The sequence below is a fragment of the Stegostoma tigrinum genome, unplaced genomic scaffold (assembly GCF_030684315.1).
Source record: "Stegostoma tigrinum isolate sSteTig4 unplaced genomic scaffold, sSteTig4.hap1 scaffold_222, whole genome shotgun sequence".
NCBI lineage: Eukaryota > Metazoa > Chordata > Chondrichthyes > Orectolobiformes > Stegostomatidae > Stegostoma > Stegostoma tigrinum.
Window position 1 is genome coordinate 230,455 of NW_026728159.1, and position 72,089 is coordinate 302,543.

The following is a 72,089-nucleotide window of genomic DNA, read 5'->3' on the forward strand; positions in this document are numbered from 1 at the left end:
TCTGATTTCACTCAGTCACTGCATCTCATTTCGCTCAGTCACTGCATCTCATTTCGTTAAGTCACTGCATCCCATTTCAGTCAGTCACTCCCTCCCTTTTCAGTCAGTCACTGCATCTCCTTTCCCTCAGTCACTACATCTCCTTTCCCTCAGTCACTGCATCTCCTTTCCCTCAGTCACTGCACCTCCTTTCCATCAGTCACGGCACCTCCTGTCCCTCAGTCACTGCATCCCATTTAACGGAGACAGTGAATCCTATTCAAGTGAGACGTGAATCAATTTCCATCAGTCACCACACCCTATTCCCCACAGTCACAGCATCACATTTCACTCAGGCACTGCATCCCATTTCACTCAGTCACTACATCCCATTTCACTCAGTCACTGCAACCCATTACCCTCAGTCACTGCATCCCATTGCCCTCAGGCATGGCATCCCATTTCACTCAGTCACAGCTTCCCATTTCACTCAGTCACAGCATCCCAATTCCCACAGTCACAGCATCCCATTTCCCACAGTCACAGCATCCCATTTCCCCACAGTCACAGCATCCCATTTCCCCACAGTCACTGCATCTCATTTCCCTCAGTCACTGCACCTCATTTCCCTCAGTCACTGCATCCCATTTAACGGAGACAGTGATTCCTATTCAATTGAGACGGTGAATCAATTTCCATCAGTCACCACACCCTATTCCCCATAGTCACGGCATCACATTTCACTCAGGTACTGCATCCCATTACCCTCAGGCACGGCATCCCATTTCACTCGGGCACTGTGGCCCATTTTACTCGGGCACTGCGGCCCAATTCACTCCGGCACTGCGGCCCATTTCACTCGGGCACTGCGGCCCATTTCACTCAGTCACTGCATCCCATGTCCCTCAGTCACTGCATCCCATGTCCCTCAGTCACTGCTTCCCATGTCAATCAGTCACTGCATCCCATTTCATTCGGTCAGTGCATCCCATTTCCCTCAGTCACTGCATCCCATTTCACTCAGCGACTGCATTCCATTTCACTCAGTGACTGAATCACATTTCACTCAGTCACTGCGACCCAGTTCACACAGTCGCTGCATCCCATTTCACACAGTCGCTGCATCCCATTTCACGCAGTCACTGCATCCCATTTCACTCAGCCACTGCATCTCATTTCCGTCAGTTACTGCATCATATTTCCATCAAACAAGGCATCTCATTTCACTCAGTCACTGCATCGCATTTCACTCGATCAGTGCTTCCCATTTCACTTAGTCACTGCATCTCATTTCACTCAGTCACTGCATCCCATTTCCCTCAATCACTGCATCCCATTTCACTCAGTGATGCATCCCATTTCACTCAGAGACTGCATCCCATTTCACTCAGTCACTGCATCCCATTTCTCTCAGTCACAGCATCCCATTTCACTCAGTCACTGCATCCCATTTCCATTAGTCACTGTTTCCCCTATCTCACAGGCACTGCATTCAATTTCCCACACTCACTGCTTCCCATTTCCCATAGTCACAGCATCTCCTTTCCCTCAGTCTCTGCAGCGCATTTCACTCACTCAATGCTTCCCATGTCCCTCAGTCACTGCATCCCATGTCCCTCACTCACTGCATCCCATTTCCCTCATTCACTGCATCTCATTTCACTCAATCACTGCATCCCATTTCCCTCAGTCACTGCATCTCATTTCACTCAGGCACTGTATCCCATTTCCCTCACTCACTGCACCCCAAGTCCGCTCGGGCACTGCATCCCCATGAACTCAGTCACTCCTTCCCAGTACCTCAGTCACTGCGTCCCATTTCCAACAGGTACTGCATCACATTTCCATCAGACACTGCAGCACATGTCACTCTGTCACTGCATCCCATTTCCCTCAGTCAGTGCATCCCATTTCACTCAGTCACTGCATCCCATTTCACTCAGTCACTGCATCCCATTTCACTCAATCACTGCATCTCCTTCAACACAGTCAGTGCATCCCATTTCCATCACTCACTGTTTCCCTTATCTCACAGACGCTGCAGTCAATTTCCCACACTCACTGCATCCCATTTCCCATCGTCACAGCATCTCCTTTCCCTCAGTCACTGCATCCCATTTCACTCAGTCACTGCATCCCATTTCACTCAGTCACTGCATCCCATTTCCCTCAGTCACTGCATCTCATTACCCTCAGTCACTGCATCCCATTTCCCTCAGTCACTGCATCTCATTACCCTCAGTCACTGCATCTCATTACCCTCATTCACTGCATCCCATTTCCCTCAGTCACTGCAACCCATTTCCCTCAGTCAATGTATCCCATTTGCATCAGTCACTGCATCCCATTTGCATCAGTCACTGCATCCCATTTCACTCAATCACAGCATCCCATTTCCCTGAGACTCTGCTTCCCATTTCCCTGAGACTCTGCTTCCCATTTCCATCAGTCACTGCATCCCATTTCCCTCAGTCACTGCATCCCATGTCACGCAGTCACTGCATCCCATTTCACGCAGTCAAAGCATCACATTTCACACAGTCACTGCATCACATTTCACACAGTCATGGCATCACATTTCACTCAGTCAATGCATCTCCTTTCCATCAGTCACTGCATCTCACTTCACTCATTCACTGCATCCCATTTCACGCAGTCACTGCATCCCATTTCACGCAGTCACTGCATCCCGTTTCTCAACTGACGCTGCAATCAAGTTCCGTCAGGAACTGCATCTCCTTTCCATCAGTCACTGCATCCCATTTCACTCAGTCACAGTATCCCATTTCACTCAGACACTGCATCCCATTTCACTCAGACACTGCATCCCATTTCCCACGGTCACTGCACCCCATTTCACTCAGTCACAGCATCCCATTTCTCTCAGTCACTACATCCCATTTCCCACAGTCATTGCATCCAATTTCACTCAGTCACCGCACCCAATTCCCCACAGTAACGGCATCACATTACAGTCAGTCACTGCATCCCATTTCACTCAGTCACTGCAGCCCATTTCAGTCAGTCACTGCACCCCATTTCCCTCAGTCACTGTATCCCATTTCACTCAGACACTGCATCCCATTTCACTCAGACACTGCATCCCATTTCCCACAGTCACTGCATCCCATTTCTCTCAGTCACTACATCCTATTTCCACACAGTCACTGCATCCCATTTCACTCAGTCACTGCATCCCATTTAATGGAGAGAGTGAATCCTATTCAACTGAGACAGGGAATCGATTTCCATCAGTCACCGCGCAATATTCCCCACAGTCACGGCATCACATTACCCTCAGTCACTGCGTCCCATGTCCCTCAGTCACTGCATCCCATGTCCCTCACTCACTGCATCCCATTTCCCTCATTCACTGCATCTCATTTCACTCAATCACTGCATCCCATTTCCCTCAGTCACTGCATCTCATTTCACTCAGGCACTGTATCCCATTTCCCTCACTCACTGCACCCCAAGTCCGCTCGGGCACTGCATCCCCATGAACTCAGTCACTCCTTCCCAGTACCTCAGTCACTGCGTCCCATTTCCATCAGGTACTGCATCACATTTCCATCAGACACTGCAGCACATGTCACTCTGTCACTGCATCCCATTTCCCTCAGTCACTGCATCCCATTTCACTCAATCACTGCATCTCCTTCAACACAGTCAGTGCATCCCATTTCCATCACTCACTGTTTCCCTTATCTCACAGACGCTGCAGTCAATTTCCCACACTCACTGCATCCTATTTCCCATCGTCACAGCATCTCCTTTCCCTCAGTCACTGCATCCCATTTCCCTCAGTCACTGCATCCCATTTCCCTCAGTCACTGCATCTCATTTCCCTCAGTCACTGCATCCCATTTCCCTCAGTCAATGTATCCCATTTGCATCAGTCATTGCATCCCATTTGCATCAGTCACTGCATCCCATTTGCATCAGTCACTGCATCCCATTTCACTCAATCACTGCATCCCATTTCCCTGAGTCACTGCATCCCATTTCCCTGAGACTCTGCTTCCCATTTCCATCAGTCACTGCATCCCATTTCCCTCAGTCACTGCATCCCATTTCACACAATCACTGCATCCCATTTCACTCAGACACAGCATCTCATTTCCCTCAGTCAAGGCATCCCATTTCCGTGTGTCACTGCATCCCAATTCACTCAGTCACTGCATCGCATTTCCCTCAGTCACTGCATCCCATTTCACTCAGTCACTGCATCCCATTTCACACAATCAGTGCATCCCATTTCATTCAGTGACTGCATCACATTTCACTCAGTCACTCCATGTCCCTTCCTCAGTCACAGCATCGCATTTCACTCAGTCACTGCATCACATTACCCTCAGTCACTGCATCCCATTTCACTCAGTCATTGCATCCCATTACGCACAGTCACTCCATCCCATTACCCTCTGTCACTGCATCCCATTACCCTCTGACACTGCATCCCATTACCCTCTGTCACTGCATCCCATTACCCTCAGTCACTGCATCCCATTTCCCTCAGTCACTGCATGCCATTTCCGTCAGTCACTGCATCCCATTTCACTCTGTCACTGCATCCCATTTCATTCTGTCACTGCATCGCCTTTCACTCTGTCACTGCATCAGAGTTCACTCTGTCACTGCATCACATTTCACGCAGTCACTGCATCACATTTCACGCAGTCACCGCATCGCATTTCACTCAGTCGCTGCATCCCATTTCACTCAGTCGCTGCATCCCCTTCACCACAGTCACTGCATCCCATTTCCATCAGTCACTGTTTCCCGTATCTCACAGACAGTGCATTCAATGCTTCTCATTTCACTCAGTCACTGCAGCTCATGTCGCTCTGTCACCGCATCCAATTTCCATCAGTCAGTGTATCTCATTTCACTCAGTCAGTGCATCGCATTTCACTCAGTCAGTGCATCGCATTTCACTCAGTCACTCCTTCCCAGTACCTCAGTCAGTGCATCCCATTTCCCTCAGTCACTGCATCCCATTTCACTCAGTGACTGCATCCCATTTCACCCAGTCACTGCATCCCATTGTACTCAGTGATGCATCCCATTTCACTCAGCGACTGCATTCCATTTCACTCAGTGACTAAATCACATTTCACTCAGTCACTGCATCCCATTTCCCTCAGTCACTGCATCCCATTTCCCTCAGTCACTGCATCCCATTTCAAGCAGTCACTGCATCACATTTCATTCAGTCACTGCATCCCATTTCACTCAATCACTGCATCACATTTCCATCAGTCACTGTTTCCCGTATCTCACAGACGATGCATTCAATTTCCCACACTCACTGCATCCCATTTCCCATGGTCACAGCATCTCCTTTCCCTCAGTCTCTGCATCTCCTTTACCTCAGTCACTGCATCGCATTTCACTCAGTCACTGCATCCCATTTCCCTCAGGCACTGCATCCCATTTCCCTCAGTCACTGCATCCCACTGCTCTCAGTCACTGCCTCCCACTTCACTCAGTCACTGCCACCCAAATTCAGTCACTCATTCCCTCCCATTTCACTCAGTCACTGCATCCCATTTCACTCAGTCACCGCATCGCATTTCACTCAGTCACCGCATCCCATTACCCTTAGGCACTGCATCCCATTTCACTCAGTCACCGCATCCCATTTCACTCAGGCACTGGGGCCCAGTTCACTCAGGCACTGCGGCCCATTTCACTCAGGCACTGCGGCCCATTTCACTCAGTCACTGCATCGCATTTCACTCAGTCACTGCATCGCATTTCACTCAGTCACTGCATCGCATTTCACTCAGTCACTGCACCACATTTCACTCAGTCACTGCACCACATGTCACTCAGTCACTGCCTCCCATTTCAGTCAGTCTCTCTCTCCCATTTCAGTCAGTCACAACTCCCACATTCAGTCAGTCACTCCCTCCCATTTCAGTCAGTCAGTGCATCTCCTTTCCTCTCAGTCACTGCATCACATTTCACTCAGTCTGAGAACCCCATCTCACTCAGTCAGTGCATCCCATTTCCCGTAGTCACTGCATGTCCTTTCCTTAGTTACTGCATCGCATTACACTCAGTCACTGCGTCCCATTTCCCTCAGTCACTGCGTCCCATTTCCCTCAGTCACTGCATTGCATTTCACTCAGTCACTGCACCACATTTCACTCAGTCACTGCACCACATTTCAGTCAGTCACTGGCTCCCACTTCACTCAGTCACTGCATCCCACTTCACTCAGTCACTGCCTCCCATTTCAGTCAGTCACTGCATTCCATTTCCCTCAGTCACTGCATTCCATTTCCCTCAGTCACTGCATCCGATTTCCCTCAGTCACTGCATCCCACTTCACTCAGTCACTGCATCCCATTTCACGCAGCCAGTGCATCCTATTTCACGCAGCCAGTGCATCCCATTTCACTCAGCCGCTGCATCACATTTCACTCAGTCAGTGCATCTCATTTCACTCAGTCACTGCATCTCATTTCGCTCAGTCACTGCATCTCATTTCGTTAAGTCACTGCATCCCATTTCAGTCAGTCACTCCCTCCCTTTTCAGTCAGTCACTGCATCTCCTTTCCCTCAGTCACTACATTTCCTTTCCCTCAGTCACTGCATCTCCTTTCCCTCAGTCACTGCACCTCCTTTCTATCAGTCACGGCACCTCCTGTCCCTCAGTCACTGCATCCCATTTAACGGAGACAGTGAATCCTATTCAAGTGAGACGTGAATCAATTTCCATCAGTCACCACACCCTATTCCCCACAGTCACAGCATCACATTTCACTCAGGCACTGCATCCCATTTCACTCAGTCACTACATCCCATTTCACTCAGTCACTGCAACCCATTACCCTCAGTCACTGCATCCCATTGCCCTCAGGCATGGCATCCCATTTCACTCAGTCACAGCTTCCCATTTCACTCAGTCACAGCATCCCATTTCACTCAGTCACAGCATCCCATTTCCCACAGTCACAGCATCCCATTTTCCCACAGTCACAGCATCTCATTTCCCTCAGTCACTGCATCTCATTTCCCTCAGTCACTGCATCTCATTTCCCTCAGTCACTGCATCCCATTTAACGGAGACAGTGATTCCTATTCAATTGAGACGGTGAATCAATTTCCATCAGTCACCACACCCTATTCCCCATAGTCACGGCATCACATTTCACTCAGGTACTGCATCCCATTACCCTCAGGCATGGCATCCCATTTCACTCGGGCACTGTGGCCCATTTCACTCGGGCACTGCGGCCCATTTCACTCGGGCACTGCGGCCCATTTCACTCGGGCACTGCAGCCCATTTCACTCAGACAGTGCATCTCATTTCACTCGGGCACTGCGGCCCATTTCACTCGGGCACTGCGGCCCATTTCACACGGGCACTGCGGCCCATTTCACTCGGGCACTGCGGCCCATTTCACTCGGGCACTGCGGCCCATTTCACTCGGGCACTGCGGCCCATGTCCCTCAGTCACTGCATCCCATGTCCCTCAGTCACTGCTTCCCATGTCAATCAGTCACTGCATCCCATTTCACTCGGTCAGTGCATCCCATTTCCCTCAGTCACTGCATCCCATTTCACTCAGCGACTGCATTCCATTTCACTCAGTGACTGAATCACATTTCACTCAGTCACTGCGACCCAGTTCACACAGTCGCTGCATCCCATTTCACGCAGTCACTGCATCCCATTTCACTCAGCCACTGCATCTCATTTCCGTCAGTTACTGCATCATATTTCCATCAAACAAGGCATCTCATTTCACTCAGTCACTGCATCGCATTTCACTCAATCAGTGCTTCCCATTTCACTTAGTCACTGCATCTCATTTCACTCAGTCACTGCATCCCATTTCCCTCAATCACTGCATCCCATTTCACTCAGTGATGCATCCCATTTCACTCAGAGACTGCATCCCATTTCACTCAGTCACTGCATCCCATTTCTCTCAGTCACTGCATCCCATTTCACTCAGTCACTGCATCCCATTTCCATTACTCACTGTTTCCCGTATCTCACAGGCACTGCATTCAATTTCCCACACTCACTGCTTCCCATTTCCCATAGTCACAGCATCTCCTTTCCCTCAGTCTCTACATCGCATTTCACTCACTCAATGCTTCCCATGTCCCTCAGTCACTGCATCCCATGTCCCTCACTCACTGCATCCCATTTCCCTCATTCACTGCATCTCATTTCACTCAATCACTGCATCCCATTTCCCTCAGTCACTGCATCTCATTTCACTCAGGCACTGTATCCCATTTCCCTCACTCACTGCACGCCAAGTCCGCTCGGGCACTGCATCCCCATGAACTCAGTCACTCCTTCCCAGTACCTCAGTCACTGCATCCCATTTCCATCAGGTACTGCATCACATTTCCATCAGACACTGCAGCACATGTCACTCTGTCACTGCATCCCATTTCACTCAGTCACTGCATCCCATTTCACTCAATCACTGCATCTCCTTCAACACAGTCAGTGCATCCCATTTCCATCACTCACTGTTTCCCTTATCTCACAGACGCTGCAGTCAATTTCCCACACTCACTGCATCCCATTTCCCATCGTCACAGCATCTCCTTTCCCTCAGTCACTGCATCCCATTTCACTCAGTCACTGCATCCCATTTCCCTCAGTCACTGCATCTCATTACCCTCAGTCACTGCATCCCATTTCCCTCAGTCACTGCATCTCATTACCCTCAGTCACTGCATCTCATTTGCCTCATTCACTGCATCCCATTTCCCTCAGTCACTGCAACCCATTTCCCTCAGTCACTGCAACCCATTTGCATCAGTCACTGCATCCCATTTGCATCAGTCACTGCATCCCATTTGCATCAGTCACTGCATCCCATTTCACTCAATCACTGCATCCCATTTCCCTGAGACTCTGCTTCCCATTTCCATCAGTCACTGCATCCCATTTCCCTCAGTCACTGCATCCCATGTCACGCAGTCACTGCATCCCATTTCACGCAGTCACTGCATCACATTTCACACAGTCACTGCATCACATTTCACACAGTCACTGCATCACATTTCACACAGTCATGGCATCACATTTCACGCAGTCACTACATCCCATTTCACGCAGTCACTGCATCCTGTTTCTCAACTGACGCTGCAATCAAGTTCCGTCAGGTACTGCATCTCCTTTCCATCAGTCACTGCATCCCATTTCACTCAGACACTGCATCCCATTTCCCACGGTCACTGCACCCCATTTCACTCAGTCACAGCATCCCATTTCTCTCAGTCACTACATCCCATTTCCCACAGTCATTGCATCCAATTTCACTCAGTCACCGCACCCAATTCCCCACAGTCACGGCATCACATTACAGTCAGTCACTGCAGCCCATTTCAGTCAGTCACTGCATCCCATTTCTCTCAGTCACTGCATCCCATTTCACTCAGTCACTGCACGCCATTTCCCTCAGTCACTGCACCCCATTTCCCTCAGTCACTGCACCCCATTTCCCTCAGTCACTGCACCCCATTTCCCTCAGTCACTGTATCCCATTTCACTCAGACACTGCATCCCATTTCACTCAGACACTGCATCCCATTTCCCACAGTCACTGCATCCCATTTCTCTCAGTCACTACATCCTGTTTCCCACAGTCACTGCATCCCATTTCACTCAGTCACTGCATCCCATTTAATGGAGAGAGTGAATCCTATTCAACTGAGACAGCGAATCGATTTCCATCAGTCACCGCGCAATATTCCCCACAGTCACGGCATCACATTACCCTCAGTCACTGCGTCCCATGTCCCTCAGTCACTGCATCCCATGTCCCTCACTCACTGCATCCCATTTCCCTCATTCACTGCATCTCATTTCACTCAATCACTGCATCCCATTTCCCTCAGTCACTGCATCTCATTTCACTCAGGCACTGTATCCCGTTTCCCTCACTCACTGCACCCCAAGTCCGCTCGGGCACTGCATCCCCATGAACTCAGTCACTCCTTCCCAGTACCTCAGTCACTGTGTCCCATTTCCATCAGGTACTGCATCACATTTCCATCAGACACTGCAGCACATGTCACTCTGTCACTGCAAACCATTTCCCTAGGTCACTGCATCCCATTTCACTCAGTCACTGCATCCCATTTCCCTCAGTCACTGCATCCCATTTCCCTCAGTCACTGCATCCCATTTCACTGAATCACTGCACCTCCTTCAACACAGTCAGTGCATCCCATTTCCATCACTCACTGTTTCCCTTATCTCACAGACGCTGCAGTCAATTTCCCACACTCACTGCATCCTATTTCCCATCGTCACAGCATCTCCTTTCCCTCAGTCACTGCATCCCATTTCACTCAGTCACTGCATCCGATTTCCCTCAGTCACTGCATCCGATTTCCCTCAGTCACTGCATCTCATTTCCCTCAGTCACTGCATCTCATTTCCCTCAGTCACTGCATCTCATTTCCCTCAGTCACTGCATCTCATTTCCCTCAGTCACTGCATCTCATTTCCCTCATTCACTGCATCCCATTTCCCTCAGTCACTGCAACCCATTTCCCTCAGTCAATGTATCCCATTTGCATCAGTCACTGCATCCCATTTGCATCAGTCACTGCATCCCATTTGCATCAGTCACTGCATCCCATTTCACTCAATCACTGCATCCCATTTCCCTGAGTCACTGCATCCCATTTCCCTGAGACTCTGCTTCCCATTTCCATCAGTCACTGCATCCCATTTCCCTCAGTCACTGCATCCCATTTCACACAATCACTGCATCCCATTTCACTCAGACACAGCATCTCATTTCCCTCAGTCAAGGCATCCCATTTCCGTGTGTCACTGCATCCCAATTCACTCAGTCACTGCATCGCATTTCCCACAGTCACTGCATCCCATTTCCATCTGTCATTGCAACCCATTTTCCCTCAGTCAATGCATCTCATTTCGCTCAGTCACTGCATCTCATTTCGTTAAGTCACTGCATCCCATTTCAGTCAGTCACTCCCTCTCCTTTCCCTCAGTCACTCCCTCTCCTTTCCCTCAGTCACTACATATCCTTTCCCTCAGTCACTGCATCTCCTTTCCCTCAGTCACTGCACCTCCTTTCCATCAGTCACGGCACCTCCTGTCCCTCAGTCACTGCATCCCATTTAACGGAGACAGTGAATCCTATTCAAGTGAGACGTGAATCAATTTCCATCAGTCACCACACCCTGTTCCCCACAGTCACAGCATCACATTTCACTCAGGCACTGCATCCCATTTCACTCAGTCACTACATCCCATTTCACTCAGTCACTGCAACCCATTACCCTCAGTCACTGCATCCCATTGCCCTCAGGCATGGCATCCCATTTCACTCAGTCACAGCTTCCCATTTCACTCAGTCACAGCATCCCATTTCACTCAGTCACAGCATCCCATTTCCCACAGTCACAGCATCCCATTTCCCCACAGTCACAGCATCTCATTTCCCTCAGTCACTGCATCTCATTTCCCTCAGTCACTGCATCCCATTTAACGGAGACAGTGATTCCTATTCAATTGAGACGGTGAATCAATTTCCATCAGTCACCACACCCTATTCCCCATAGTCACGGCATCACATTTCACTCAGGTACTGCATCCCATTACCCTCAGGCATGGCATCCCATTTCACTCGGGCACTGTGGCCCATTTTACTCGGGCACTGCGGCCCAGTTCACTCGGGCACTGCGGCCCATTTCACTCGGGCACTGCAGCCCATTTCACTCAGACAGTGCATCTCATTTCACTCAGTCACTGCATCCCATGTCCCTCAGTCACTGCATCCCATTTCACTCGGTCAGTGCATCCCATTTCCCTCAGTCACTGCATCCCATTTCACTCAGCGACTGCATTCCATTTCACTCAGTGACTGAATCACATTTCACTCAGTCACTGCGACCCAGTTCACACAGTCGCTGCATCCCATTTCACGCAGTCACTGCATCCCATTTCACTCAGCCACTGCATCTCATTTCCGTCAGTTACTGCATCATATTTCCATCAAACAAGGCATCTCATTTCACTCAGTCACTGCATCGCATTTCACTCGATCAGTGCTTCCCATTTCACTTAGTCACTGCATCTCATTTCACTCAGTCACTGCATCCCATTTCCCTCAATCACTGCATCCCATTTCACTCAGTGATGCATCCCATTTCACTCAGAGACTGCATCCCATTTCACTCAGTCACTGCATCCCATTTCTCTCAGTCACTGCATCCCATTTCACTCAGTCACTGCATCCCATTTCCATTAGTCACTGTTTCCCGTATCTCACAGGCACTGCATTCAATTTCCCACACTCACTGCTTCCCATTTCCCATAGTCACAGCATCTCCTTTCCCTCAGTCTCTACATCGCATTTCACTCACACAATGCTTCCCATGTCCCTCAGTCACTGCATCCCATGTCCCTCACTCACTGCATCCCATTTCCCTCATTCACTGCATCTCATTTCACTCAATCACTGCATCCCATTTCCCTCAGTCACTGCATCTCATTTCACTCAGGCATTGTATCCCATTTCCCTCACTCACTGCACCCCAAGTCCGCTCGGGCACTGCATCCCCATGAACTCAGTCACTCCTTCCCAGTACCTCAGTCACTGCGTCCCATTTCCATCACTCACTGTTTCCCTTATCTCACAGACGCTGCAGTCAATTTCCCACACTCACTGCATCCCATTTCCCATCGTCACAGCATCTCCTTTCCCTCAGTCACTGCATCCCATTTCACTCAGTCACTGCATCCCATTTCCCTCAGTCACTGCATCTCATTACCCTCAGTCACTGCATCTCATTACCCTCAGTCACTGCATCTCATTACCCTCAGTCACTGCATCCCATTTCCCTCAGTCACTGCATCTCATTTCCCTCATTCACTGCATTCCATTTCCCTCAGTCACTGCAACCCATTTCCCTCAGTCAATGTATCCCATTTGCATCAGTCACTGCATCCCATTTGCATCAGTCACTGCATCCCATTTGCATCAGTCACTGCATCCCATTTCACTCAATCACTGCATCCCATTTCCCTGAGACTCTGCTTCCCATTTCCATCAGTCACTGCATCCCATTTCCCTCAGTCACTGCATCCCATGTCACGCAGTCACTGCATCCCATTTCACGCAGTCAAAGCATCACATTTCACACAGTCACTGCATCACATTTCACACAGTCACTGCATCACATTTCACTCAGTCACTGCATCTCATTTCCATCAGTCACTGCATCTCACTTCACTCATTCACTGCATCCCATTTCACGCAGTCACTGCATCCCATTTCACGCAGTCACTGCATCCCGTTTCTCAACTGACGCTGCAATCAAGTTCCGTCAGGTACTGCATCTCCTTTCCATCAGTCACTGCATCCCATTTCACTCAATCACAGTATCCCATTTCACTCAGACACTGCATCCCATTTCACTCAGACACTGCATCCCATTTCCCACAGTCACTGCACCCCATTTCACTCAGTCACAGCATCCCATTTCTCTCAGTCACTACATCCCATTTCCCACAGTCATTGCATCCAATTTCACTCAGTCACCGCACCCAATTCCCCACAGTCACGGCATCACATTACAGTCAGTCACTGCATCCCATTTCACTCAGTCACTGCAGCCCATTTCAGTCAGTCACTGCATCCCATTTCTCTCAGTCACTGCATCCCATTTCACTCAGTCACTGCACCCCATTTCCCTCAGTCACTGCATCCCATTTCTCTCAGTCACTGCATCCCATTTCACTCAGTCACTGCACCCCATTTCCCTCAGTCACTGCACCCCATTTCCCTCAGACACTGCACCCCATTTCACTCAGACACTGCATCCCATTTCCCACAGTCACTGCATCCCATTTCTCTCAGTCACTACATCCTGTTTCCCACAGTCACTGCATCCCATTTCACTCAGTCACTGCATCCCATTTAATGGAGACAGTGAATCCTATTCAACTGAGACAGCGAACCGATTTCCATCAGTCACCGCGCAATATTCCCCACAGTCACGGCATCACATTACCCTCAGTCACTGCGTCCCATGTCCCTCAGTCACTGTATCCCATGTCCCTCACTCACTGCATCCCATTTCCCTCATTCACTGCATCTCATTTCACTCAATCACTGCATCCCATTTCCCTCAGTCACTGCATCTCATTTCACTCAGGCACTGTATCTCATTTCCCTCACTCACTGCACCCCAAGTCCGCTCGGGCACTGCATCCCCATGAACTCAGTCACTCCTTCCCAGTACCTCAGTCACTGCGTCCCATTTCCATCAGGTACTGCATCACATTTCCATCAGACACTGCAGCACATGTCACCCTGTCACTGCATCCCATTTCCCTCAGTCACTGCATCCCATTTAACTCGGTCAGTGCATCCCATTTCCCTCAGTCACTGCATCCGATTTCACTCAGCGACTGCATTCCATTTCACTCAGTGACGAAATCACATTTCACTCAGTCACTGCATCCGATTTCACACAGTCACTGCATCCCATTTCCCTCAGTCACTGCATCCCATTTCAAGCAGTCACTGCATCACATTTCACTCAGTCACTGCATCCCATTTCACTCAATCACTGCATCACATTTCCATCAGTCACTGTTTCCCGTATCTCACAGACGATGCATTCAATTTCCCACACTCACTGCATCCCATTTCCCATGGTCACAGCATCTCCTTTCCCTCAGTCTCTGCATCTCCTTTACCTCAGTCACTGCATCGCATTTCACTCAGTCAGTGCATCCCATTTCCCTCAGTCACTGCATCCCATTTACCTCAGGCACTGCATCCCATTTCCCTCAGTCACTGCATCCCACTGCTCTCAGTCACTGCCTCCCACTTCACTCAGTCACTGCCTCCCAAATTCAGTCACTCATTCCCTCCCATTTCACTCAGTCACTGCATCCCATTTCACTCAGTCACTGCATCGCATTTCACTCAGTCACTGCATCCCATTTCACTCAGTCACTGCATCCCATTTCACTCAGTCACTGCATCCCATTTCACTCGGTCACCGCATCGCATTTCACTCAGTCACCGCATCCCATTACCCTCAGTCACCGCATCCCATTACCCTTAGGCACTGCATCCCATTTCACTCAGGCACTGCATCCCATTTCACTCAGGCACTGGGGCCCAGTTCACTCAGGCACTGCGGCCCATTTCACTCAGGCACTGCGGCCCATTTCACTCGATCACTGCATCGCATTTCACTCAGTCACTGCCTCCCATTTCAATCACTCACTGCCTCTCATTTCACTCAGTCATTGCATCCCACATCACTCAGTCACTGCCTCCCGTTTCAGTCAGTCTCTCTCTCCCATTTCAGTCAGTCACAACTCCCACATTCAGTCAGTCACTCCCTCCCATTTCAGTCAGTCAGTGCATCTCCTTTCCTCTCAGTCACTGCATCACATTTCACTCAGTCTGAGAACCCCATCTCACTCAGTCAGTGCATCCCATTTCCCGTAGTCACTGCATGTCCTTTCCTCAGTTACTGCATCGCATTACACTCAGTCACTGCGTCCCATTTCCCTCAGTCACTGCGTCCCATTTCCCTCAGTCACTGCGTCCCATTTCCCTCAGTCACTGCATCCGATTTCCCTCAGTCACTGCATCCCACTTCACTCAGTCACTGCATCCCATTTCACGCAGCCAGTGCATCCTATTTCACGCAGCCAGTGCATCCCATTTCACTCAGCCGCTGCATCTCATTTCGCTCAGTCACTGCATCTCATTTCGTTAAGTCACTGCATCCCATTTCAGTCAGTCACTCCCTCCCTTTTCAGTCAGTCACTGCATCTCCTTTCCCTCAGTCACTACATCTCCTTTCCCTCAGTCACTGCATCTCCTTTCCCTCAGTCACGGCACCTCCTGTCCCTCAGTCACTGCATCCCATTTAACGGAGACAGTGAATCCTATTCAAGTGAGACGTGAATCAATTTCCATCAGTCACCACACCCTATTCCCCACAGTCACAGCATCACATTTCACTCAGGCACTGCATCCCATTTCACTCAGTCACTGCATCCCATTTCACTCAGTCACTGCACCCCATTTCCCTCAGTCACTGCACCCCATTTCCCTCAGTCACTGCACCCCATTTCCCTCAGACACTGCATCCCATTTCACTCAGACACTGCATCCCATTTCCCACAGTCACTGCATCCCATTTCTCTCAGTCACTACATCCTGTTTCCCACAGTCACTGCATCCCATTTCACTCAGTCACTGCATCCCATTTAATGGAGACAGTGAATCCTATTCAACTGAGACAGCGAACCGATTTCCATCAGTCACCGCGCAATATTCCCCACAGTCACGGCATCACATTACCCTCAGTCACTGCGTCCCATGTCCCTCAGTCACTGCATCCCATGTCCCTCACTCACTGCATCCCATTTCCCTCATTCACTGCATCTCATTTCACTCAATCACTGCATCCCATTTCCCTCAGTCACTGCATCTCATTTCACTCAGGCACTGTATCCCATTTCCCTCACTCACTGCACCCCAAGTCCGCTCGGGCACTGCATCCCCATGAACTCAGTCACTCCTTCCCAGTACCTCAGTCACTGCGTCCCATTTCCATCAGGTACTGCATCACATTTCCATCAGACACTGCAGCACATGTCACTCTGTCACTGCATCCCATTTCCCTCAGTCACTGCATCCCATTTCCCTCAGTCACTGCATCCCATTTCCCTCAGTCACTGCATCCCATTTCACTCAATCACTGCATCTCCTTCAACACAGTCAGTGCATCCCATTTCCATCACTCACTGTTTCCCTTATCTCACAGACGCTGCAGTCAATTTCCCACACTCACTGCATCCTATTTCCCATCGTCACAGCATCTCCTTTCCCTTAGTCACTGCATCCCATTTCACTCAGTCACTGCATCCCATTTCCCTCAGTCACTGCATCCCATTTCCCTCAGTCACTGCATCCCATTTCCCTCAGTCACTGCATCCCATTTCCCTCAGTCACTGCATCCCATTTCCCTCAGTCACTGCATCCCATTTCCCTCAGTCACTGCATCCCATTTCCCTCAGTCACTGCATCCCATTTCCCTCAGTCACTGCATCTCATTTCCCTCAGTCACTGCATCCCATTTCCCTCAGTCACTGCAACCCATTTCCCTCAGTCAATGTATCCCATTTGCATCAGTCACTGCATCCCATTTGCATCAGTCACTGCATCCCATTTCACTCAATCACTGCATCCCATTTCCCTGAGTCACTGCATCCCATTTCCCTGAGACTCTGCTTCCCATTTCCATCAGTCACTGCATCCCATTTCCCTCAGTCACTGCATCCCATTTCACACAATCACTGCATCCCATTTCACTCAGACACAGCATCTCATTTCCCTCAGTCAAGGCATCCCATTTCCGTGTGTCACTGCATCCCAATTCACTCAGTCACTGCATCGCATTTCCCACAGTCACTGCATCCCATTTCCATCTGTCATTGCAACCCATTTTCCCTCAGTCACTGCATCCCATTTCCATCTGTCATTGCAACCCATTTTCCCTCAGTCACTGCATCCCATTTCACACAATCAGTGCATCCCATTTCATTCAGTGACTGCATCACATTTCACTCAGTCACTCCATGTCCCTTCCTCAGTCACAGCATCGCATTTCACTCAGTCACTGCATCACATTACCCTCAGTCACTGCATCCCATTTCACTCAGTCATTGCATCCCATTACGCACAGTCACTCCATCCCATTACCCTCTGTCACTGCATCCCATTACCCTCTGTCACTGCATCCCATTACCCTCAGTCACTGCATCCCATTTCCGTCAGTCACTGCATCCCATTTCCGTCAGTCACTGCATCCCATTTCACTCTGTCACTGCATCCCATTTCATTCTGTCACTGCATCGCCTTTCACTCTGTCACTGCATCAGAGTTCACTCTGTCACTGCGTCACATTTCACGCAGTCACTGCATCACATTTCACGCAGTCACTGCATCGCATTTCACTCAGTCACTGCATCCCATTTCACTCAGTCGCTGCATCCCCTTCACCACAGTCACTGCATCCCATTTCCATCAGTCACTGTTTCCCGTATCTCACAGACAGTGCATTCAATGCTTCTCATTTCACTCAGTCACTGCAGCTCATGTCGCTCTGTCACCGCATCCAATTTCCATCAGTCAGTGCATCTCATTTCACTCAGTCAGTGCATCGCATTTCACTCAGTCAGTGCATCGCATTTCACTCAGTCAGTGCATCGCATTTCACTCAGTCACTCCTTCCCAGTACCTCAGTCACTGCATCCCATTTCCCTCAGTCACTGCATCCCATTTCCCATGGTCACAGCATCTCCTTTCCCTCAGTCTCTGCATCTCCTTTACCTCAGTCACTGCATCGCATTTCACTCAGTCACTGCATCCCATTTCACTCAGTCACTGCATCCCATTTCCCTCAGGCACTGCATCCCATTTCCCTCAGGCACTGCATCCCATTTCCCTCAGGCACTGCATCCCACTGCTCTCAGTCACTGCCTCCCACTTCACTCAGTCACTGCCTCCCAAATTCAGTCACTCATTCCCTCCCATTTCACTCAGTCACTGCATCCCATTTCACTCAGTCACTGCATCGCATTTCACTCAGTCACTGCATCCCATTTCACTCAGTCACTGCATCCCATTTCACTCAGTCACCGCATCGCATTTCACTCAGTCACCGCATCCCATTACCCTCAGTCACCGCATCCCATTACCCTTAGGCACTGCATCCCATTTCACTCAGGCACTGGGGCCCAGTTCACTCAGGCACAGCGGCCCATTTCACTCAGTCACTGCATCGCATTTCACTCAGTCACTGCATCGCATTTCACTCAGTCACTGCATCGCATTTCACTCAGTCACTGCACCACATTTCACTCAGTCACTGCACCACATGTCACTCAGTCACTGCCTCCCATTTCAATCACTCACTGCCCCCCATTTCACTCAGTCATTGCATCCCACTTCACTCAGTCACTGCCTCCCGTTTCAGTCAGTCTCTCTCTCCCATTTCAGTCAGTCACAACTCCCAAATTCAGTCAGTCACTCCCTCCCATTTCAGTCAGTCAGTGCATCTCCTTTCCTCTCAGTCACTGCATCACATTCCACTCAGTCTGAGAACCCCATCTCACTCAGTCAGTGCATCCCATTTCCCATAGTCACTGCATGTCCTTTCCTTAGTTACTGCATCGCATTACACTCAGTCACTGCGTCCCATTTCCCTCAGTCACTGCGTATCATTTCCCTCAGTCACTGCATTGCATTTCACTCAGTCACTGCATTGCATTTCACTCAGTCACTGCACCGCATTTCACTCAGTCACTGCATCCCATTTCACTCAGTCACTGCATCCCATTTCACTCAGTCACTGCATCCCATTTCACTCAGTCACTGCATCCCATTTCACTCAGTCACTGCAACTCCTTCAACACATTTACTGCATCCCATTTCCATCAGTCACTGTTTTCCGTATCTCCCAGACACTGCTTTCAATTTCCCACACTCAGTGCATCCCATTTCACATAGTCACAGCATCTCCTTGCCCTCAATCTCATCATCTCATTTCACTCAGTGATTGCATCCTTCTTCCCACAAATTCTGCACCCCATTTCCCTCAGTCACTGCATCCCATTTCACTCAGTCACTGCATCTCATTTCACTCGGTCAGTGCATCCCATTTCCCTCAGTCACTGCATCCGATTTCACTCAGTGACTGCATCCCATTTCACCCAGTCACTGCATCCCATTGTACTCAGTGACTGCATCCCATTTCACTCAGCGACTGCATTCCATTTCACTCAGTGACGAAATCACATTTCACTCAGTCACTGCATCCGATTTCACTCAGTCACTGCATCCCATTTCCCTCAGTCACTGCATCCCATTTCCCTCAGTCACTGCATCCCATTTCAAGCAGTCACTGCATCGCATTTCACTCAGTCACCGCATCCCATTACCCTCAGTCACCGCATCCCATTACCCTTAGGCACTGCATCCCATTTCACTCAGGCACTGGGGCCCAGTTCACTCAGGCACTGGGGCCCAGTTCACTCAGGCACAGCGGCCCATTTCACTCAGTCACTGCATCGCATTTCACTCAGTCACTGCATCGCATTTCACTCAGTCACTGCATCGCATTTCACTCAGTCACTGCACCACATTTCACTCAGTCACTGCACCACATGTCACTCAGTCACTGCCTCCCATTTCAATCACTCACTGCCCCCCATTTCACTCAGTCATTGCATCCCACTTCACTCAGTCACTGCCTCCCGTTTCAGTCAGTCTCTCTCTCCCATTTCAGTCAGTCACAACTCCCAAATTCAGTCAGTCACTCCCTCCCATTTCAGTCAGTCAGTGCATCTCCTTTCCTCTCAGTCACTGCATCACATTCCACTCAGTCTGAGAACCCCATCTCACTCAGTCAGTGCATCCCATTTCCCATAGTCACTGCATGTCCTTTCCTTAGTTACTGCATCGCATTACACTCAGTCACTGCGTCCCATTTCCCTCAGTCACTGCGTATCATTTCCCTCAGTCACTGCATTGCATTTCACTCAGTCACTGCATTGCATTTCACTCAGTCACTGCACCGCATTTCACTCAGTCACTGCATCCCATTTCACTCAGTCACTGCATCCCATTTCACTCAGTCACTGCATCCCATTTCACTCAGTCACTGCATCCCATTTCACTCAGTCACTGCATCCCATTTCACTCAGTCACTGCATCCCATTTCACTCAGTCACTGCATCCCATTTCACTCAGTCACTGCAACTCCTTCAACACATTTACTGCATCCCATTTCCATCAGTCACTGTTTTCCGTATCTCCCAGACACTGCTTTCAATTTCCCACACTCAGTGCATCCCATTTCACATAGTCACAGCATCTCCTTGCCCTCAATCTCATCATCTCATTTCACTCAGTGATTGCATCCTTCTTCCCACAAATTCTGCACCCCATTTCCCTCAGTCACTGCATCCCATTTCACTCAGTCACTGCATCTCATTTCACTCGGTCAGTGCATCCCATTTCCCTCAGTCACTGCATCCGATTTCACTCAGTGACTGCATCCCATTTCACCCAGTCACTGCATCCCATTGTACTCAGTGACTGCATCCCATTTCACTCAGCGACTGCATTCCATTTCACTCAGTGACGAAATCACATTTCACTCAGTCACTGCATCCGATTTCACTCAGTCACTGCATCCCATTTCCCTCAGTCACTGCATCCCATTTCCCTCAGTCACTGCATCCCATTTCAAGCAGTCACTGCATCGCATTTCACTCAGTCACCGCATCCCATTACCCTCAGTCACCGCATCCCATTACCCTTAGGCACTGCATCCCATTTCACTCAGGCACTGGGGCCCAGTTCACTCAGGCACAGCGGCCCATTTCACTCAGTCACTGCATCGCATTTCACTCAGTCACTGCATCGCATTTCACTCAGTCACTGCATCGCATTTCACTCAGTCACTGCACCACATTTCACTCAGTCACTGCACCACATGTCACTCAGTCACTGCCTCCCATTTCAATCACTCACTGCCCCCCATTTCACTCAGTCATTGCATCCCACTTCACTCAGTCACTGCCTCCCGTTTCAGTCAGTCTCTCTCTCCCATTTCAGTCAGTCACAACTCCCAAATTCAGTCAGTCACTCCCTCCCATTTCAGTCAGTCAGTGCATCTCCTTTCCTCTCAGTCACTGCATCACATTCCACTCAGTCTGAGAACCCCATCTCACTCAGTCAGTGCATCCCATTTCCCATAGTCACTGCATGTCCTTTCCTTAGTTACTGCATCGCATTACACTCAGTCACTGCGTCCCATTTCCCTCAGTCACTGCGTATCATTTCCCTCAGTCACTGCATTGCATTTCACTCAGTCACTGCATTGCATTTCACTCAGTCACTGCACCGCATTTCACTCAGTCACTGCATCCCATTTCACTCAGTCACTGCATCCCATTTCACTCAGTCACTGCAACTCCTTCAACACATTTACTGCATCCCATTTCCATCAGTCACTGTTTTCCGTATCTCCCAGACACTGCTTTCAATTTCCCACACTCAGTGCATCCCATTTCACATAGTCACAGCATCTCCTTGCCCTCAATCTCATCATCTCATTTCACTCAGTGATTGCATCCTTCTTCCCACAAATTCTGCACCCCATTTCCCTCAGTCACTGCATCCCATTTCACTCAGTCACTGCATCTCATTTCACTCGGTCAGTGCATCCCATTTCCCTCAGTCACTGCATCCGATTTCACTCAGTGACTGCATCCCATTTCACCCAGTCACTGCATCCCATTGTACTCAGTGACTGCATCCCATTTCACTCAGCGACTGCATTCCATTTCACTCAGTGACGAAATCACATTTCACTCAGTCACTGCATCCGATTTCACTCAGTCACTGCATCCCATTTCCCTCAGTCACTGCATCCCATTTCCCTCAGTCACTGCATCCTATTTCAAGCAGTCACTGCATCACATTTCACTCAGTCACTGCATCCCATTTCACTCAATCACTGCATCACATTTCCATCAGTCACTGTTTCCCGTATCTCACAGACGATGCATTCAATTTCCCACACTCACTGCATCCCATTTCCCATGGTCACAGCATCTCCTTTCCCTCAGTCTCTGCATCTCCTTTACCTCAGTCACTGCATCGCATTTCACTCAGTCAGTGCATCCCATTTCACTCAGTCACTGCATCCCATTTACCTCAGGCACTGCATCCCATTTCCCTCAGTCACTGCATCCCACTGCTCTCAGTCACTGCCTCCCACTTCACTCCCATTTCACTCAGTCACTGCATCCCATTTCACTCAGTCACTGCATCCCATTTCACTCAGTCACTGCATCCCATTTCACTCAGTCACCGCATCGCATTTCACTCAGTCACCGCATCGCATTACCCTCAGTCACCGCATCCCATTACCCTTAGGCACTGCATCCCATTTCACTCAGGCACTGCATCCCATTTCACTCAGGCACTGGGGCCCAGTTCACTCAGGCACTGCGGCCCATTTCAATCACTCACTGCCTCTCATTTCACTCAGTCATTGCATCCCACATCACTCAGTCACTGCCTCTCATTTCACTCAGTCATTGCATCCCACATCACTCAGTCACTGCCTCCCGTTTCAGTCAGTCTCTCTCTCCCATTTCAGTCAGTCACAACTCCCACATTCAGTCAGTCACTCCCTCCCATTTCAGTCAGTCAGTGCATCTCCTTTCCTCTCAGTCACTGCATCACATTTCACTCAGTCTGAGAACCCCATCTCACTCAGTCAGTGCATCCCATTTCCCGTAGTCACTGCATGTCCTTTCCTTAGTTACTGCATCGCATTACACTCAGTCACTGCGTCCCATTTCCCTCAGTCACTGCGTCCCATTTCCCTCAGTCACTGCGTCCCATTTCCCTCAGTCACTGCGTCCCATTTCCCTCAGTCACTGCATCCGATTTCCCTCAGTCACTGCATCCCACTTCACTCAGTCACTGCATCCCATTTCACGCAGCCAGTGCATCCTATTTCACGCAGCCAGTGCATCCCATTTCACTCAGCCGCTGCATCACATTTCACTCAGTCAGTGCATCTCATTTCACTCAGTCACTGCATCTCATTTCGCTCAGTCACTGCATCTCATTTCGTTAAGTCACTGCATCCCATTTCAGTCAGTCACTCCCTCCCTTTTCAGTCAGTCACTGCATCTCCTTTCCCTCAGTCACTGCATCTCCTTTCCCTCAGTCACAGCACCTCCTGTCCCTCAGTCACTGCATCCCATTTAACGGAGACAGTGAATCCTATTCAAGTGAGACGTGAATCAATTTCCATCAGTCACCACACCCTATTCCCCACAGTCACAGCATCACATTTCACTCAGGCACTGCATCCCATTTCACTCAGTCACTGCAACCCATTACCCTCAGTCACTGCATCCCATTGCCCTCAGGCATGGCATCCCATTTCACTCAGTCACAGCTTCCCATTTCACTCAGTCACAGCATCCCATTTCCCACAGTCACAGCATCCCATTTCCCACAGTCACAGCATCCCATTTCCCCACAGTCACTGCATCTCATTTCCCTCAGTCACTGCATCCCACTTCACTCAGTCACTGCATCCCATTTCACGCAGCCAGTGCATCCTATTTCACGCAGCCAGTGCATCCCATTTCACTCAGCCGCTGCATCACATTTCACTCAGTCAGTGCATCTCATTTCACTCAGTCACTGCATCTCATTTCGCTCAGTCACTGCATCTCATTTCGTTAAGTCACTGCATCCCATTTCAGTCAGTCACTCCCTCCCTTTTCAGTCAGTCACTGCATCTCCTTTCCCTCAGTCACTACATCTCCTTTCCCTCAGTCACTGCATCTCCTTTCCCTCAGTCACGGCACCTCCTTTCCCTCAGTCACGGCACCTCCTGTCCCTCAGTCACTGCATCCCATTTAACGGAGACAGTGAATCCTATTCAAGTGAGACGTGAATCAATTTCCATCAGTCACCACACCCTATTCCCCACAGTCACAGCATCACATTTCACTCAGTCACTGCAACCCATTACCCTCAGTCACTGCATCCCATTGCCCTCAGGCATGGCATCCCATTTCACTCAGTCACAGCTTCCCATTTCACTCAGTCACAGCATCCCATTTCCCACAGTCACAGCATCCCATTTCCCACAGTCACAGCATCCCATTTCCCCACAGTCACTGCATCTCATTTCCCTCAGTCACTGCATCTCATTTCCCTCAGTCACTGCATCCCATTTAACGGAGACAGTGATTCCTATTCAATTGAGACGGTGAATCAATTTCCATCAGTCACCACACCCTATTCCCCATAGTCACGACATCACATTTCACTCAGGTACTTCATCCCATTACCCTGAGGCATGGCATCCCATTTCACTCGGGCACTGCGGCCCATTTCACTCGGGCACTGCAGCCCATTTCACTCAGACCGTGCATCTCATTTCACTCAGTCACTACATCCCATGTCCCTCAGTCACTGCATCCCATGTCCCTCAGTCACTGCTTCCCATGTCAATCAGTCACTGCATCCCATTTCACTCGGTCAGTGCATCCCATTTCCCTCAGTCACTGCATCCCATTTCACTCAGCGACTGCATTCCATTTCACTCAGTGACTGAATCACATTTCACTCAGTCACTGCGACCCAGTTCACACAGTCGCTGCATCCCATTTCACGCAGTCACTGCATCCCATTTCACTCAGCCACTGCATCTCATTTCCGTCAGTTACTGCATCATATTTCCATCAAACAAGGCATCTCATTTCACTCAGTCACTGCATCGCATTTCACTCAATCAGTGCTTCCCATTTCACTTAGTCACTGCATCTCATTTCACTCAGTCACTGCATCCCATTTCCCTCAATCACTGCATCCCATTTCACTCAGTGATGCATCCCATTTCACTCAGAGACTGCATCCCATTTCACTCAGTCACTGCATCCCATTTCTCTCAGTCACTGCATCCCATTTCACTCAGTCACTGCATCCCATTTCCATTAGTCACAGTTTCCCCTATCTCACAGGCACTGCATTCAATTTCCCACACTCACTGCTTCCCATTTCCCATAGTCACAGCATCTCCTTTCCCTCAGTCTCTGCATCGCATTTCACTCACTCAATGCTTCCCATGTCCCTCAGTCACTGCATCCCATTTCCCTCAGTCACTGCATCTCATTTCACTCAGGCACTGTATCCCATTTCCCTCACTCACTGCACCCCAAGTCCGCTCGGGCACTGCATCCCCATGAACTCAGTCACTCCTTCCCAGTACCTCAGTCACTGCGTCCCATTTCCATCAGGTACTGCATCACATTTCCATCAGACACTGCAGCACATGTCACTCTGTCACTGCATCCCATTTCCCTCAGTCACTGCATCCCATTTCCCTCAGTCACTGCATCCCATTTCCCTCAGTCACTGCATCCCATTTCCCTCAGTCACTGCATCCCATTTCCCTCAGTCACTGGATCCCATTTCCCTCAGTCACTGCATCCCATTTCCCTCAGTCACTGCATCCCATTTCACTCAATCACTGCATCTCCTTCAACACAGTCAGTGCATCCCATTTCCATCACTCACTGTTTCCCTTATCTCACAGACGCTGCAGTCAATTTCCCACACTCACTGCATCCCATTTCCCATCGTCACAGCATCTCCTTTCCCTCAGTCACTGCATCCCATTTCACTCAGTCACTGCATCCCATTTCCCTCAGTCACTGCATCTCATTACCCTCAGTCACTGCATCTCATTTCCCTCATTCACTGCATCCCATTTCCCTCAGTCACTGCAACCCATTTCCCTCAGTCAATGTATCCCATTTGCATCAGTCACTGCATCCCATTAGCATCAGTCACTGCATCCCATTTGCATCAGTCACTGCATCCCATTTCACTCAATCACTGCATCCCATTTCCCTGAGTCACTGCATCCCATTTCCCTGAGACTCTGCATCCCATTTCCATCAGTCACTGCATCCCATTTCCCTCAGTCACTGCATCCCATTTCACACAATCACTGCATCCCATTTCACTCAGACACAGCATCTCATTTCCCTCAGTCAAGTCATCCCATTTCCGTGTGTCACTGCATCGCATTTCCCACAGTCACTGCATCCCATTTCCATCTGTCATTGCAACCAATTTTTCCTCAGTCACTGCATCCCATTTCACTCAGTGACTGCATCACATTTCACTCAGTCACTGCATCCCATTTCCCTCAGTCACTGCATCTCATTTCCCTGTCACTGCATCTCATTTCCTCAGTCACTGCATCCCATTTCCCTCAGTCACTGCATGCCATTTCCGTCAGTCACTGCATCCCATTTCACTCTGTCACTCCATCCCAATTCACTCTGTCACTGCATCACATTTCACGCAGTCACTGCATCCCTTTTCACACAGTCACTGCATCGCATTTCACTCAGTCACTGCATCCCATTTCACTCAGTCACTGCATCCCCTTCACCACAGTCACTGCATCCCATTTCCATCAGTCACTGTTTCCCGTATCTCACAGACAGTGCATTCAATGCTTCTCATTTCACTCAGTCACTGCAGCTCATGTGGCTCTGTCACCACGTCCAATTTCCATCAGTCAGTGCATCGCATTTCACTCAGTCACTGCATCGCATTTCACTCAGTCACTCCTTCCCAGTACCTCAGTCACTGCATCCCATTTCCCTCAGTCACTGCATCCAATTTCCATCAGTCACTGCATCCCATTTCACTCAGTGGCTGAATCACATTTCACTTAGTCACTGCATCCCATTTCCCTCAGTCACTGCATCCCATTTCCCTCAGTCACTGCATCCCATTTCAAGCAGTCACTGCATCACATTTCACTCAGTCACTGCATCTCATTTCACTCAATCACTGCATCACATTTCCATCAGTCACTGTTTCCCGTATCTCACAGACGATGCATTCAATTTCCCACACTCACTGCATCCCATTTCCCATGGTCACAGCATCTCCTTTCCCTCAGTCTCTGCATCTCCTTTACCTCAGTCACTGCATCGCATTTCACTCAATCACTGCATCCCATTTCCCACAGTCACAGCATCGCATTTCACTCAGTCACTCCCTCCCATTTCAGTCAGTCACTACCTCCCATTTCATTCAGTCACTGCATCTCCTTTCCCTCAGTCACTGCATCACATTTCACTCAGTCACTGCACCCCATCTCCCTCAGTCACTGCATCCCATTTCCCTCAGTCACTGCAACCTTTTCCTCTCGTCACTGCAACCCAATTCCCACAGTCACTGCATCCCATTTCCCTCCGTCACAGCATCCCATTTCAGTCAGTCACTGCACCACATTTCACTCAGTCACAGCCTCCCACTTCACTCAGTCACTGCCTCCCAATTCACTCAGTCACCGCCTCCCATTTCAGTCACTCACTACCTCCCATTTCAGTCAGTCACTGCATCCCATTTCACTCAGTCACTTCATCCGATTTCCCTCAGTCACTGCATCCCACTGCTGTCAGTCACTGCATCCCATTTCACTCAGTCACTGCATCCCATTTCACTCAGTCACTGCATCCCATTTCACTCAGTCACTGCATCACATTTCACTCAGTCACTGCATCACATTTCACTCAGTCACTGCATCACATTTCACTCAGTCACAGCGTCTCATTACCCTCAGTCACTGCATGTCATTTCCCTCAGTGACTGCATCCCATTTCACTCAGTCACTGCATCCCATTTCACTCAGTCACTGCATCCCATTTCACTCAGTCACTGCATCCCATTTCACTCAGTCACTGCATCCCATTGCACTCAGTCACTGCATCCCATTGCACTCAGTCACTGCATCCCATTGCACTCAGTCACTGCATCCCATTGCACTCAGTCACTGTCTCCCATTTCACTCAGTCACTGCACCACATTTCACTCAGTCACTGCCTCCCACTTCACTCGGTCACTGCATCACACTTCACTCAGTCACTGCCTCCCATTTCAGTCAGTCACTGCATTCCATTTCAGTCAGTCACTGCATTCCATTTCCCTCAGTCACTGCATCCGATTTCCCTCAGTCACTGCATCCCACTTCACTCAGTCACTGCATGCCATTTCACACAGCCAGTGCATCCTATTTCACTCAGCCACTGCATCACATTTCACCCAGTCACTGCATCACATTTCACCCAGTCACTGCATCACATTTCACCCAGTCACTGCATCTCATTTCGCTCAGTCACTGCATCTCATTTCGCTCAGTCACTCCCTCCCATTTCAGGCAGTCACTGCATCTCCTTTCCCTCAGTCACTGCATCTCCTTTCCCTCAGTCACTGCACCTCCTTTCCATCAGTCACTGCACCTCCTTTCCCTCAGTCACTGCACCTCCTTTCCCTCAGTCACGGCACCTCCTGTCCCTCAGTCACGGCACCTCCTGTCCCTCAGTCACTGCATCCCATTTAACGGAGACAGTGAATCCTATTCAAGTGAGACGTGAATCAATTTCCATCAGTCACCACACCCTATTCCCCACAGTCACAGCATCACATTTCACTCAGGCACTGCATCCCATTTCACTCAGTCACCACATCCCATTTAACTCAGTCACTGCTTCCCATTACCCTGTCACTGAATCCCATTGCCCACAGGCATGGCATCCCATTTCACTCAGTCACAGCTTCCCATTTCACTCAGTCACAGCATCCCATTACCCTCAGTCACAGCATCCCATTTCCCACAGTCACAGCATCCCATTTCCCACAGTCACAGCATCCCATTTCCCCACAGTCACAGCATCCCATTTCCGTCAGTCACTGCAACTCATTTCCCTCAGTCACTGCATCTCATTTCCCTCAGTCACTGCATCCCATTATCACTCAGTCACTGCATCACATTTAACGGAGACAGTGATTCCTATTCAAATGAGACGGTGAATCAATATCCATCAGTCACCACACCCTATTCCCCATAGTCACGGCATCACATTTCACTCAGGTACTGCATCCCATTCCCCTCAGGCACGGCATCCCATTTCACTCGGGCACTGTGGCCCATTTCACTCGGGCACTGCGGCCCATTTCACTCGGGCACCCCGGCCCATTTCACTCGGGCACCCCGGCCCATTTCACTCAGACAGTGCATTTCATTTCACTGAGTCACTGCATCCCATTTCCCTGAGTCACTGCATTCCATTTCCCTCAGTCACTGCATCCCATGTCCCTCAGTCACTGCATCCCATGTCCCTCAGTCACTGCATCCCATGTCCCTCAGTCACTGCTTCCCATGTCAATCAGTCACTGCTTCCCATGTCAATCAGTCACTGCTTCCCATTTCACTCAGTCACTGCGTCCCATTTCACACAGTCACTGCATCCCATTTCACGCAGTCACTGCATCCCATTTCACGCAGTCACTGCATCCCATTTCTCTCAGTCACTGCATCCCATTTCACATAGTCACTGCATCACATTTCACACAGTCACTGCATCCCATTTCACTCAGTCACTGCATCCCACATCACTCAGTCACTGCATCCCACATCACTCAGTCACTGCATCCCATTTCCATTAGTCACTGTTTCCTGTATCTCACAGGCACTGCATTCAATTTCCCACACTCACTGCTTCCCATTTCCCACAGTCACACCATCTCCTTTCCCTCAGTCTCTGCATCGCATTTCACTCACTCAATGCTTCCCATGTCCCTCAGTCACTGCATCCCATTTCCCTCAGTCACTGCATCTCATTTCACTCGGTAACTGCATCCCATTTCACTCAGTGACTGCATCCCAATTCACTCAGTCACTGCATCCCATTTCACTCAGTCACTGCATCCCATTTCACTCAGTCACTGCATCCCATGACCCTCAGTCACAGAATCACATTTCCCTCAGTCACAGCATCACATTTCCCTCAGTCACAGCATCACATTTAACGAGGACAGTGAATCCTATTCAAATGAGATGGTGAATCAATTTCCATCAGTCACCACACCCTATTCCCCACAGTCACGGCATCACATTTCACTCAGGGACTGCATCCCATTTCACTCAGGCACTGCATCCCATTTCACTCAGTCACTGCATCCCATTACCCTCAGGCACGGCATCCCATTTCACTCGGGCACTGCATCCCATTTCACTCGGGCACTGCATCCCATTTCACTCGGGCACTGCGGCCCATTTCACTCGGGCACTGAAGCCCATTTCACTCGGGCACTGAAGCCCATTTCACTCGGGCACTGAAGCCCATTTCACTCGGGCACTGCAGCCAATTTCACTTAGGCACTGCAGCCCATTTCAGTCAGGCACTGCAGCCCATTTCACTCAGGCACTGCATCCCATTACCCTCAGGCACGGCATCCCATTTCACTCGGGCACTGCATCCCATTTCACTCGGGCACTGCATCCCATTTCACTCGGGCACTGCGGCCCATTTCACTCAGGCACTGAAGCCCATTTCACTCGGGCACTGAAGCCCATTTCACTCGGGCACTGAAGCCCATTTCACTCGGGCACTGCAGCCAATTTCACTCAGGCACTGCAGCCCATTTCAGTCAGGCACTGCAGCCCATTTCACTCAGGCACTGCATCCCATTTCCCTCAATCACTGCAACCCATTTCGCACACTCACTGCAACCCATTTCGCACACTCACTGCAACCCATTTCCCACATTCACTGCAACCCATTTCCCACAATCACTGCATCTCCTTTCCCTCAGTCACTGCATCGCATTTCACTCAGGCACTGCATCCCATTTCACTCAGTCACTGCAGCACATTTCCCTCAGTCACTGCATCCGATTTCCCTCAGTCACTGCATCCGATTTCCCTCAGTCACTGCATCCCACTTCTCTCAGTCACTGCATCGCATTTCACTCAGTCACTGCGTCTCATTACCTTCAGTCACTGCATGTCATTTCCCTCAGTGACTGCATCCCATTTCACTCAGTAACTGCATCCCATTTCACTCAGTGACTGCATCCCAATTCACTCAGTCACTGCATCCCATTTCACTCAGTCACTGCATCCCATTTCACTCAGTCACTGCATCCCATTTCACTCAGTCACAGAATCACATTTCCCTCAGTCACAGAATCACATTTCCCTCAGTCACAGCATCACATTTCCCTCAGTCACAGCATCACATTTCCCTCAGTCACAGCATCACATTTAACGGGGACAGTGAATCCTATTCAAATGAGATGGTGAATCAATTTCCATCAGTCACCACACCCTATTCCCCACAGTCACGGCATCCCATTTCACTCGGGCACTGCATCCCATTTCACTTGGGCACTGCGGCCCATTTCACTCGGGCACTGCGGCCCATTTCACTCGGGCACTGAAGCCCATTTCACTCAGGCACTGCAGCCAATTTCACTCAGGCACTGCATCCCATTTCCCTCAATCACTGCAACCCATTTCGCACACTCACTGCAACCCATTTCCCACATTAACTGCAACCCATTTCCCACAATCACTGCATCTCCTTTCCCACAGTCACGGCATCGCATTTCACTCAGTCACTGCGTCTCATTACCCTCAGTCACTGCGTCTCATTACCCTCAGTCACTGCATGTCATTTCACTCAGTGACAGCACCACATTTCCCTCAGTCACTGCATCCCATTTCCGTCAGTCACTGCATCCCATTTCCTTCAGACACTGCAGCTCATGTCACTCTGTCACTGCATCCAATTTCCATCAGTCACTGCATCCCATTTCACCCAGTCACTGCATCCCATTGCACTCACTGATGCATCCCATTTCAAGCAGTCACTGCATCACATTTCCATCAGTCACTGTTTCCCGTATCTCACAGACGATGAATTCAATTTCCCACACTCACTGCATCCCATTTCCCTCAGTCACTGCATCCCATTTCCCTCAGTCACTGCATCACATTTCCTTCAGACACTGCAGCTCATGTCACTCTGTCACTGCATCCAATTTCCATCAGTCACTGCATCCCATTGCACTCACTGATGCATCCCATTTCAAGCAGTCACTGCATCACATTGCACTCAGTAACTGCATCGCATTTCACGCAGTCACTGCATCCCAATTCCCTCAGTCACTGCATCCCATGTCCATGTGTCACTGCATGCCATGTCCGTGTGTCACTGCATCCCATGTCCCTCAGTCACTGCATCCCATCTCCTTCAGTGACTGCATCACATTTCACTCAGTCACTGCATCACATTTCACTCAGTCACTGCATCCCAATTCCATCAGTCACTGCATCCCATGTCCGTGTGTCACTGCATCCCATGTCCGTGTATCACTGCATCCCATGTCCGTGTGTCACTGCATCCCATGTCCCTCAGTCACTGCATCCCATGTCCCTCAGTCACTGCATCCCATGTCCCTCAGTCACTGCTTCTCATTTCACTCAGTCACTGCATCTCATTTCACTCAGTCACTGCATCTCATTTCACTCAGTCACTGCATCCCATTTCACTCAGCCACTTCATCCTATTTCACTCAGTGAGTGCATCACATTTCACTCAGTGACGTAATCACATTTCACTCAGTGACGGAATCACATTTCACTGAGTCACTGCGTCCCATTTCACTCAGTCACTGCATCCCATTTCACTCTGTCACTGCATCCCATTTCACTCTGTCACTGCATCCCATTTCACTCTGTCACTGCATCCCATTTCACTCTGTCACTGCATCCCATTTCACTCTGTCACTGCATCCCATTTCACTCTGTCACTGCATCCCATTTCACTCTGTCACTGCATCCCATTTCACTCAGTCACTGCATCCCATTTCACTCAGCCACTTCATCCTATTTCACTCAGTGAGTGCATCACATTTCACTCAGTGACGTAATCACATTTCACTCAGTGACGGAATCACATTTCACTGAGTCACTGCGTCCCATTTCACGCAGTCACTGCATCCGTTTTCCCTCTGTCACTGCATCCCATTTCACTCTGTCACTGCATCCCATTTCACTCTGTCACTGCATCCCATTTCACTCTGTCACTGCATCCCATTTCACGCAGTCACTGCATCCCATTTCACACAGTCGCTGCATCCCCTTCACCACAGTCAGTGCATCCCATTTCCATCAGTCACTGTTTTCGTATCTCACAGACAGTGCATTCTATGCTTCTCATTTCACTCAGTCACTGCAGCTCATGTCGCTCTGTCACTGCATCCAATTTCCATCAGTCAGTGCATCTCATTTCACTCAGTCAGTGCATCGCATTACACTCAGTCAGTGCATCGCATTTCCGTCAGTTACTGCATCATATTTCCATCAAACAAGGCATCTCATTTCACTCAGTCACTGCATCTCATTTCACTCAGAGACTGCATCCCATTTCACTCAGTCACTGCATCCCATTTCACTCAGTCACTGCATCCCATTTCACTCAGTCACTGCATCCCATTTCACTCAGTCACTGCATCTCCTTCACCACAGTCACTGCATCCCATTTTCATCTCTCACTGATCCCCGTATCTCACAGACGCTGCATTCAATTTCCGACACTCACTGCATCCCATTTCCCATCGTGGCAGCATCTCCTTTCCCTCAGTCTCTGCATCGCATTTCACTCAGTGATTGCATCCCATTTCCCTCAGTCACTGCATCCCATTTCCGTCAGTCACTGCATCCCATTTCCCTCAGTCACTCCTTCCCAGTACCTCAGTCACTGCATTCTATTTCCGTCAATTACTGCATCACATTGCACTCAGGCACTGTATCCCATTTCCCTCAGTCACTGCACCCCAAGCCCGCTCGGGCACTGCATCACTATTCACTCATTCACTGCATCCCATGTCCCACAGTAACTGCAACACATTGCCATCAGTCACTACATCTCATTTCACTAATTCACTGCGTCCCATTTCACGCAGTCACTGCATCCCATTTCCCTCAGTCACAGCATCTCATTTCACTCGGTCACAGCATCTCATTTCACTCAGTCACAGCATTCCAATTTGATCAGTCACTGCATCCCATGTCCGTGTGTCAGTGCATCCCATGTCCGTGTGTCACTGCATCCCATGTCCCTCAGGAACTGCATCACATGTCCCTCAGGAACTGCATCACATGTCCCTCAGGAACTGCATCACATGTCCCTCAGGCACTGCATCCCATTTCACTCAGAGACTGCATCCCATTTCACTAAGTCACTGCATCCCATTTCTCTCAGTCACTGCATCACATTTCTCTCAGTCACTGCATCACATTTCTCTCAGACACTGCATCACATTTCACTCAGACACTGCATCACATTTCACACAGTCACTGCATCACATTTCACACAGTCACTGCATCCGTTTTCCCTCAGTCACTGCATCCCATTTCCCTCAGTCACTGCATCCCATTTCACTCTGTCACTGCATCCCATTTCCCTCAGTCACTGCATCCCATTTCCCTCAGTCACTGCATCCCATTTCCCTCAGTCACTGCATCCCATTTCACTCTGTCACTGCATCCCATTTCACTCTGTCACTGCATCCCATTTCACTCTGTCACTGCATCCCCTTTCACTCTGTCACTGCATCAGAGTTCACTCTGTCACTGCATCCCATTTCACTCAGTCACTGCCTCCCATTTCACTCAGTCACTGCACCACATTTCACTCAGTCACTGCACCACATTTCACTCAGTCACTGCACCACATTTCACTCGGTCACTGCACCACATTTCACTCGGTCACTGCCTCCCACTTCACTCGGTCACTGCCTCCCACGTCACTCGGTCACTGCCTCCCATTTGAGTCACTCACTACCTCCCATTTCAGTCAGTCACTGCTTCCCATTTCCCTCAGTCACTGCATCCGATTTCCCTCAGTCACTGCATCCCACTTCTCTCAGTCACTGCATCGCATTTCACTCAGTCACTGCGTCTCATTATCTTCAGTCACTGCAGGTCATTTCCCTCAGTGACTGCATCCCATTTCACTCAGTCACCACCTCCCATTTCTCTCAGTCACTGCATCTCCTTTCCCTCAGTCACTACATCACATTTCACTCAGTCACAGAATCACATTTCCCTCAGTCACAGCATCACATTTCCCTCAGTCACAGCATCACATTTCCCTCAGCCACAGCATCACATTTAACGGGGACAGTGAATCCTATTCAACTGAGATGGTGAATCAATTTCCATCAGTCACCACACCCTATTCCCCACAGTCACGGCATCACATTTCACTCAGTCACTGCATTCCATTACCCTCAGGCACGGCATCCCATTTCACTCGGGCACTGCATCCCATTTCACTCGGGCACTGCATCCCGTTTCACTCGGGCACTGCATCCCGTTTCACTCGGGCACTGCATCCCGTTTCACTCGGGCACTGCAGCGCATTTCACTCGGGCACTGAAGCCCATTTCACTCGGGCACTGCAGCCAATTTCACTCAGGCACTGCAGCCCATTTCACTCAGTGATGCGTCCCATTTCACTCAGTGACTGCATCCCATTTCACTCAGTCACTGCATCAGATTTCACTCAGTCACTGCATCCCATTTCGCACAATCACTGCATCTCCTTCACCATAGTCACTACATTCCATTTCCATCAGTCACTGTTTCCCGTATCTCACAGGCGCTGCATTCAATTTCCCACACTCACTGCATCCCATTTCCCAGAATCACAGAGTCTCCTTTCCCTCAGTCTCTGCATCGCATTTCACGCAGTCAATGCATCCCATTTCCCTCAGTCACTGCATCCCATTTCCCTCAGTCAATGCATCCCATGTCCCTCAGTCACTGCATCCCATTTCACTCAGTCAGTGCGTCCCATTTCGCTCAGGCACTGTATCCCATTTCCCTCACTCAGTGCACCCCAAGTCCACTCGGGCATTGCACTCCCATGAACTCAGTCACTCCTTCCCATTACCTCAGTCACTGAATCCCATTTCCCTCATGTTCTGCATCACATTTCCATCAGATACTGCAGCTCATGTCACTCTGTCACTGCATCCCATTTCCCTCAGTCACTGCATCCCAATTCCCTCAGTCACTGCATCACATGTCACTCAGTCACTGCATCGTATTTTACTCAGTCACTGCATCCCATTTCACACAATCACTGCATCTCCTTCACCACAGTCACTGCGTCCAATTTCCATCAGTCACTGTTTCCCCTATCTCACAGACGCTGCATTCAATTTCCCACACTCACTGCATCCCATTTCCCATCGTCACAGCATCTCCTTTCCCTCAGTCTCTGCATCGCATTTCACTCAGTGATTGCATCCCATTTCCCTCAGGCACTGCATCCCATTTCCCTCAGTCACTGCATCCCATTTCCGTCAGTCACTGCATCCTATTTCCCTCAATTACTGCATCACATTGCACTCAGGCACTGTATCCAATTTCCCTCAGTCACTGCTCCCCAAGCCCGCTCGGGCACTGCATCACTATTAACTCTGTCACTGCATCCCATGTCCCACAGTAACTGCATCACATTTCCATCAGTCACTACATCTCATTTCACTAATTCACTGCATCCCATTTCACGCAGTCACTGCATCCATTTCCCTCAGTCACATCATCTCATTCCACTCGGTCACTGCATCCCATTTCCCTCAGTCATTGCATCCCATGTCCCTCAGTCACTGCATCCCATGTCGCTCAGTCACTGCATCCCATGTCCCTCAGTCACTGCATCCCATGTCGCTCAGTCACTGCATCCCATTTCACTCAGTCACTGCATCTCCTTCACCATAGTCACTGCATCCAATTTCCATCAGTCACTGCATCCCATCTCACTCAGTGACTGCATCCCAATTCACTCAGTGGCTGAATCACATTTCACTCAGTCACTGCATCCCATTTCACTCATTCACTGCATCCCATTTCACTCAATCACTGCATCCCATTTCACTCAGTCACTGCAACTCCTTCAACACATTTACTGCATCCCATTTCCATCAGTCACTGTTTCCCTTATCTCCCAGACGCTGCATTCAATTTCCCACACTCACTGCATCCCATTTCCCAAAGTCAGAACATCTCCTTTCCCTCAGTCTCTGCATCGCATTTCACTCAGTCAGTGCTTCCCATGTCCCTCAGTCACTGCATCCCATGTCACTCTCACACTGCATCTCATTTCACTCAGTCACTGCATCCCATTTCCCTCAGGTACTGCATCACATTTCCATCAGACACTGCAGCTCATGTCACTCTGTCACTGCATCCCATTTCACTCTGTCACTGCATCCCATTTCACTCTGTCACTGCATCCCATTTCACTCTGTCACTGCATCCCATTTCACTCAGTCACTGCATCCCATTTCACTCAGCCACTTCATCCTATTTCACTCAGTGAGTGCATCACATTTCACTCAGTGACGTAATCACATTTCACTCAGTGACGGAATCACATTTCACTGAGTCACTGCGTCCCATTTCACGCAGTCACTGCATCCGTTTTCCCTCTGTCACTGCATCCCATTTCACTCTGTCACTGCATCCCATTTCACTCTGTCACTGCATCCCATTTCACTCTGTCACTGCATCCCATTTCCCTCAGTCACTGCATCCCATTTCCCTCAGTCACTGCATCCCATTTCACGCAGTCACTGCATCCCATTTCACACAGTCGCTGCATCCCCTTCACCACAGTCAGTGCATCCCATTTCCATCAGTCACTGTTTTCGTATCTCACAGACAGTGCATTCTATGCTTCTCATTTCACTCAGTCACTGCAGCTCATGTCGCTCTGTCACTGCATCCAATTTCCATCAGTCAGTGCATCTCATTTCACTCAGTCAGTGCATCGCATTACACTCAGTCAGTGCATCGCATTTCCGTCAGTTACTGCATCATATTTCCATCAAACAAGGCATCTCATTTCACTCAGTCACTGCATCTCATTTCACTCAGAGACTGCATCCCATTTCACTCAGTCACTGCATCCCATTTCACTCAGTCACTGCATCCCATTTCACTCAGTCACTGCATCCCATTTCACTCAGTCACTGCATCTCCTTCACCACAGTCACTGCATCCCATTTTCATCTCTCACTGATCCCCGTATCTCACAGACGCTGCATTCAATTTCCGACACTCACTGCATCCCATTTCCCATCGTGGCAGCATCTCCTTTCCCTCAGTCTCTGCATCGCATTTCACTCAGTGATTGCATCCCATTTCCCTCAGTCACTGCATCCCATTTCCGTCAGTCACTGCATCCCATTTCCCTCAGTCACTCCTTCCCAGTACCTCAGTCACTGCATTCTATTTCCGTCAATTACTGCATCACATTGCACTCAGGCACTGTATCCCATTTCCCTCAGTCACTGCACCCCAAGCCCGCTCGGGCACTGCATCACTATTCACTCATTCACTGCATCCCATGTCCCACAGTAACTGCAACACATTGCCATCAGTCACTACATCTCATTTCACTAATTCACTGCGTCCCATTTCACGCAGTCACTGCATCCCATTTCACGCAGTCACTGCATCCCATTTCCCTCAGTCACAGCATCTCATTTCACTCGGTCACAGCATCTCATTTCACTCAGTCACAGCATTCCAATTTGATCAGTCACTGCATCCCATGTCCGTGTGTCAGTGCATCCCATGTCCGTGTGTCACTGCATCCCATGTCCCTCAGGAACTGCATCACATGTCCCTCAGGCACTGCATCCCATTTCACTCAGAGACTGCATCCCATTTCACTAAGTCACTGCATCCCATTTCTCTCAGTCACTGCATCACATTTCTCTCAGTCACTGCATCACATTTCTCTCAGACACTGCATCACATTTCACTCAGACACTGCATCACATTTCACACAGTCACTGCATCCGTTTTCCCTCAGTCACTGCATCCCATTTCCCTCAGTCACTGCATCCCATTTCCCTCAGTCACTGCATCCCATTTCACTCTGTCACTGCATCCCATTTCACTCTGTCACTGCATCCCATTTCACTCTGTCACTGCATCCCATTTCCCTCAGTCACTGCATCCCATTTCCCTCAGTCACTGCATCCCATTTCACTCTGTCACTGCATCCCCTTTCACTCTGTCACTGCATCCCCTTTCACTCTGTCACTGCATCCCCTTTCACTCTGTCACTGCATCAGAGTTCACTCTGTCACTGCATCCCATTTCACGCAGTCACTGCATCCCATTACACTCAGTCACTGCCTCCCATTTCACTCAGTCACTGCACCACATTTCACTCAGTCACTGCACCACATTTCACTCAGTCACTGCACCACATTTCACTCGGTCACTGCACCACATTTCACTCGGTCACTGCCTCCCACTTCACTCGGTCACTGCCTCCCACTTCACTCGGTCACTGCCTCCCATTTGAGTCACTCACTACCTCCCATTTCAGTCAGTCACTGCTTCCCATTTCCCTCAGTCACTGCATCCGATTTCCCTCAGTCACTGCATCCCACTTCTCTCAGTCACTGCATCGCATTTCACTCAGTCACTGCGTCTCATTATCTTCAGTCACTGCAGGTCATTTCCCTCAGTGACTGCATCCCATTTCACTCAGTCACCACCTCCCATTTCTCTCAGTCACTGCATCTCCTTTCCCTCAGTCACTACATCACATTTCACTCAGTCACAGAATCACATTTCCCTCAGTCACAGCATCACATTTCCCTCAGTCACAGCATCACATTTCCCTCAGCCACAGCATCACATTTAACGGGGACAGTGAATCCTATTCAACTGAGATGGTGAATCAATTTCCATCAGTCACCACACCCTATTCCCCACAGTCACGGCATCACATTTCACTCAGTCACTGCATTCCATTACCCTCAGGCACGGCATCCCATTTCACTCGGGCACTGCATCCCATTTCACTCGGGCACTGCATCCCGTTTCACTCGGGCACTGCATCCCGTTTCACTCGGGCACTGCATCCCGTTTCACTCGGGCACTGCAGCGCATTTCACTCGGGCACTGAAGCCCATTTCACTCGGGCACTGCAGCCAATTTCACTCAGGCACTGCAGCCCATTTCACTCAGTGATGCGTCCCATTTCACTCAGTGACTGCATCCCATTTCACTCAGTCACTGCATCAGATTTCACTCAGTCACTGCATCCCATTTCGCACAATCACTGCATCTCCTTCACCATAGTCACTACATTCCATTTCCATCAGTCACTGTTTCCCGTATCTCACAGGCGCTGCATTCAATTTCCCACACTCACTGCATCCCATTTCCCAGAATCACAGAGTCTCCTTTCCCTCAGTCTCTGCATCGCATTTCACGCAGTCAATGCATCCCATTTCCCTCAGTCACTGCATCCCATTTCCCTCAGTCAATGCATCCCATGTCCCTCAGTCACTGCATCCCATTTCACTCAGTCAGTGCGTCCCATTTCGCTCAGGCACTGTATCCCATTTCCCTCACTCAGTGCACCCCAAGTCCACTCGGGCATTGCACTCCCATGAACTCAGTCACTCCTTCCCATTACCTCAGTCACTGAATCCCATTTCCCTCATGTTCTGCATCACATTTCCATCAGATACTGCAGCTCATGTCACTCTGTCACTGCATCCCATTTCCCTCAGTCACTGCATCCCAATTCCCTCAGTCACTGCATCACATGTCACTCAGTCACTGCATCGTATTTTACTCAGTCACTGCATCCCATTTCACACAATCACTGCATCTCCTTCACCACAGTCACTGCGTCCAATTTCCATCAGTCACTGTTTCCCCTATCTCACAGACGCTGCATTCAATTTCCCACACTCACTGCATCCCATTTCCCATCGTCACAGCATCTCCTTTCCCTCAGTCTCTGCATCGCATTTCACTCAGTGATTGCATCCCATTTCCCTCAGGCACTGCATCCCATTTCCCTCAGTCACTGCATCCCATTTCCGTCAGTCACTGCATCCTATTTCCCTCAATTACTGCATCACATTGCACTCAGGCACTGTATCCAATTTCCCTCAGTCACTGCTCCCCAAGCCCGCTCGGGCACTGCATCACTATTAACTCTGTCACTGCATCCCATGTCCCACAGTAACTGCATCACATTTCCATCAGTCACTACATCTCATTTCACTAATTCACTGCATCCCATTTCACGCAGTCACTGCATCCATTTCCCTCAGTCACATCATCTCATTCCACTCGGTCACTGCATCCCATTTCCCTCAGTCATTGCATCCCATGTCCCTCAGTCACTGCATCCCATGTCGCTCAGTCACTGCATCCCATGTCCCTCAGTCACTGCATCCCATGTCGCTCAGTCACTGCATCCCATTTCACTCAGTCACTGCATCTCCTTCACCATAGTCACTGCATCCAATTTCCATCAGTCACTGCATCCCATCTCACTCAGTGACTGCATCCCAATTCACTCAGTGGCTGAATCACATTTCACTCAGTCACTGCATCCCATTTCACTCATTCACTGCATCCCATTTCACTCAATCACTGCATCCCATTTCACTCAGTCACTGCAACTCCTTCAACACATTTACTGCATCCCATTTCCATCAGTCACTGTTTCCCTTATCTCCCAGACGCTGCATTCAATTTCCCACACTCACTGCATCCCATTTCCCAAAGTCAGAACATCTCCTTTCCCTCAGTCTCTGCATCGCATTTCACTCAGTCAGTGCTTCCCATGTCCCTCAGTCACTGCATCCCATGTCACTCTCACACTGCATCTCATTTCACTCAGTCACTGCATCCCATTTCCCTCAGGTACTGCATCACATTTCCATCAGACACTGCAGCTCATGTCACTCTGTCACTGCATCCCATTTCACTCTGTCACTGCATCCCCTTTCACTCAGTCACTGCATCCCATTTCACTCAGTGACTGCATCACAGTTCAGTCAGTGACTGAATCACATTTCACTGAGTCACTGCATCCCATTTCCCATCGTCACAACATCTCCTTTCCCACAGTCTCTGCATCTCATTTCAATCAGTGATTGCATCCTACTTCCCAAAAATAGTGCATCCCATTTGACTCAGTCACTGCATCTCATTTCAGTCGGTCACTGCATCCCATTTCCCTTAGTGACTGCATCCCATTTCCCTCAGTCACTGCATCTCATTTCCGTCAGTTACTGCATCATATTTCCATCAAACAATGCATCTCATTTCACTCAGTCACTGCATCCCACTTCCCTTCGGTCACTGCATCCCATGTCCGTGTGTCACTGCATCCCATGTCCCTCATTCACTGCATCCTATTTCCCTCAGTCAAGGCATCCCATGTCCCTCGGTCACGGCATCCCATGTCCCTCATTCACTGCATCCTATTTCCCTCAGTCACGGCATCCCACGTCCCTCAGTCACGGCATCCCATGTCCCTCAGTCACAGCATCCCATGTCCCTCAGTCACTGCATCCCATTTCACTCAGTCACTGCATCCCATTTCACTCAGTCACTGCATCCCATTTCACTCAGTCAGTGCATCTCATTTCACTAAGTCACTGCATCACATTTCACTCAGTCACTGCATCACATTTCACTCAGTCACTTCATCCCATGTCCCTCAGTCACGGCATCCCATGTCCCTCAGTCACTGCATCCCATGTCCCTCAGTCACGGCATCCCATGTCCCTCATTCACTGCATCCCATTTCCCTCAGTCACTGCATCCCATTTCCCACAGTCACTGCATCTCATTTCCGTCAGTTGCTGCATCCAATTTCCATCAGTCAGTGCATCTCATTTCACTCAGTCACTGCATCGCATTTCACTCAGTCACTGCATCGCATTTCACTCAGTCACTGCATCACATTTCACTCAGTCACTGCATCACATTTCACTCAGTCACTGCATCACATTTCCATCTGTCACTGCATCCCATTTCCGTCAGTCACTGCATCCCATTTCCGTCAGTCACTGCATCCCATTTCACTCAGTGATGCATCCCAATGCACTCAGTCACTGCATCCCATTTGAAGCAGTCACTGCATCCCATTTCACGCAGTCACTGCACCGCATTTCACGCAGTCACTGCACCGCATTTCACGGAGACACTGCATCCCATTTCACTCAATCACTGCATCTCCTTCACCACAGTCAATGCATCCCATTTTCATCACTCACTGTTCCCCGTATCTCTCACACGCTGCTTTCAATTTCCCACACTCACTGCATCCCATTTCCCATAGTCACAGCATCTCCTTTCCCTCAGTCTCTGTATCGCATTTCACTCAGTGATTGCATCCTACTTCCCAAAAATTCTGAATCCCTTTTCCCTCAGTCACTGCATCTCATTTCACTCAGTCCCTGCATCCCATTCAACTCAGTGATGCATCACATTTCACTCAGAGACAGCAACAGATTTCACTCAGTGACTTCAGCCCATTTCTCTCAGTCACTGCAGCCCATTTCACTCAGTCACTGCATCCCATTTCACACAGTCACTGCATCGCATTTCACACAGTCACTGCATCACATTTCACGCAGTCACTGCATCTCCTTCACCACAGTCACTGCATCCCATTTCCACCAATTACTGCATCCCATTTCACTCAGCCACTGCATCCCATTTCACTCAGCCACTGCATCCCATTTCACTCGGCCACCGCATCCTGGATCACACAGTCACTGCATTACAGTTCACACAGACACTGCAGCCCATTTCACACAGTCACTGCATCCCATTTCACCGAGTCACTGCATCCCATTTCACTCAGTCACTGCATCTCATTCCCCTCAGTCACTGCTTCCCATTACCCTGAGTCACAGTATCCCATTTCCCACAGACACTGCATCTCCTTTCCCTCAGTCACTGCATCTCCTTTCCCTCAGTCACGGCATCTCTTTTCCCTCAGTCACGGCATCCCATTTCACTCAGTCACTGCATCCCATTGTCCTCAGTCACTGCATCCCATTGTCCTCAGTCACTGCAGCCCATTGTCCTCAGTCACTGCAGCCCATTGTCCTCAGTCACTGCATCCCATTTCACTCAGTCACTGCATCCCATTTCACTCAGTCACTGCATCCCATTTCACTCAGTCACTGCATCCCATTTCAAGCAGTCACTGCATCCCATTTCATTCAGCCTCTGCATCACATTTAACTCAGTCACTGCATCCCATTTCCCTCATTCACTGCATCCCATTTCCCTCAGTCACTGCATCCCATTTCCCACAGTCACTGCATCTCATTTCCGTCAGTTGCTGCATCCAATTTCCATCAGTCAGTGCATCTCATTTCACTCAGTCACTGCATCACATTTCACTCAGTCACTGCATCACATTTCACTCAGTCACTGCATCACATTTCACTCAGTCACTGCATCACATTTCACTCAGTCACTGCATCACATTTCCATCTGTCACTGCATCCCATTTCCGTCAGTCACTGCATCCCATTTCACTCAGTGATGCATCCCAATGCACTCAGTCACTGCATCCCATTTGAAGCAGTCACTGCATCCCATTTCACGCAGTCACTGCACCGCATTTCACGCAGTCACTGCACCGCATTTCACGGAGACACTGCATCCCATTTCACTCAATCACTGCATCTCCTTCACCACAGTCACTGCATCCCATTTTCATCACTCACTGTTCCCCGTATCTCTCACACGCTGCTTTCAATTTCCCACACTCACTGCATCCCATTTCCCATAGTCACAGCATCTCCTTTCCCTCAGTCTCTGTATCGCATTTCACTCAGTGATTGCATCCTACTTCCCAAAAATTCTGAATCCCTTTTCCCTCAGTCACTGCATCTCATTTCACTCAGTCCCTGCATCCCATTCAACTCAGTGATGCATCACTTTTCACTCAGAGACAGCAACAGATTTCACTCAGTGACTTCAGCCCATTTCTCTCAGTCACTGCAGCCCATTTCACTCAGTCACTGCATCCCATTTCACACAGTCACTGCATCGCATTTCACACAGTCACTGCATCACATTTCACGCAGTCACTGCATCGCATTTCACGCAGTCACTGCATCGCATTTCACGCAGTCACTGCATCCCATTTCACGCAGTCACTGCATCCCATTTCACGCAGTCACTGCATCCCATTTCACGCAGTCACTGCATCCCATTTCACTCAGTCACTGCATCCCAATTCACTCCATCACTGCATCTCCTTCACGACAGTCACAGCATCCCATTTCCATCAGTCACTGGTTCCGGTATCTCACAGACGCTGCATTCAATTTCCGACACTCACTGTATCCAATTTCCCATAGACTCAGCATCTCCTTTCCCACAGTCTCTGCATCTCATTTCAATCAGTGATTGCATCCTACTTCCCAAAAATACTGCATCCCATTTCGCTCAGTCACTGCATCTCATTCCACTCGGTCACTGCATCCCATTTCCCTTGGTCACTGCATCCCATTTCCCTCAGCACTGCATCTCATTTCCGTCAGTTACTGCATCATATTTCCATCAAACAATGCATCTCATTTCACTCAGTCACTGCAGCTCATGTCACTCTGTCACTGCATCCAATTTCCATCAGTCAGTGCATCTCATTTCACTAATTCACTGCATCCATTTCACTCAGTCACTGCATCGCATTTGACTCAGTCACTGCATCACATTTCACTCAGTCACTGCATCCCATTTCACTCAGTCACTGCATCCCATTTCACTCAGTCACTGCATCCCATTTCACTCAGTCACTGCATCCCATTTCACTCAGTCACTGCATCCCATTTCACTCAGTCACTGCATCCCATTTCACTCAGTCACTGCATCCCATTTCACTCAATCATTGCATCTCCTTCACCACAGTCACTGCATCCCATTTCCAACAGTCACTGATTCCCGTATCTCACAGACACTGCATTCAATTTCCCACACTCACTGCATCCTATTTCCCACAGTCGGAGCATCTCCTTTCCCTCAGTCTCTGCATCGCATTTCACTCAGCCGATGCATCCCATGTCCCTCAGTCACTGCATCCCATGTCCCTCAGTCACTGCATCCCACGTCCCTCAGTCACTGCATCCAATTCCCTCAGTCACTGCATCCCACGTCCCACAGTCACTGCATTCCATTTCACTCATTCACTTCATCCCATTTCAGTCAGTCACTGCATCCCATTTCACTCAGTCACTGCGTCCCATTTCACGCAGTCACTGCATCCCATTTAAGGCGGTCACTGCACCTCATTTCACTCAGTCACTGCATCCCATTTCACTCAATCACTGCATCTCCTTCACCACAGTCACTGCATCCCATTTCCAACAGTCACTGCAGCCCATTTCACTCAGTCACTGCATCGCATTTCACTCAGTCACTGCATCCCATTTCACTCAGTCACTGCATCACATTTCACTCAGTCACTGCATCACATTTCACTCAGTCACTGCATCACATTTCACTCAATCACTGCATCCCATGTCCCACAGTCACTGCATCCCATTTCCATCAGTCACTGTTTCCCGTATCTCTCAGACGCTGTATTCAAATTCCAACTCTCTCTGCATCCCATTCCCCTCAGTCACTGCATCCCATTACCCTGAGTCACAGTATGCCATTTCCCACAGTCACTGCATCTTCTTTCCCTCAGTCACTGCATCCCATTTCCATCAGTCACTGCATCCCATCTCCCTCAGTCACTGCACCCCATGTCCCTCAGTCACTGCATCCCATCTCCCTCAGTCACTGCACCCCATGTCCCTCAGTCACTGCACCCCATGTCCCTCAGTCACTGCATCCCGTGTCCCTCAGTCACTGCATCCCATTTCCCTCAGTCAGTGCATACCATTTCCATCAGTCACTGTATCCCAGTTCACTCAGTCTTGGCATCTCATTTCCCTCAGTCTTGGCATCTCATTTCCCTCAGTCACTGCATCCCATTTCCCTCAGTCACTGCATCCCATTTCCCTCAGTCACTGCATCACATTTCACTCAATCACTGCATCTCCTTCACCACAGTCACTGCATCCCATTTCCACCAATTACTGCATCCCATTTCACTCAGCCACTGCATCCCATTTCACTCAGCCACTGCATCCCATTTCACTCGGCCACCGCATCCTGGATCACACAGTCACTGCATTACAGTTCACACAGACACTGCAGCCCATTTCACACAGTCACTGCATCCCATTTCACCGAGTCACTGCATCCCATTTCACTCAGTCACTGCATCTCATTCCCCTCAGTCACTGCTTCCCATTACCCTGAGTCACAGTATCCCATTTCCCACAGACACTGCATCTCCTTTCCCTCAGTCACTGCATCTCCTTTCCCTCAGTCACGGCATCTCTTTTCCCTCAGTCACGGCATCCCATTTCACTCAGTCACTGCATGCCATTTCACTCAGTCACTGCATCCCATTGTCCTCAGTCACTGCATCCCATTGTCCTCAGTCACTGCAGCCCATTGTCCTCAGTCACTGCATCCCATTTCACTCAGTCACTGCATCCCATTTCACTCAGTCACTGCATCCCATTTCAAGCAGTCACTGCATCCCATTTCATTCAGCCTCTGCATCACATTTAACTCAGTCACTGCATCCCATTTCCCTCATTCACTGCATCCCATTTCCCTCAGTCACTGCATCCCATTTCCCACAGTCACTGCATCTCATTTCCGTCAGTTGCTGCATCCAATTTCCATCAGTCAGTGCATCTCATTTCACTCAGTCACTGCATCACATTTCACTCAGTCACTGCATCACATTTCACTCAGTCACTGCATCACATTTCACTCAGTCACTGCATCACATTTCCATCTGTCACTGCATCCCATTTCCGTCAGTCACTGCATCCCATTTCACTCAGTGATGCATCCCAATGCACTCAGTCACTGCATCCCATTTGAAGCAGTCACTGCATCCCATTTCACGCAGTCACTGCACCGCATTTCACGCTGTCACTGCACCGCATTTCACGGAGACACTGCATCCCATTTCACTCAATCACTGCATCTCCTTCACCACAGTCACTGCATCCCATTTTCATCACTCACTGTTCCCCGTATCTCTCACACGCTGCTTTCAATTTCCCACACTCACTGCATCCCATTTCCCATAGTCACAGCATCTCCTTTCCCTCAGTCTCTGTATCGCATTTCACTCAGTGATTGCATCCTACTTCCCAAAAATTCTGAATCCCTTTTCCCTCAGTCACTGCATCTCCTTTCACTCAGTCCCTGCATCCCATTCAACTCAGTGATGCATCACATTTCACTCAGAGACAGCAACAGATTTCACTCAGTGACTTCAGCCCATTTCTCTCAGTCACTGCAGCCCATTTCACTCAGTCACTGCATCCCATTTCACACAGTCACTGCATCGTATTTCACACAGTCACTGCATCCCATTTGAAGCAGTCACTGCATCCCATTTCACGCAGTCACTGCACCGCATTTCACGCAGTCACTGCACCGCATTTCACGGAGACACTGCATCCCATTTCACTCAATCACTGCATCTCCTTCACCACAGTCAATGCATCCCATTTTCATCACTCACTGTTCCCCGTATCTCTCACACGCTGCTTTCAATTTCCCACACTCACTGCATCCCATTTCCCATAGTCACAGCATCTCCTTTCCCTCAGTCTCTGTATCGCATTTCACTCAGTGATTGCATCCTACTTCCCAAAAATTCTGAATCCCTTTTCCCTCAGTCACTGCATCTCATTTCACTCAGTCCCTGCATCCCATTCAACTCAGTGATGCATCACATTTCACTCAGAGACAGCAACAGATTTCACTCAGTGACTTCAGCCCATTTCTCTCAGTCACTGCAGCCCATTTCACTCAGTCACTGCATCCCATTTCACACAGTCACTGCATCGCATTTCACACAGTCACTGCATCGCATTTCACGCAGTCACTGCATCGCATTTCACGCAGTCACTGCATCGCATTTCACGCAGTCACTGCATCCCATTTCACGCAGTCACTGCATCCCATTTCACGCAGTCACTGCATCCCATTTCACGCAGTCACTGCATCCCATTTCACTCAGTCACTGCATCCCAATTCACTCCATCACTGCATCTCCTTCACGACAGTCACAGCATCCCATTTCCATCAGTCACTGGTTCCGGTATCTCACAGACGCTGCATTCAATTTCCGACACTCACTGTATCCAATTTCCCATAGACTCAGCATCTCCTTTCCCACAGTCTCTGCATCTCATTTCAATCAGTGATTGCATCCTACTTCCCAAAAATTCTGAATCCCTTTTCCCTCAGTCACTGCATCTCATTTCACTCAGTCCCTGCATCCCATTCAACTCAGTGATGCATCACATTTCACTCAGAGACAGCAACAGATTTCACTCAGTGACTTCAGCCCATTTCTCTCAGTCACTGCAGCCCATTTCACTCAGTCACTGCATCCCATTTCACACAGTCACTGCATCGCATTTCACACAGTCACTGCATCCCATTTGAAGCAGTCACTGCATCCCATTTCACGCAGTCACTGCACCGCATTTCACGCAGTCACTGCACCGCATTTCACGGAGACACTGCATCCCATTTCACTCAATCACTGCATCTCCTTCACCACAGTCAATGCATCCCATTTTCATCACTCACTGTTCCCCGTATCTCTCACACGCTGCTTTCAATTTCCCACACTCACTGCATCCCATTTCCCATAGTCACAGCATCTCCTTTCCCTCAGTCTCTGTATCGCATTTCACTCAGTGATTGCATCCTACTTCCCAAAAATTCTGAATCCCTTTTCCCTCAGTCACTGCATCTCATTTCACTCAGTCCCTGCATCCCATTCAACTCAGTGATGCATCACTTTTCACTCAGAGACAGCAACAGATTTCACTCAGTGACTTCAGCCCATTTCTCTCAGTCACTGCAGCCCATTTCACTCAGTCACTGCATCGCATTTCACACAGTCACTGCATCGCATTTCACACAGTCACTGCATCACATTTCACGCAGTCACTGCATCGCATTTCACGCAGTCACTGCATCGCATTTCACGCAGTCACTGCATCCCATTTCACGCAGTCACTGCATCCCATTTCACGCAGTCACTGCATCCCATTTCACGCAGTCACTGCATCCCATTTCACGCAGTCACTGCATCCCATTTCACTCAGTCACTGCATCCCAATTCACTCCATCACTGCATCTCCTTCACGACAGTCACAGCATCCCATTTCCATCAGTCACTGGTTCCGGTATCTCACAGACGCTGCATTCAATTTCCGACACTCACTGTATCCAATTTCCCATAGACTCAGCATCTCCTTTCCCACAGTCTCTGCATCTCATTTCAATCAGTGATTGCATCCTACTTCCCAAAAATACTGCATCCCATTTCGCTCAGTCACTGCATCTCATTCCACTCGGTCACTGCATCCCATTTCCCTTGGTCACTGCATCCCATTTCCCTCAGCACTGCATCTCATTTCCGTCAGTTACTGCATCATATTTCCATCAAACAATGCATCTCATTTCACTCAGTCACTGCAGCTCATGTCACTCTGTCACTGCATCCAATTTCCATCAGTCAGTGCATCTCATTTCACTCATTCACTGCATCCATTTCACTCAGTCACTGCATCGCATTTTACTCAGTCACTGCATCACATTTCACTCAGTCACTGCATCCCATTTCACTCAGTCACTGCATCCCATTTCACTCAGTCACTGCATCCCATTTCACTCAGTGATGCATCCCATTTCACTCAGTGATGCATCCCATTTCACTCAGTCACTGCAGCCCATTTCCCTCAGTCACTGCATCACATTTCCCTCAGTCACTGCATCACATTCCCCTCAGTCACTGCATCCCATTGTCCTCAGTCACTGCATCCCATTGCCCTCAGTCACTGCATCCCATTGCCCTCAGTCACTGCATCCCATTGCCCTCAGTCACTGCATCCCATTGCCCTCAGTCACTGCATCCCATTGCCCTCAGTCACTACATCCCATTGCCCTCAGTCACTGCATCCCATTGTCCTCAGTCACTGCATCCCATTGTCCTCATTCACTGCATCCGATTCCCCTCAGTCACTGAATCCCATTTCACTCAGTCACTGCATCCCATTACCCTCAGTCACTGCATCCCATTAACTTCAGTCGCAGGATCCCATTTCCAACAGACACTGCATCTAATTTCCCTCGGTCACTGCATCCCATTTCACTCAGTCACTGCATCCCATTTCACTCAGTCACTGCATCCCATTTCACTCAGTCACTGCATCCCATTTCACTCAGTCACTGCATCCCATTTCATTCAGCCTCTGCATCACATTTAACTCAGTCAGTGCATCCCATTTCACCGAGTCACTGCATCCCATTTCACTCAGTCACTGCATCTCATTCCCCTCAGTCACTGCTTCCCATTACACTGAGTCACAGTATCCCATTTCCCACAGACACTGCATCTCCTTTCCCTCAGTCACGGCATCGCTTTTCCCTCAGTCACGGCATCTCTTTTCCCTCAGTCACGGCATCCCATTTCACTCAGTCACTGCATCCCATTGTCCTCAGTCACTGCATCCCATTTCCATCAGTCACTGCATCCCATCTCCCTCAGTCACTGCACCCCATGTCCCTCAGTCACTGCATCCCATCTCCCTCAGTCACTGCACCCCATGTCCCTCAGTCACTGCATCCCGTGTCCCTCAGTCACTGCATCCCATTTCCCTCAGTCAGTGCATACCATTTCCATCAGTCACTGTATCCCAGTTCACTCAGTCTTGGCATCTCATTTCCCTCAGTCTTGGCATCTCATTTCCCTCAGTCACTGCATCCCATTTCCCTCAGTCACTGCATCCCATTTCCCTCAGTCACTGCATCGCATTTCACTCAGTGACTGCAACACATTTCACTCACTGACTGCATCCCATTTCCCTCAGTCAATGCATCTCATTTCACTCAGTCACTGCATCCCATTTCACTCAATCACTGCATCTCCTTCACCACAGTCACTGCATCCCATTTCCACCAATTACTGCATCCCATTTCACTCAGCCACTGCATCCCATTTCACTCAGCCACTGCATCCCATTTCACTCGGCCACCGCATCCTGGATCACACAGTCACTGCATTACAGTTCACACAGACACTGCAGCCCATTTCACACAGTCACTGCATCCCATTTCACCGAGTCACTGCATCCCATTTCACTCAGTCACTGCATCTCATTCCCCTCAGTCACTGCTTCCCATTACACTGAGTCACAGTATCCCATTTCCCACAGACACTGCATCTCCTTTCCCTCAGTCACGGCATCTCTTTTCCCTCAGTCACTGCATCCCATTGTCCTCAGTCACTGCATCCCATTGTCCTCAGTCACTGCATCCCATTGTCCTCAGTCACTGCATCCCATTGTCCTCAGTCACTGCAGCCCATTGTCCTCAGTCACTGCATCCCATTTCACTCAGTCACTGCATCCCATTTCACTCAGTCACTGCATCCCATTTCACTCAGTCACTGCATCCCATTTCAAGCAGTCACTGCATCCCATTTCAAGCAGTCACTGCATCCCATTTCATTCAGCCTCTGCATCACATTTAACTCAGTCACTGCATCCCACTTCCCTCAGTCACTGCATCCCACTTCCCTCAGTCACTGCATCCCACTTCCCTCAGTCACTGCATCCCATTTCATTCAGCCTCTGCATCCCATTTCCCTCAGTCACTGCATCACATTTCCCTCAGTCACTGCATCCCATTTCCCTCAGTCACTGCATCCCATTTCCCTCAGTCACTGCATCACATTTCACTCAGTCACTGCATCCCATTTCAAGCAGTCACTGCATCCCATTTCATTCAGCCTCTGCATCACATTTAAATCAGTCACTGCATCCCACTTCTCTCAATCACCGCAGGCCATTTCACTCATTGACTGCATCCTATTTCACTCTGACGCTGCGTCCCGTTTCCCTCAGTCACTGCATCCCATTACCGTCCGTCACTCCATCCAATTACTGTCAGTCACTGCATCCCATTTTGATCAGTCACTGCATCCATTTGACACAGTCACTGCATCCCATTTCCCTCAGTCACTGCATCCCATTTCCACCAATTACTGCATCCCATTTATCTCAGTCAGTGAATTCCATTTCCCTCAGACACTGCATCCCATTCCCCACAGTCACTGAATCCCATTTCCCACATTCACTGCATCCCATTTCCATCAGTCACTGCATCCCATTTATCTCAGTCACTGCATCCCATTCCCCACAGTCACTGCGTCCCATTCCCCACAGTCACTGCATCCCATTCCCCACAGTCACTGCATCCCATTCACTTGAGTCGCAGCATCCCATTTCAAACAGACACTGCATCTCCTTTCCCTCAGTCACTGCATCCCTATTCACACAGTCACTGCATCCCAGTTCACACAGCCACTGCATCCCAGTTCACACAGCCAGTGCATCCCATTTCACACAGCCACTGCATCCCATTTCACACAGCCACTGCATCCCATTTCACTGAATGCTTCACTTTACACTCAGTCAGGGCATCCCATTTCCATCCGTCACTGCGTCCCATTTCCTCAGTCACTGCATCTCCTTTCCACAGTCACGGCAATCCCATTTCACTCAGTCACTGCATCCCATTGCCCTCAGTCACTGCATCCCATTGCCCTCAGTCACTGCATCCCATTGTCCTCAGTCACTGCATCCCATTGTCCTCAGTCACTGCATCCCATTGTCCTCAGTCACTGCATCCCATTGTCCTCAGTCACTGCATCCCATTGTCCTCAGTCACTGCATCCCATTGTCCTCAGTCACTGCATCCCATTGTCCTCAGTCACTGCATCCCATTGTCCTCAGTCACTGCATCCCATTACCCTCAGTCACTGCATCCCATTTCACTCAGTCACTGCATCCCATTTCACTCAGTCACTGCATCCCATTACCCTCAGTCACTGCATCCCATTACCGTCAGTCGCAGGATCCCATTTCCAACAGACACTGCATACCATTTCCATCAGTCATTGCATCCCAGTTCACTCAGTCTCGGCATCTCATTTCCCTCAGTCACTGCATCCCATTGTCCTCAGTCACTGCATCCCATTATCCTCAGTCACTGCATCCCATTTCCATCAATCACTGCATCCCATTTCCCAGTCACTGCATCCCATTTCCCTCAGTCACTGCATCCCATTTCACTCAGTCACTGCATCACATTACCCTCAGTCACTGCATCCCATTGTCCTCAGTCACTGCATCCCATTATCCTCAGTCACTGCATCCCATTAACTTCAGTCGCAGGATCCCATTTCAAACAGACACTGCCACTCATTTCCCTCAGTCACTGCATCCCATTTCAAGCAGTCACTGCATCCCACTTCACTCAATCACTGCAGGCCATTTCACTCATTGACTGCATCCTATTTCACTCTGACGCTGCGTCCCGTTTCCCTCAGTCACTGCATCCCATTACCGTCCGTCACTCCATCCAATTACTGTCAGTCACTGCATCCCATTTTGATCAGTCACTGCATCCCATTACACTCAGTCACTGCATCCATTTGACACAGTCACTGCATCCCATTTCCCTCAGTCACTGCATCCCATTTCCACCAATTACTGCATCCCATTTCACTCAGCCACTGCATCCCATTTCACTCAGCCACTGTATCCCATTTCACTCGGCCACCGCATCCGAGATCACACAGTCACTGCATTACAGTTCACACAGACACTGCACCCATTTCACACAGTCACTGCATCTCATTCCCCTCAATCACTGCTTCCCTTTCCCCTGAGTCACAGTATCCCATTTCCCACAGACACTGCATCTCCTTTCCCTCAGTCACGGCATCTCCTTTCCCTCAGTCACGGCACCTCCTTTCCCTCAGTCACAGCATCCTGTTTCCACAGTCACGCAATCTCCTTTCCCTGAGTCAATGCATCACATTTCCATCAGTCACTGCAATCCATTTCCAACAGTCACTGCATCCCAATTCCAAGAGTCAGTGCTTCCCATTTCACTCAGCCACTGCATCCCATTTCCCTCAGTCACTGCATCCCACTTCACTCAATCACTGCAGGCCATTTCACTCATTGACTGCATCCTATTTCACTCTGACACTGCGTCCCGTTTCCCTCAGTCACTGCATCCCATTACCGTCCGTCACTCCATCCAATTACTGTCAGTCACCGCATCCCATTTCGAACAGTCACTGCATCCCATTACACTCAGTCACTGCATCCATTTGACACAGTCACTGCAACGCATTTCCCTCAGTCACTGCATCCCATTTCCACCAATTACTGCATCCCATTTCACTCAGCCACCGCATCCTAGATCACACAGTCACTGCATTACAGTTCACACAGACACTGCAGCCCATTTCACACAGTCACTGCATCCCATTTCACCGAGTCACTGCATCCCATTTCCCTCAGTCACTGCATCCCATTTCCATCAGTCACTGCATCCCATTTCCCTCAGTCACTGCATCCCATTTCCCTCAGTCACTGCATCCCATTTCCCTCAGTCACTGCATCCCATTTCCCTCAGTCACTCCTTCCCAGTACCTCAGTCACTGCATCCTATTTCCCTCAATTACTGCATCACATTGCACTCAGGCACTGTATCCCAATTCCCTCAGTCACTGCACCCCAAGCCCGCTCGGGCACTGCATCACTATTCACTCAGTCACTGCATCCCATGTCCCACAGTAACTGCATCACATTTACATCAGTCACTACATCTCATTTCACTAATTCACTGCATCCCATTTCACGCAGTCACTGCATCCATTTCCCTCAGTCACATCATCTCATTCCACTCGGTCACTGCATCCCATTTCCCTCGGTCATTGCATCCCAATTCTCTCAGTCACTGCATCCCATGTCCGTGTGTCAGTGCATCCCATTTCCCTCAGTCACTGCATCCCATGTCCCTCAGTCACTGCATCCCATGTCGCTCAATCACTGCATCCCATGTCGCTCAGTCACTGCATCCCATTGCACTCAGTCACTGCACCCCATTGCACTCAGTCACTGCATCAGATTTAAAGCAGTCACTGCATCCCATTTCACGCAGTCACTGCACCGCATTTCACGCAGTCACTGCACCGCATTTCACGCAGACACTGCATCCCATTTCAGTCAGTCACTGCATCCCATTTCACTCAATCACTGCAGCTCCTTCACCACAGTCACTGCATCCCATTTTCATCACTCACTGTTCCCCGTATCTCACAGACGCAGCTTTCAATTTCACACACTCACTGCATCCCATTTCCGAGTCACTGCTTCCCATTTCCCTCAGTCACTGCATCCCATTTCACTCAGTCACTGCATGTCATTTCACTCAGTCACTGCATCCCATTTCCCTCAGTCACTGCGTCCCATTTCACTCAGTGATGCGTCCGATTTCACTCAGTGACTGCAACACATTTCGCTCAGAGACTGCATCCCATTTCACTCAGTAACTGCATCCCATTTCACTCAGTAACTGCATCCCATTTCACTCAGTAACTGCATCCCATTGCCCTCAGTCACTGCATCACATTTCACTCAGTCACTGCATCCCATTGCCCTCAGTCACTGCATCCCATTGCCCTCAGTCACTGTTTCCCGTATCTCACAGGCCCTGCATTCAATTTCCCACACTCACTGCATCCCATTTCCCAAAGTCAGAGCATCTCCTTTCCCTCAGTCTCTGCATCGCATTTCACTCAGTCAGTGCTTCCCATGTCCCTCAGTCACTGCATCCCATGTCACTCAGTCACTGCATCCCATTTCCCTGAGTCATTGCATCTCATTTCACTCAGTCACTGCATCCCATTTCCCTCAGTCACTGCATCTCATTTCACTAAGGCACTGTATCCCATCTCCCTCACTCACTGCACCCCAAGTCCGCTCGGGCATTGCATCCCCATGAACTCAGTCACTCATTCCCACTACCTCAGTCACTGCATCCCATTTCCCTCAGGTACTGCATCCCATTTCACTCAGTCACTGCATCCCATTTCACTCAGTCACTGCATCACATGTCCCTCAGCCACTGCATCACAGTTCACTCAGTGACTGCATCACAGTTCACTCAGTGACTGCATCACAGTTCAGTCAGTGACTGAATCGCAGTACACTCAGTGAGTGCATCATATTTCACTCAGTGACGGAATCACATTTCACTGAGTCACTGCATCCCATTTCACTCAGTCACTGCATCCCATTTCCCATCGTCACAACATCTCCTTTCCCACAGTCTCTGCATCACATTTCAATCAGTGATTGCATCCTACTTCCCAAAAATAGTGCATCCCATTTCGCTCAGTCACTGCATCTCATTTCACTCGGTCACTGCATCCCATTTCCCTTAGTGACTGCATCCCATTTCCCTCAGTCACTGCATCTCATTTCCGTCAGTTACTGCATCATATTTCCATCAAACAATGCATCTCATTTCACTCAGTCACTACATCCCAATTCCCTCAGGTCACTGCATCCCATTTCCCTCAGTCACGGCATCCCATGTCCCTCAGTCACGGCATCCCATTTCACTCAGTCACTGCATCCCATTTCACTCAGTCACTGCATCCCATTTCACTCAGTCACTGCGTCCCATTTCACTCAGTCACTGCATCTCATTTCACTCAGTCACTGCATCTCATTTCACTCAGTCAGTGCATCTCATTTCACTCAGTCAGTGCATCTTATTTCACTCAGCCATTGCATCACAGTTCACTCAGTGACTGCATCACAGTTCACTCAGTGACTGAATCACAGTACACTCAGTGAGTGCATCATATTTCACTGAGTGACGGAATCACATTTCACTCAGTGACTGAATCACATTTCACTTAGTCACTGCGTCCCATTTCACGCAGTCACTGCATCGCATTTCGCGCAGTCACTGCATCACATTTCACTCAGTCACTGCATCACATTTCACTCCATCACTGCATCTCCTTCACCACAGTCACTGCATCCCATTTTCATCACTCACTGTTCCCCGTATCTCACACACGCTGCATTCAATTTCCCACACTCACTGCATCCCATTTCCCATAGTCACAGCATCTCCTTTCCCTCAGTCTCTGCATCGCATTTCACTCAGTAATTGCATCCTACTTCCCAAAAATTCTGAATCCCTTTTCCCTCAGTCACTGCATCTCATTTCACTTAGTCCCTGCATCCCATTCAACTCAGTGATGCATCACATTTCACTCAGAGACAGCAACAGATTTCACTCAGTGACTGCAGCCCATTTCTCTCAGTCACTGCAGCCTATTTCACTCAGTCACTGCACCCCGTTTCACTCAGTCACTCCATCTCATTTCACTCAGTCACTGCATCTCATTTCACTCAGTCACTGCATCTCATTTCACTCAGCCACTGAATCCCATTCCACTCAGCCACTGCATCCCATTTCACTCAGTAACTGCATCACAGTTCACTCAGTGACTGAATCACAGTACACTCAGTGAGTGCATCATATTTCACTCAGTGACGGAATCACATTTCACTCAGTGACTAAATCACATTACAGTCAGTCACTGCGTCCCATTTCACGTAGTCACTGCATCCCATTTCACGCAGTCACTGCATCGCATTTCACGCAGTCACTGCATCGCATTTCACGCAGTCACTGCATCCCATTTCACGCAGTCACTGCATCCCATTTCACGCAGTCACTGCATCCCATTTCACTCAGTCACTGAATCCCAATTCACTCAGTCACTGCATCCCAATTCATTCCATCACTGCATCTCCTTCACCACAGTCACAGCATCCCATTTCCATCAGTCCCTGGTTCCCGTATCTCACAGACGCTGCATTCAATTTCCGACACTCACTGTATCCAATTTCCCATAGACTCAACATCTCCCTTCCCACAGTCTCTGCATCTCATTTCAATCAGTGATTGCATCCTACTTCCCAAAAATACTGCATCCCATTTCGCTCAGTCACTGCATCTCATTTCACTCAGTCACTGCATCCCATTTCCCTCAGCACTGCATCTCACTTCCATCAGTTACTGCATCATATTTCCATCAAACAATGCATCTCATTTCACTCAGTCACTGCAGCTCATGTCACTCTGTCACTGCATCCAATTTCCATCAGTCACTGCATCGCATTTCACTCAGTCACTGCATCGCATTTCACTCAGTCACTTCATCCCATTTCACTCAGTCACTTCATCCCATTTCACTCAGTCACTTCATCCCATTTCACTCAGTCACTGCATCCTATTTCACTCAGTCACTGCATCCTATTTCACTCAGTCACTGCATCCCATTTCCCGCAGACACTGCATCCCATTTCACTCAGTCACTGCATCCCATTTGAAGCAGTCACTGCATCCCATTTCACGCAGTCACTGCATCCCATTTCACGCAGTCACTGCACCGCATTTCACGCAGTCACTGCACCGCATTTCACGCAGACACTGCATCCCATTTCACTCAATCACTGCATCTCCTTCACCATAGTCACTGCATCCCATTTTCATCATTCACTGTTCCCCGTATCTCACACACGCTGCATTCAATTTCCCACACTCACTGCATCCCATTTCCCATAGTCACAGCATCTCCTTTCCCACAGTCTCTGCATTGCATTTCACTCAGTGATTGCATCCTACTTCCCAAAAATACTGATTCGCTTTTCCCTCAGTCACTGCATCTCATTTCACTCAGTCCCTGCATCTCATATCCCTCAGTCACTGCATCCCATTCAACTCAGTGATGCATCACATTTCACTCAGTGACTACAACAGATTTCACTCAGTGACTGCAGCCCATTTCTCTCAGTCACGGCAGCCCATTTCACTCAGTCACGGCAGCCCATTTCTCTCAGTCACGGCAGCCCATTTCTCTCAGTCACGGCAGCCCATTTCTCTCAGTCACGGCAGCCCATTTCTCTCAGTCACTGCAGCCCATTTCTCTCAGTCACTGCAGCCCATTTCTCTCAGTCACTGCAGCCCATTTCTCTCAGTCAGTGCAGCCCATTTCAATCAGTAATGCATCCCATTTCACTCAGTGACTGCAACACATTTTTCTCACTGACTGCATCCCATTTCACTCAGTCAATGCATCCCATTTCACTCAGTCAGTGCATCCCATTTCACTCAGGCACTGCATCCCATTTCACTCAGTAACTGCATCACAGTTCACTCAGTGACTGAATCACAGTACACTCAGTGAGTGCATCATATTTCACTCAGTGACGGAATCACATTTCACTCAGTGACTAAATCACATTACAGTCAGTCACTGCGTCCCATTTCACGTAGTCACTGCATCCCATTTCACGCAGTCACTGCATCGCATTTCACGCAGTCACTGCATCGCATTTCACGCAGTCACTGCATCCCATTTCACGCAGTCACTGCATCCCATTTCACGCAGTCACTGCATCCCATTTCACTCAGTCACTGAATCCCAATTCACTCAGTCACTGCATCCCAATTCATTCCATCACTGCATCTCCTTCACCACAGTCACAGCATCCCATTTCCATCAGTCCCTGGTTCCCGTATCTCACAGACGCTGCATTCAATTTCCGACACTCACTGTATCCAATTTCCCATAGACTCAACATCTCCCTTCCCACAGTCTCTGCATCTCATTTCAATCAGTGATTGCATCCTACTTCCCAAAAATACTGCATCCCATTTCGCTCAGTCACTGCATCTCATTTCACTCAGTCACTGCATCCCATTTCCCTCAGCACTGCATCTCACTTCCATCAGTTACTGCATCATATTTCCATCAAACAATGCATCTCATTTCACTCAGTCACTGCAGCTCATGTCACTCTGTCACTGCATCCAATTTCCATCAGTCACTGCATCGCATTTCACTCAGTCACTGCATCGCATTTCACTCAGTCACTTCATCCCATTTCACTCAGTCACTTCATCCCATTTCACTCAGTCACTTCATCCCATTTCACTCAGTCACTGCATCCTATTTCACTCAGTCACTGCATCCTATTTCACTCAGTCACTGCATCCCATTTCCCGCAGACACTGCATCCCATTTCACTCAGTCACTGCATCCCATTTCACTCAGTCACTGCATCCCATTTGAAGCAGTCACTGCATCCCATTTCACGCAGTCACTGCATCCCATTTCACGCAGTCACTGCACCGCATTTCACGCAGTCACTGCACCGCATTTCACGCAGACACTGCATCCCATTTCACTCAATCACTGCATCTCCTTCACCATAGTCACTGCATCCCATTTTCATCATTCACTGTTCCCCGTATCTCACACACGCTGCATTCAATTTCCCACACTCACTGCATCCCATTTCCCATAGTCACAGCATCTCCTTTCCCACAGTCTCTGCATTGCATTTCACTCAGTGATTGCATCCTACTTCCCAAAAATACTGATTCGCTTTTCCCTCAGTCACTGCATCTCATTTCACTCAGTCCCTGCATCTCATATCCCTCAGTCACTGCATCCCATTCAACTCAGTGATGCATCACATTTCACTCAGTGACTACAACAGATTTCACTCAGTGACTGCAGCCCATTTCTCTCAGTCACGGCAGCCCATTTCACTCAGTCACGGCAGCCCATTTCTCTCAGTCACGGCAGCCCATTTCTCTCAGTCACGGCAGCCCATTTCTCTCAGTCACGGCAGCCCATTTCTCTCAGTCACTGCAGCCCATTTCTCTCAGTCACTGCAGCCCATTTCTCTCAGTCACTGCAGCCCATTTCTCTCAGTCAGTGCAGCCCATTTCAATCAGTAATGCATCCCATTTCACTCAGTGACTGCAACACATTTTTCTCACTGACTGCATCCCATTTCACTCAGTCAATGCATCCCATTTCACTCAGTCAGTGCATCCCATTTCACTCAGGCACTGCATCCCATTTCACTCAGGCACTGCATCCCATTTCACTCAGGCACTGCATCCCATTTCCATCAGTCAAAGCGTCCCATTTCCCTCAGTCAAAGCGTCCCATTTCCCTCAGTCACTGCGCCCCATTTCCCTCAGTCAAGGCATCCCATTTCCCTCAGTCAAAGCGTCCTATTTCCCTCAGTCAAAGCTTCCTATTTCCCTCAGTCAAAGCGTCCTATTTCCCTCAGTCAAAGCGTTCCATTTTCCTCAGTGAAAGCGTCCCATTTCCCTCAGTCACTGCATCCCATTTCACTAAGTCACTGCATCCCATTTCACTCAGTCACTGCATCCCATTTCACTCAGTCACTGCATCCCATTTCACTCAGTCACTGCATCCCATTTCACTCAGTCACTGCATCCCATTTCACTCAGTCACTGCATCTCATTTCACTCAGTCACTGCATCTCATTTCACTCAGTCACAGCATCCCATTTCACTCAGTCACTGCATCCCATTTCACTCAGTCACTGCATCCCATTTCACTCAGTCACTGCATCCCATTTCACTCAGTCACTGCATCCCATTTCACTCAGTCACTGCATCTCATTTCACTCAGCCATTGCATCACAGTTCACTCAGTGACTGCATCACAGTTGACTCAGTGACTGAATCACAGTACACTCAGTGAGTGCATCATATTTCACTCAGTGACGGAATCACATTTCACTCAGTGACTGAATCACATTTCACTTAGTCACTGCGTCCCATTTCACGCAGTCACTGCATCCCATTTCACTCAGTCACTGCATCCCATTTCACGCAGTCACTGCATCCCATTTCACTCAGTCACTGCATCCCATTTCACTCAGTCACTGCATCACATTTCACTCAGTCACTGCATCACATTTCACTCAGTCACTGCATCACATTTCACTCAGTCACTGCATCCCAATTCACTCCATCACTGCATCTCCTTCACCACAGTCACTGCATCCCATTTTCATCACTCACTGTTCCCCGTATCTCACACACGCTGCATTCAATTTCCCACACTCACTGCATCCCATTTCCCATAGTCACAGCATCTCCTTTCCCTCAGTCTCTGCATCGCATTTCACTCAGTGATTGCATCCTACTTCCCAAAAATTCTGAATCCCTTTTCCCTCAGTCACTGCATCTCATTTCACTTGGTCCCTGCATCCCATTCAACTCAGTGATGCATCACATTTCACTCAGAGACAGCAACAGATTTCACTCAGTGACTGCAGCCCATTTCACTCAGTCACTGCATCCTATTTCACTCAGTCACTGCATCCTATTTCACTCAGTCACTGCATCCCATTTCCCGCAGACACTGCATCCCATTTCACTCAGTCACTGCATCCCATTTCACTCAGTCACTGCATCCCATTTGAAGCAGTCACTGCATCCCATTTCACGCAGTCACTGCACCGCATTTCACGCAGACACTGCATCCCATTTCACTCTGTCACTGCATCCCATTTCACTCAATCACTGCATCTCCTTCACCATAGTCACTGCATCCCATTTTCATCACTCACTGTTCCCCGTATCTCACACACGCTGCATTCAATTTCCCACACTCACTGCATCCCATTTCCCATAGTCACAGCATCTCCTTTCCCACAGTCTCTGCATTGCATTTCACTCAGTGATTGCATCCTACTTCCCAAAAATACTGATTCGCTTTTCCCTCAGTCACTGCATCTCATTTCACTCAGTCCCTGCATCTCATATCCCTCAGTCACTGCATCCCATTCAACTCAGTGATGCATCACATTTCACTCAGTGACTACAACAGATTTCACTCAGTGACTGCAGCCCATTTCTCTCAGTCACTGCAGCCCATTTCACTCAGTCACGGCAGCCCATTTCTCTCAGTCACTGCAGCCCATTTCTCTCAGTCACTGCAGCCCATTTCTCTCAGTCAGTGCAGCCCATTTCAATCAGTAATGCATCCCATTTCACTCAGTGACTGCAACACATTTCTCTCACTGACTGCATCCCATTTCACTCATCAATGCATCCCATTTCACTCAGTCAGTGCATCCCATTTCACTCAGTCAGTGCATCCCATTTCACTCAGGCACTGCATCCCATTTCACTCAGGCACTGCATCCCATTTCCATCAGTCAAAGCGTCCCATTTCCCTCAGTCAAAGCGTCCCATTTCCCTCAGTCACTGCGCCCCATTTCCCTCAGTCAAGGCATCCCATTTCCCTCAGTCAAAGCGTCCTATTTCCCTCAGTCAAAGCGTCCTATTTCCCTCAGTCAAAGCGCCCCATTTTCCTCAGTGAAAGCGTCCCATTTCCGTCAGTCACTGCATCCCATTTCACTAAGTCACTGCATCCCATTTCACTCAGTCACTGCATCCCATTTCACTCAGTCACTGCATCCCATTTCACTCAGTCACTGCATCCCATTTCACTCAGTCACTGCATCCGATTTCACGCAGTCACTGCATCCCATTTCACGCAGTCACTGCATCACATTTCACTCAATCACTGCATCTCCTTCACCACAGTCACTGCATCCCATTTCCATCAGTCACTGGTGCCCGTATCTCACAGACGCTGCATTCAATTTCCCACACTCACTGCATCCCATTTCCCATAGACACAGCATCTCCTTTCCCTCAGTCACTGCATCCCTATTCACACAGTCACTGCATCCCAGTTCACACAGCCACTGCACCCCATTTCACACAGCCACTGCATCCCATTTCACTCAATGCTTCACTTTACACTCAGTCAGAGCATCCCATTACCAACCGTCACCGCGTCCCATTTCCTCAGACACTGCATCTCCTTTCCACAGTCACGGCAATCCCATTTCACTCAGTCACTGCATCCCATTTCACTCAGTCACTGCATCCCATTTCACAGAGTCACTGCATCTCCTTTCCATCAGTCACTGCGTCCCATTTCCCATAGTCACTGCATCCCAATTCCCAGTCACTGCAGCCAATTTCCTTCAGTCACTGCATCACATTTCCCTCAGTCACTGCATCAAATTCCCCTCAGTCACTGCATCCCATTGTCCTAAGTCAGTGCATCCCATTGCCCTCAGTCACTGCATCCCATTGTCCTAAGTCACTGCATCCCATTGTCCTCATTCACTGCATCCGATTCCCCTCAGTCACTGCATCCCATTTCACTCAGTCACTGCATCCCATTACCCTCAGTCACTGCATCCCATTTCACTCAGTCACTGCATCCCATTACCCTCAGTCTCTGTATCCCATTACCCTCAGTCACTGCATCCCATTACCTTCAGTCGCAGGATCCCATTTCCAACAGACACTGCATCCCATTTCACGCAGTCACTGCACCGCATTTCACGCAGACACTGCATCCCATTTCACTCTGTCACTGCATCCCATTTCACTCAATCACTGCATCTCCTTCACCATAGTCACTGCATCCCATTTTCATCACTCACTGTTCCCCGTATCTCACACACGCTGCATTCAATTTCCCACACTCACTGCATCCCATTTCCCATAGTCACAGCATCTCCTTTCCCACAGTCTCTGCATTGCATTTCACTCAGTGATTGCATCCTACTTCCCAAAAATACTGATTCGCTTTTCCCTCAGTCACTGCATCTCATTTCACTCAGTCCCTGCATCTCATATCCCTCAGTCACTGCATCCCATTCAACTCAGTGATGCATCACATTTCACTCAGTGACTACAACAGATTTCACTCAGTGACTGCAGCCCATTTCTCTCAGTCACTGCAGCCCATTTCACTCAGTCACGGCAGCCCATTTCTCTCAGTCACGGCAGCCCATTTCTCTCAGTCACTGCAGCCCATTTCTCTCAGTCACTGCAGCCCATTTCAATCAGTAATGCATCCCATTTCACTCAGTGACTGCAACACATTTCTCTCACTGACTGCATCCCATTTCACTCAGTCAATGCATCCCATTTCACTCAGTCAGTGCATCCCATTTCACTCAGGCACTGCATCCCATTTCCATCAGTCAAAGCGTCCCATTTCCCTCAGTCAAAGCGTCCCATTTCCCTCAGTCACTGCGCCCCATTTCCCTCAGTCAAGGCATCCCATTTCCCTCAGTCAAAGCGTCCTATTTCCCTCAGTCAAAGCTTCCTATTTCCCTCAGTCAAAGCGTCCTATTTCCTCAGTCAAAGCGTTCCATTTTCCTCAGTGAAAGCGTCCCATTTCCGTCAGTCACTGCATCCCATTTCCGTCAGTCAGTGCATCCCATTTCACTCAGTCACTGCATCCCATTTCACTCAGTCACTGCATCCCATTTCACTCAGTCACTGCATCCCATTTCACTCAGTCACTGCATCCCATTTCACTCAGTCACTGCATCTCATTTCACTCAGCCATTGCATCACAGTTCACTCAGTGACTGCATCACAGTTCACTCAGTGACTGAATCACAGCACACTCAGTGAGTGCATCATATTTCACTCAGTGACGGAATCACATTTCACTCAGTGACTGAATCACATTTCACTTAGTCACTGCGTCCCATTTCACGCAGTCACTGCATCCCATTTCACTCAGTCACTGCATCCCATTTCACGCAGTCACTGCATCCCATTTCACTCAGTCACTGCATCACATTTCACTCAGTCACTGCATCACATTTCACTCAGTCACTGCATCCCAATTCACTCCATCACTGCATCTCCTTCACCACAGTCACTGCATCCCATTTTCATCACTCACTGTTCCCCGTATCTCACACACGCTGCATTCAATTTCCCACACTCACTGCATCCCATTTCCCATAGTCACAGCATCTCCTTTCCCTCAGTCTCTGCATCGCATTTCACTCAGTGATTGCATCCTACTTCCCAAAAATTCTGAATCCCTTTTCCCTCAGTCACTGCATCTCATTTCACTTAGTCCCTGCATCCCATTCAACTCAGTGATGCATCACATTTCACTCAGAGACAGCAACAGATTTCACTCAGTGACTGCAGCCCATTTCACTCAGTCACTGCATCCTATTTCACTCAGTCACTGCATCCTATTTCACTCAGTCACTGCATCCCATTTCCCGCAGACACTGCATCCCATTTCACTCAGTCACTGCATCCCATTTCACTCAGTCACTGCATCCCATTTCACTCAGTCACTGCATCCCATTTGAAGCAGTCACTGCATCCCATTTCACGCAGTCACTGCACCGCATTTCACGCAGACACTGCATCCCATTTCACTCTGTCACTGCATCCCATTTCACTCAATCACTGCATCTCCTTCACCATAGTCACTGCATCCCATTTTCATCACTCACTGTTCCCCGTATCTCACACACGCTGCATTCAATTTCCCACACTCACTGCATCCCATTTCCCATAGTCACAGCATCTCCTTTCCCACAGTCTCTGCATTGCATTTCACTCAGTGATTGCATCCTACTTCCCAAAAATACTGATTCGCTTTTCCCTCAGTCACTGCATCTCATTTCACTCAGTCCCTGCATCTCATATCCCTCAGTCACTGCATCCCATTCAACTCAGTGATGCATCACATTTCACTCAGTGACTACAACAGATTTCACTCAGTGACTGCAGCCCATTTCTCTCAGTCACTGCAGCCCATTTCTCTCAGTCACGGCAGCCCATTTCTCTCAGTCACGGCAGCCCATTTCTCTCAGTCACGGCAGCCCATTTCTCTCAGTCACGGCAGCCCATTTCTCTCAGTCACTGCAGCCCATTTCTCTCAGTCACTGCAGACCATTTCTCTCAATCAGTGCAGCCCATTTCAATCAGTAATGCATCCCATTTCACTCAGTGACTGCAACACATTTCTCTCACTGACTGCATCCCATTTCACTCATCAATGCATCCCATTTCACTCAGTCAGTGCATCCCATTTCACTCAGTCAATGCATCCCATTTCACTCAGTCAGTGCATCCCATTTCACTCAGGCACTGCATCCCATTTCACTCAGGCACTGCATCCCATTTCCATCAGTCAAAGCGTCCCATTTCCCTCAGTCAAAGCGTCCCATTTCCCTCAGTCACTGCGCCCCATTTCCCTCAGTCAAGGCATCCCATTTCCCTCAGTCAAAGCGTCCTATTTCCCTCAGTCAAAGCGTCCTATTTCCCTCAGTCAAAGCGCCCCATTTTCCTCAGTGAAAGCGTCCCATTTCACTCAGTCACTGCATCCCATTTCACTCAGTCACTGCATCCCATTTCACTCAGTCACTGCATCCCATTTCACTCAGTCACTGCATCAGAGTTCACTCAGTCACTGCATCACAGTTCACACAGTGAGTGCTTCACATTTCACTCAATGACGGAATCACATTTCACTCAGTGACTGAATCACATTTCACTCAGTCACTGCATCCGATTTCACGCAGTCACTGCATCCCATTTCACGCAGTCACTGCATCACATTTCACTCAATCACTGCATCTCCTTCACCACAGTCACTGCATCCCATTTCCATCAGTCACTGGTGCCCGTATCTCACAGACGCTGCATTCAATTTCCCACACTCACTGCATCCCATTTCCCATAGACACAGCATCTCCTTTCCCTCAGTCACTGCATCCCTATTCACACAGTCACTGCATCCCAGTTCACACAGCCACTGCACCCCATTTCACACAGCCACTGCATCCCATTTCACTCAATGCTTCACTTTACACTCAGTCAGAGCATCCCATTACCATCCGTCACCGCGTCCCATTTCCTCAGACACTGCATCTCCTTTCCACAGTCACGGCAATCCCATTTCACTCAGTCACGGCATCCCATTTCACTCAGTCACTGCATCCCATTTCACAGAGTCACTGCATCTCCTTTCCATCAGTCACTGCGTCCCATTTCCCATAGTCACTGCATCCCAATTCCCAGTCACTGCAGCCAATTTCCTTCAGTCACTGCATCACATTTCCCTCAGTCACTGCATCAAATTCCCCTCAGTCACTGCATCCCATTGTCCTAAGTCAGTGCATCCCATTGCCCTCAGTCACTGCATCCCATTGTCCTAAGTCACTGCATCCCATTGTCCTCATTCACTGCATCCGATTCCCCTCAGTCACTGCATCCCATTTCACTCAGTCACTGCATCCCATTACCCTCAGTCACTGCATCCCATTACCCTCAGTCACTGTATCCCATTACCCTCAGTCACTGCATCCCATTACCTTCAGTCGCAGGATCCCATTTCCAACAGACACTGCATCCCATTTCACGCAGTCACTGCACCGCATTTCACGCAGACACTGCATCCCATTTCACTCTGTCACTGCATCCCATTTCACTCAATCACTGCATCTCCTTCACCATAGTCACTGCATCCCATTTTCATCACTCACTGTTCCCCGTATCTCACACACGCTGCATTCAATTTCCCACACTCACTGCATCCCATTTCCCATAGTCACAGCATCTCCTTTCCCACAGTCTCTGCATTGCATTTCACTCAGTGATTGCATCCTACTTCCCAAAAATACTGATTCGCTTTTCCCTCAGTCACTGCATCTCATTTCACTCAGTCCCTGCATCTCATATCCCTCAGTCACTGCATCCCATTCAACTCAGTGATGCATCACATTTCACTCAGTGACTACAACAGATTTCACTCAGTGACTGCAGCCCATTTCTCTCAGTCACTGCAGCCCATTTCACTCAGTCACAGCAGCCCATTTCTCTCAGTCACGGCAGCCCATTTCTCTCAGTCACTGCAGCCCATTTCAATCAGTAATGCATCCCATTTCACTCAGTGACTGCAACACATTTCTCTCACTGACTGCATCCCATTTCACTCAGTCAATGCATCCCATTTCACTCAGTCAGTGCATCCCATTTCACTCAGGCACTGCATCCCATTTCACTCAGGCACTGCATCCCATTTCCATCAGTCAAAGCGTCCCATTTCCCTCAGTCAAAGCGTCCCATTTCCCTCAGTCACTGCGCCCCATTTCCCTCAGTCAAGGCATCCCATTTCCCTCAGTCAAAGCGTCCTATTTCCCTCAGTCAAAGCTTCCTATTTCCCTCAGTCAAAGCGTCCTATTTCCCTCAGTCAAAGCGTCCCATTTTCCTCAGTGAAAGCGTCCCATTTCCCTCAGTCACTGCATCCCATTTCACTAAGTCACTGCATCCCATTTCACTCAGTCACTGCATCACATTTCACTCAGTCACTGCATCCCATTTCACTCAGTCACTGCATCCCATTTCACTCAGTCACTGCATCCCATTTCACTCAGTCACTGCATCACATTTCACTCAGTCACTGCATCAGAGTTCACTCAGTCACTGCATCAGAGTTCACTCAGTCACTGCATCACAGTTCACTCACTGTCTGAATCACAGTTCACACAGTGAGTGCATCACATTTCACTCAATGACGGAATCACATTTCACTCAGTGACTGAATCACATTTCACTCAGTCACTGCATCCGATTTCACGCAGTCACTGCATCCCATTTCACGCAGTCACTGCATCACATTTCACTCAATCACTGCATCTCCTTCACCACAGTCACTGCATCCCATTTCCATCAGTCACTGGTGCCCGTATCTCACAGACGCTGCATTCAATTTCCCACACTCACTGCATCCCATTTCCCATAGACACAGCATCTCCTTTCCCTCAGTCACTGCATCCCTATTCACACAGTCACTGCATCCCATTTCCCTCAGTCACTGCATCCCATTTCCTCAGTCACTGCATCTCCTTTCCACAGTCATGGCAATCCCATTCCACTCAGTCACTGCATCCCATTTCAGTCAGTCACTGCACCCCATTTCACTCAGTCATGGCATCTCCTTCACCACAGTCAGTGCGTCCCATTTCACTGTGTCACTGCGTCCCATTTCCATCAATCACTGCATCCCATTTCCCAGTCACTGCATCCCATTTCCCTCAGCCACTGCATCCCATTGTCCTCAGTCACTGCATCCCATTGTCCTCAGTCACTGCATCCCATTGTCCTCAGTCACTGCATCCCATTGTCCTCAGTCACTGCATCCCATTGTCCTCAGTCACTGCTTCCCATTACCCTCAGTCACTGCTTCCCATTACCCTCAGTCACTGCTTCCCATTACCCTCAGTCACTGCTTCCCATTACCCTCAGTCACTGCATCCCATTTCACTCAGTCACTGCATCCCATTTCACTTAGTCACTGCATCCCTTTAACTTGAGTCGCAGGATCCCATTTCCAACAGACACTGCATCTCATTTCCCTCAGTCACTGCATCCCATTTCACTCAGTCACTGCATCCCATTTCACTCACTGACTGCATCCCATTTCACTCACTGACTGCATCCCATTTCACTCACTGACTGCATCCCATTTCACTCACTGACTGAATCACATTTCACTCAGTCACTGCATCCCATTTCCAACAGTCACTGTTTCCCGTATCTCACAGACACTGCATTCAATTTCCCACACTCACTGCATCCCATTTCCCACAGTCAGAGCATCTCCTTTCCCTCAGTCTCTGCATCGCATTTCACTCAGTCGATGCATCCCATGTCCCTCAGTCACTGCATCCCATGTCCCTCAGTCACTGCATCCCATGTCCCTCAGTCACCGCATCTCATTTCACTCAGTCACTGCATCCCATTTTACGCAGTCACTGCATCCCATGTCCCTCAGTCACTGCATCCCACGTCCGTCATTCACTGCATCCCACGTCCCTCAGTCACTGCATCCATTTCCCTCAGTCACTGCATCCCACGTCCCACAGTCACTGTATCCCACGTCCCACAGTCACTGTATCCCATTTCCCACAGTCAGAGCATCTCCTTTCCCTCAGTCTCTGCATCGCATTTCACTCAGTCGATGCATCCCATGTCCCTCAGTCACTGCACCCCATTTCACACAGCCACTGCATCC